General features: G+C 34.8%; 6 protein-coding genes across 12 annotated transcripts; 4 read left to right on the top strand and 2 right to left on the bottom strand.

Annotated features, from left to right (window-relative positions):
* Positions 1–14,181: 14,181 nt before the first annotated feature.
* Positions 14,182–16,662, bottom strand: LOC103448061 (xyloglucan endotransglucosylase/hydrolase protein 31-like). The gene is made up of 4 exons (XM_008387299.4): positions 16,374–16,662; positions 16,021–16,121; positions 15,547–15,764; positions 14,182–14,853 (listed from the first exon to the last, which is right to left on the bottom strand). Exons 1-4 carry the CDS (start codon positions 16,570–16,572, stop codon positions 14,493–14,495), a joined length of 879 nt encoding a protein of 292 aa, XP_008385521.1. The 5' UTR covers positions 16,573–16,662; the 3' UTR covers positions 14,182–14,492.
* Positions 16,663–32,928: 16,266 nt separating this feature from the next.
* LOC103448060 (vacuolar protein sorting-associated protein 24 homolog 1-like) lies at positions 32,929–36,266 on the top strand. The gene is made up of 6 exons (XM_008387298.4): positions 32,929–33,284; positions 33,446–33,522; positions 34,029–34,131; positions 34,982–35,103; positions 35,544–35,735; positions 35,834–36,266. The coding sequence occupies exons 1-6, from the start codon at positions 33,173–33,175 to the stop codon at positions 35,912–35,914; spliced, it is 687 nt and encodes a 228-aa protein (XP_008385520.1). The 5' UTR covers positions 32,929–33,172; the 3' UTR covers positions 35,915–36,266.
* Positions 36,267–38,885: 2,619 nt separating this feature from the next.
* Positions 38,886–41,776, top strand: LOC103448058 (serine carboxypeptidase-like). The gene is made up of 9 exons (XM_008387296.4): positions 38,886–39,429; positions 39,530–39,698; positions 39,782–39,901; positions 40,138–40,281; positions 40,373–40,523; positions 40,647–40,738; positions 40,847–41,105; positions 41,208–41,341; positions 41,428–41,776. Exons 1-9 carry the CDS (start codon positions 39,068–39,070, stop codon positions 41,563–41,565), a joined length of 1,569 nt encoding a protein of 522 aa, XP_008385518.1. The 5' UTR covers positions 38,886–39,067; the 3' UTR covers positions 41,566–41,776.
* LOC103448059 (uncharacterized) lies at positions 40,135–43,374 on the bottom strand. The gene is made up of 4 exons (XM_008387297.4): positions 43,118–43,374; positions 42,890–43,010; positions 42,062–42,216; positions 40,135–40,558 (listed from the first exon to the last, which is right to left on the bottom strand). Exons 1-4 carry the CDS (start codon positions 43,310–43,312, stop codon positions 40,535–40,537), a joined length of 495 nt encoding a protein of 164 aa, XP_008385519.1. The 5' UTR covers positions 43,313–43,374; the 3' UTR covers positions 40,135–40,534.
* A 519-nt stretch (positions 43,375–43,893) lies between these two features.
* LOC103448057 (uncharacterized) lies at positions 43,894–48,560 on the top strand. 7 transcript variants are annotated; one of them, XM_029088592.2, is made up of 10 exons: positions 43,894–44,022; positions 44,225–44,319; positions 44,496–44,562; positions 44,850–44,915; positions 45,739–45,832; positions 45,970–46,080; positions 46,673–46,725; positions 47,407–47,481; positions 47,573–47,665; positions 47,982–48,560. In XM_029088592.2, the coding sequence occupies exons 2-10, from the start codon at positions 44,306–44,308 to the stop codon at positions 48,363–48,365; spliced, it is 957 nt and encodes a 318-aa protein (XP_028944425.1). In that variant the 5' UTR covers positions 43,894–44,022; positions 44,225–44,305; the 3' UTR covers positions 48,366–48,560. The 7 variants fall into 7 exon arrangements, with proteins under 7 accessions (XP_028944425.1, XP_008385514.1, XP_028944426.1 ...); XM_008387292.4 differs by having other exon boundaries at positions 46,673–46,773; XM_029088593.2 differs by having other exon boundaries at positions 43,923–44,022; positions 44,264–44,319.
* Positions 48,561–60,949: 12,389 nt separating this feature from the next.
* Positions 60,950–62,847, top strand: LOC103448062 (transcription factor RAX2-like). Its single transcript, XM_008387300.4, has 3 exons — positions 60,950–61,193; positions 61,322–61,451; positions 61,849–62,847. Exons 1-3 carry the CDS (start codon positions 61,058–61,060, stop codon positions 62,642–62,644), a joined length of 1,062 nt encoding a protein of 353 aa, XP_008385522.1. The 5' UTR covers positions 60,950–61,057; the 3' UTR covers positions 62,645–62,847.
* Positions 62,848–71,654: the final 8,807 nt, after the last annotated feature.

The following is a 71,654-nucleotide window of genomic DNA, read 5'->3' as shown; positions in this document are numbered from 1 at the left end:
TAATATCGGCGAAATATCGCCAATATTATCGATTTTTTCTTCCTTGCTCGTATCAATACTCATAAATTCTAACTGAAATGGGATACGACAGGCTGAAAGTGTGCAAGAGTATATATGTCTTTTGTTGCAATAAAACAGTAATTACGTTTGCACAACGAGGTAACACACGATAGTGCAATCGTAGGCACTGATTTGGTTTTTCCATCGCCATTGTTAGAGATCTAGTTTCTTTCCAAATAAAGGAGATAGCAATTGACTCTAGGTCAATAATATCGCGATATATTTCCCAAATAATGTATTAAAATCATTGAAAATATCGTATCTCGATAATATCGATATTTTAACGATATATTAATGGATAGTGTATAAAATATCGGGATATGAAAAAAACGATAATATCGGCGAAATATCGCCAATATTATCGATTTTTTCTTCCTTGCTCGTATCAATACTCATAAATTCTAACTGAAATGGGATACGACAGGCTGAAAGTGTGCAAGAGTATATATGTCTTTTGTTGCAATAAAACAGTAATTACGTTTGCACAACGAGGTAACACACGATAGTGCAATCGTAGGCATTGATTTGGTTTTTCCATCGCCATTGTTAGAGATCTAGTTTCTTTCCAAATAAAGGAGATAGCAATTGACTCTAGGTCATGAGTAAGATGGTTCGCTTTATACAATTTCGACTGTAGGGAAAACATAAGCGATACTCCGTCATGCTGTATTAGCCCGCAACCAATACATTCAGAAAAACATCATCGTGGATTTCGTAATTATCGATGTCATCGAAATGTGCAAGAATGATGCCCGGGAAGAGACAACACTTCAATTGTTAGAAATTTTTATTCATAATCGACATCACAAACTAAACTAACTTTTCTCGGTCGACAAGTGAGGAAGAATGCTATAGTTAAAAAGTTGCTAACAAATTGCCGATAAAAATCGACAAGGCCAATAATATTTTGTATTTCACAATAATATGTGGGAATGTCACACTTTGTTTAGCCACAACCTTTTGGGGAAAAGAAAAGAATGTCGTATGTTGAGATCATGTCTCCCAAGAAAAGTACTAATGTAAACAAAGCTAATATTTGAGGAATTTGGAATAAAGCTGATTGTCGGTGTTTAGAAAATTTGATCGCATTGCTGGGGTAGTTAAGAAAGTCGTCGATAAGACTACAACGAATTTTCCAGGCTATGGAAGAAAACTCGAGCTCCAAAAGTTGGCCGGAGAAACAATCAATTCGAAGTATAGGCTAACGGTTTTAATTGTCACCCGATTGAGTTTCTAAAATCTAGGCACGATCCTAAGGTTCAATCTTTCGCCTTCGCTGATAGGTTTGAGGTTCCCTAGATAAAGCGTTTGATTGGGTAAATTCCTAATCAATAAGATTTTACAACTAAATTTTCTCAGAGTTGAAGGAGTCGTTCAACATGTTGTAAGGAGAATTTGTGTAGTACTAGAAAGTGGATCGATGGTGTATTATAATTCCCGCTTTAGTGGTATCCCGTGTAATTTTAAGAAATGATGCCAAATACGTCCTGAAATGTATCATACTACTTCCTTTCACAACGCCACGTACTAAAGACCTTCACAACTTCCTCAATACTCATCTTGCTATTATAGTGGGAATTTAAGAAATTCTACAAGTCTAATATTTGCCTGTGGGAGTGATCAGAAAAATGGTTGGCCGAAGAGGTTTTGGTTACCTAAATGGTTAATATGGTTAAAACGTTTACGAGTTTACTGTCCTCCTACAAGGCTTGATCCTAAGTTTCCACAATTTAATTTCTTTGGCTCAATTAGCCATTGTTAATTAGTCTATCAGTCGCGCCGCTAATTAATGCATTTATGATATTTTGATATTGTTCGTTACCATGAAATTGTGAACCGGTGTTCTGGCACAAATGTATCATTCCCAGATATTAGCATGTGTTTGGTATCAGAAATCATACCATCTGAATACTAGTTGATAGCTTATGGATATCAAACAACATCATCAATGAGTAACGCTAACGTAGGCTGATTACAGGTTAAAGGCCACTCGGGTGGATTGTTTCAGATAATTGGTAAAGAACAGATCTTGTGAGTTGGTTTCGTTGATTCAAGAGGAAATTGATTACTGCTTTTGGGATTTTTGCTAACCGAAGGTATAACAACTCGTATTCTCATGCCTATACTCATCGAAATGCCGAGTACAGCATCAAAAAGAATTCTAGGAACTAGTGTTAGTTGAAATGTCCTAAGGCTGGGAAAAGGAATTTGTTAATAACCTACTTGAGAACTGATTTAAAGAGATTTGATCTTCCTCTTGAAGATCCGGAATTATAGCTACTACCCTTGAGAAGATTAGTGCCATCGAGGACCAAAAGTGATTGTCCCCCAGATGTTCTTCGGTCAAGTGCTACTACTTTAGCACCACATTGACTTGGAGGCATTTCTGGGAATTTCGTCAGAAAAAAAAACTTCATAGGAATTCGAATAGGTGCTATTCTAACAGGTACTGTCAATGAATCAAAACTATTTCTGGTTTCCTACCTCAAAAGGGTTGGTAATGATAACTAAGATAATAGTTGTGGGATCAATGAGTAAAATCTCTGGTGGTGTTTATAGATACATTAGCCCTGCTTCAGGGCCATCAACTCATTCTAAATCGGGATTATTCTTGGAAGGTAGGTTCTTTGTTTAAGTCTAGAGGTAGTCGCCAAAATGTTCTTCTAGAATATCGATAAGTCATCTAAGTCACTCAAAACTTAGAAAAAGCTAACACATTTTTTTATGCTCGACGAGGTTGCAAGATTCGACATTTAGGTTCAAGAACCAAGAATGCCTACATCACGCGTGCGATGAACACAATACTGCCCAAAATTATGCTCTGCGAGCATTTTCGTCAAATCACTCTTTTAAAATTTATAAAATCGTAAAATTAAGGACGGGTTGTTACAATTATCCCATATTTAAAAAGAAAAATATTTTCTTTTTAAAACGTTAACGTTCATAGGTTAAATTGTTAGTCGTTAGCAGAGAGATGATATGTGGGGATTCAAATCGCACAAAGGTGCGTAGGCATGATTGCTTTTACTAGTTTTGTAAAACAATACCTACAAGAAATACACTTGTAAGGAATGCACAATAAAAATTTTGGAGTGCCAAGAATAATGCTCAAATATATATGTGACATTTAATCAGCACAACGTCACAATGACGATGTACAAGTAATCTAAGTTGTTCTTTTGGTCAAAAGTATTGCACTAGTACATAAAATTGTTTTTTCGACGAAATCCCATTCATCGCGCAAAGAGAAATTTCGTCATGTAAAGGTTTAGGTAATGAAAACTTCGTTGCCCCTATGTACTCGTCAAAGTTTGAGAGACAAACATTTGAGTGAAAAAACCAAAACTTCCTCGCGCAAAAAAATTTGCCCTACGAAAGTGGGTTACAAAGGATTTCGTCATGCTAAGATTTAAGAGATGAAGTAGTTTCGTCGCAACAACATTAAAGCCGCGACAGGATTTCATCGCGTTAAGGCTTAGGCGAAGACTTCCCTTTGTACAAAATCTTTTGGGCGAGCAAAGTTGTTGTCGGGTAAATCAATACGCAATAAACTTTGCCCAATCGTATTTGTTTTTTGAGTATTTTTTAGTTTTATCATTTATAAATATTTTGTTGCACATAACGAAAGATGTGATAATGTTAAATTTTGGGTGATGACATATTTTAGTCATGCAAATGTATTTTTTAATTTTTTTATTTAAGTTTTTAGTGATTAAATTTTTTATTATCTTGCATATTTTAATTAATTTAATGTTTTTTGGTATTTAAAACACAAAAAGAATAATTAATTTAATTATTTCTAATATTGTATATTTCTTATATTGTATTTAGAAATGTGCACGCAAGCAAAAAAAAAATGTTCAAAACCAAATATAAAATTCTACAAAAAAAATCGGCGTAACCTCCCCTAAAAATTTAAAATTTCTCATAAACTACAAACTTTGATATACATATTGTCCAAAACCAACTAAGATATACAACAACAAAGTAAGTAAAATAATCAACTTTTATTTTAGTTTTGCAATCAAACTTTGTAACAAAAAATAGTCGTAAATTTCAAAAGTTGGTTCCGTGTCTGTGATGCTTATCCGTCACATGTTACAATCGCTGCACTATCGGATGCCTAGTCATTTGGAGAAATAATTGAAGTAGCAGCATAATTGTATGAAAATTACCAAGCAAGACACCTAAGAAATTTCAATAAATTCGCAAACCCACCAAATATGAGACACGATTAAACAATGAAAAAGTAAATATAATAACTCAAAAAATTGTGTTCATAATTAGGAGACATAGAGACTTACTGTGGATATATTCGATCAACGACAATGAGAGTAGAAAAAAGGATAGAAGGAAGTTTCGGAGCTTTTTTTTTGGGGGGGGGGGGGGGGATGTTGGGAATTGAGGAAGAAGATGAGGAAGACAAATAATTAAGAGAGAATGATGAGAATCTGGAATTTTAACCTGGAATCGAGAACCTTTGCTCAATGAAGACCTTTGTCTCCCAAAGTTCCATCTTCGTCACTCCTTTGATTTTCTACCATTGTTATCGCACCTAACTTTCTGATACTTTGCACAACGAAGTTTGAAGGTCATTCGTCGCGCACTTCATCTTGGGCAAGGATTGGTTTCGCCACCCAAGGATTTCGTTTGTTGTGCGAAAAATGTGCCAAATCTTCATTTTACTGCGATTTTTTTTTCTTCAGAGTTGGCGCAACAAATAGATTATGTCGTAGGGCAAACAACTATTGAGCGATAAAATGCTTCGTCCCGCAAAGTTTTGGTTTTTTTTTTTTTGCTGTGAACATTTGGTGCAACAAAGTACCTGTTTTGTCGAGCAAAGTAATCTTGGGCAACGAAATATGCTTCGCCACCTTAAGTTTTCTCATGCAAGCAGTTTTTTCTAGTAATGTTGGCTTTGATTTTAAAAGACTAACCAGATTTGGGGAGCTTCATTTTCACAACATTTTCAATATCTCGTACATTCATTTATATTTATTTTTGACCATCAGATTAAATAAAGTAAACAAATTAAAATGACTAAATACTGGTATGGTGCCGAATGGAAACATGGATGTTCACTTGCATTTATGAAAGTTGAAACAAAAGATTAATTTTCATGAACTTATTCATTACAATCCTCACAAAAATGTTATTACAAAAAGAACTCATTTGCTTCATCACTAACACATCTACCTCCGACTTTGACAAAATATGCACTCTTATAAATCGACATTTATCCAAATATGATCATGAGCGTTTAGTGATTGTTCATCAACAATCTGATATGAACCAAAGAGTTGATTAAAAGTTTTCCTCTTAAATTTTGTGAGTTCGTCGTATTTGGTACTGAAACATTTTCGTCCTACAAAGATTATGAAATTCCATCTACCAAATTTTACTATTCATTATCATGTTTTTAATGTCGATGTGTTTTTATTTATTTTTTTTTTTTTTTGTGTTTGATTTTGGACTAGATAGATAAACCATAAACCTTGAGTCCATGAGGTCGTAGGTGCAAAAGAAGCCTAATTTTGAGATAGAACGAAGAAATGTGAGCATTTTAAGTCAAGCGGCATTTTGTTAATGGAAAAGTGAGCTCAGACCATCTTCAACTGAAGAGGTTATAATTTCAAAATTTAACTCCGTATTCATTTATTTACATATACGTATGAGGTGAAGCATTTTTTTTTCTCCAAGGATAAGGGACCTATAATACCCACCCTAACTTTATAGTTTGTTAAACTTTTGTATTTCATTGATTTTTTTTTTCTAAGAGTTTTGAAATTATTTTTTGTATAATCTATTTTGTTCTACTTTTATGAATATTTTTTATGTAAAAAAATTCAAATTTTGAAAAAAAAATATTGTTGAGAAAATTTATGGGTTAGTGAACAGATGGATGAGTATTTATAGAGTTTTAGTGTTGGATTTCATTTACATTAATTATGCGTTAGTGAACAAACGGATGGATCTTTCTAGAGTTTTGAAGGAGTTTTAGTGCGAGATTTGATCTGGATTAATAATATTATTTTGACTGTTGAATCCAAACTGTTAGAAACTGATGTAGCTGGGCACGCTACACTGGATCACAAATCAAGAGCACTCGCCAGCCACTGAATGGCAACGACTCTATCATCAGGGCCAAGGAGCAATGAGATTCGTGCTGTCGCCTGCATCCAATCTCTCTCTCCTGCTGCTTCTGGTCTGCAGGGCTCGATCATGCCCCCTCTTCACATGCCGAAGCTTGTGGCTTGGGACTATGATCCACCTGGGGTGGGGAGAGAACCCAAATTCCCTCCCCCAATCATAAAATTCCATTTTTCTCACGTCCGGAATATATGCCTTGGAGAGGTTATGGGCCCAAAATTTGGATGTTTTTGTTTCCCACCCTCCGGGTTGGAGCCAGCCGGACTCTCAAAATGCAATCTTTATTATCCTTCTCGACGAAAACACCCTCAAGTACAAGTCCTAAAAATTGCAATTCTATGTAAACTAATTTTTTAGACTATTATAGTGTCGATAATGTATTAATATTGTATCCAATAACCTATTAATACCGTGATGAAAATATATTAAAGTTGTGACGATAACACATTTGACTTGCAAGATATTTTCATTAAGAGGGCTCTTAAAAAGCTATATCTAAGAGTGGCTATTTTTAGTTGGTGGTTTGTGACATGGCCACATAGCCCAATTTCCCTTCGTTAAATGGGCAAACCACCCCCCTTCCCTCCCCCCAAAAAAAAGTACATGGAGGTTTCAATAAATTTCGAAAAAATGGCTGACCCAGATTCAAGAACCGAAACCCAATTGCCACCCGACGAATCGAGCCAGTTTCAAACGAATTTTTCTGGCGCAGTTGGACATGAAAAACCCTATACAAAAAGGATCGGGTACGAACTTACTAAAACATTGTAACTAAGATTTCAAGAGGGCATGGCAAATTGGCAATCTCTATTGAAAAAAAAGGGAATGGCTAGGAAAGGTTACAAGTTTATAAATTGCAGTTATAACATGTGTAAAAGTTAAAGGCCTTCGACACTAGCTAGTCCACAAAATTTTACCTTTGAAAAACTTGGTGAAAAATGAATGAAACCCTAATTTTCTCATAAGGGAAGCCCTTAAACAAGCTAGAAATAAGTCAAAAACAACATCCAACCCAACATTGATAAGACAGACATGCATATTTCACATTGACAGATACCATGATACTAATCCAGGTAACTAAACATAAACAAGCCTTGACAGAAGTAAGTTCATCAACATTCATACGACATAGACAACTACTTCATTACGTAAAACAGACACCATGCACGAAATCGAAATAAGCAAGAAACGCTTAAGCTAATAGTAGTCGATGCGATTCTTGTTGTTGTTGCAGTGGGACTTGGATGATGAAGATCCAGTCTTGTTTGGATAAACAGATTCCTTGAACTTCACCTGGGTCTGGTACTCGGTGGTAAACCCTAGCTCCTTGTCCACATACTTTTCGGTAGAGGTGAACTTAGCCTCTTGCTTGTAGCCCAACCGACCAGTGCTCTTGTCCACGAACTGTTCAGCCTTGTAATTTTCATTGTAATGGCTTGAGACTCCACCATATTCATCTTTGTACGAAGATCGAGCTTTGCTCTGAACTTCTCTGGACTCATTGAGCTTTGGTTTGCTCAAGGGCAACACTTTAAGGTAGCCAATCGTGCTACTGTTTGCATACTCAGACTGCTTTGTATTGTTCTTCTTCGTCATTCTGTTAATTCAAAGATATTATGTATAACTTTTTAGCTTTGAGACAGGGTTTTAATTGCTCCAGGCCTCCCCATTTATAAATACACCGCAATTTAATTTTAATTGAATTTTTGTTTGTACTGATGAACTGATCGATGACGGCATGGTCAGTATATTGCATCACCATCTTCAGGCTACTGCATGAATAGTCACATCGCTAGATTACTTAGGCATCACATCGGCATGGTCAGCAGATTGCATACTGCATTCTTTTCCAACGATATATAATTACCTCCCACCCAACCCAAAACACCTTTTTTATATGCACGTACCTAGATTAAATTCCACGTTGACTAGAGGATAAAGGATGGATGTTAAAAGAGTTTATAAATGATGTGTTATTCACACATCTTATTTTACTTCTTACACATTTTTTGATCATTTATGTCCATTGATTTTCTTCAATTCATCCGATCTAACAGCTGAAAATTAAAAATGTGTGTGAGAAGTAAAATGAGGTATGTGGATATCACATCCCTTTATAAATAAATTCGACTATTTTTCATGATGTTAATTAGTTTTATAATAAAATCTTAATTTTTTTAAGATTTCGAAGTAGATTGTCTTATGTATAAAACTAAAAGGTCACATGTGTTTTACATCATCTAGTTTTATTGTTCACATGTTATACTTGAAAATTTGTAGCATGTGAGGGGCGTGTTGAGAATGAATTCTACATTGATATAATGAAAGACCATGTATGAGCTTATTAGTAAATTAGGCTATTTTCAATATTGTCAAGTTTATGATGAAACCTCAATTTTCTTCGTTCTCTTCCAACCCAACTCTAAAACACACTTCCTAAATGTGTTTTTTAAAGTTTCATTTCTAACTATAGATCACGATAATCCAATTGTAACAAATGTTATTCTTACCACATATTTATACAATTATTTTTGCTATATTTCTAATAAAAATAGGATCCACATGAGTTGGTGGTCACTACTTCTATTGAAGAGATGTTAAAAATACGTGATGATAAGTGTAGCTTTACTCCCAAAATATGTATTTTTTTTATAATGCCCTTACTACTTACCCTTCCTTCCTATACTAAGCTAATTTTTTCCTTTTATATTTTTTTTTACATTCTAACTAATAACAAAAATTGATCACAAAATTATAATTGTTTTTTGTTATGGCTTAATTGGATTATTAGTCTCAATGTAATAAGGTAATTGGTGATATGGTAAAAAAAAACTAGGATTTAAGCTCCTAGGTAAAGTTTGTTAGGATTTAGTTCCAAAATAAAAAAATTATCTCAACTGTCCGTTAATTATTAGCACATAAACCACACATATTAAGCTAAAACGGAACTCCCCGTTAACTATTAGTAAGTAAAGATAAAAGTGAGGCTAACTTTTTCTTTTTAGTCTCATCTGTAAGCCTTTATGTGCTAACAATTAACGGAAAGTTCACGAAATTTTATATTTTGGGCCTAAATATACTAGCAGACTTCACCACAAAGGTTTAAATCATAATTTTTTTTATATCAAGAGTTATCTTTTAACTATCCTATCATCACGAAAACTAATAATTCAAATAAGTTTTTTTCTTGAAGATTTTTAATTTAAGTCGAATATCATTTATATAACATAAATTTTGGAATTTTATAGGTAATTGTGGGAAGTTAGTACATGTCAGATATATTAAAAGTTTATAAATTGCACGTTACCAAAACTAGATATATTACTAACTAGGAAACGAAGTTGTACAATGATAACAAATTAAATAAATAAGAGAATTGATATTGACACTTCATAAATCTTATTTTGCACTTCAAGTGAAATGACTTTACGAACAAATGTTACCTTTATTTTGGTTGATACAATGATTTTGTTGTTTGAAAATTTTCTATTGATTGAATAATTTATTTTAAAAAAAGCCCAAAATTTATGCGTTGAAATTATAGTTGTCAAAAATAAAATTGAGACTTATTTAGTATGTAGGCTAGAGGTAAATAAATGTGTAAAAACTAAAATATCTAAAATACCTTTACATTTAACAGTTCATTGACGGAAGTGGGTAAAGTGAGATCAAAAGGTTGAAAATGTTAGTTTTAGGTGTTAAAGTGAAACAAAACCAGTTTCAAGGGGTAAAGTGAGACTCAATGGCAGTTTCATGGGGCATTTCAACTAATAAGCCTTTTTTTTTTTTTTATGATTACACATGTGAGGAGTATATAATGAAATTTTTAGAGTGCTAATAACGGTTCTTATTAATAAAGTATGTTTATAGGGAAAAAATAAATCGTAAAAAATAAAAAGTATAATTAAAGTATAATTTTTTTTGTTCGTATATTATGTTCCAATTATCAAATATGGACTCTGATTAGAGTTTGAAGCTAAAGTAGGTTGCATATGCTGGTAAGAGGAATAGCTTGTGTGACAACAAAATGGTGAAGCTTTCAATTGATATTTTACAAAAATAGCTTTTGAATAGTAATTTATAATATGTATGATTTGGATTAAAAGCACGAAACTCTTAATCGACACAAGCTGTTTTGGAAAGCTATTCCTCTTACTTTTTTTTATATTTATACTTTCATTGAATCCAACTGCTGATGTCTAATATGATCAAATCCAACTGTATAAAAAAGATCTAACAACTCAAATTTAAATTCAACGGCTAAAATAAATAAATAAACTTGTTTAACTCAAAATTCACCAAAAACTCTATAAATACATATGTATTTGTTCAAACAACTACATAAAAACTCACTTTTCTCCTACAATTCTTCTAATTTTTCTTTTTACCATCTTCCAGAACCATTTCTTCCCATGTATTTGTTTCATGTGTTTGTGTTTATACATCTTTATCATGTGTTTCATATTCTTCCATAGTGTTTCATGAGTTTTATGTGTCGATTTAGTGGTTTTTCAATACTTATCGGAATTTAAATATTTTTATGTTAAAATGTTCATAAAATTAATTTAGAAGAGTCTACATATTTTTTTGAAAAGTTAATTTAAAAGAAAAAAATAGCCTGAATTCATTTTTTAATAATCTAGGGCTAAAATTTTAGGTTAAAAAGATTGGAGCAGGAAAACTATTTTTGAATTAAAACCTAAATTTTCTAGGTTAAAAGTTTTAAGTTTTATTTTCAAAGTTGGAGATGGTTTAAAGGACGAGGGTGGCGGCCATGGTGCCCCTCCATGAACGCCAGAAAAATGTTGTGAAATCCCCCGGATGTGATAGAATGGCGAAGTTCAACTATTTTTTTAATCAAAATTAAACTTTCAATTTTTTTCTTTTCATGATATGTATTACTGATTGCTTTGAAATTTTAATGTTTAAATGTTGTAAATAGAGATCTAATGAGTAATTGTAATGCTTAAATTTTGTATAAAATCTATTCACAGAGTAAAACGTAACATTGTAGTCTGACCGTTAAACTTTGTTAGTTTCTTTTATTTTTATTTTTTATTTTTGGCTTTACAGTGGTTTTGGGAGCAGCCTCTCCATAAATGGGGGTAAGGCTAGCCGACATTCATCTCTCCCAAATTCTACGTAAAGCGGGAACCTTGTGCACTGGGTACAACATTTTTTTGACTTTACGGTGGTTGTTTCGAGATGGATAGAATGGATCGCGTATTGGATTGGAAAAGCTGAAAAGCTGAATCTACTAAAATCGTATAAATTTTTCAGGAGGTTCAAAAACGTCAAATTAATTCACGAGTTGTCGGATGAAGTTGATTGACAAGTTATATTACATCAGATCTTGAACTGTTAACAATGTTTTCAATGGAATTTATTGGAAGCCCAAAAGGCCCAAAAGAAAACAAGCCAAATCCCCTAAGGCCCAAGCTAGCCCGTAATGTGATTGTTTCTCCAGTCCCATTCGATAATTAGCTTTACTCTCATGCATGCATACTGTTTAATCACGAGTTTAGATTTACTAGGATGATTGAAAAAGATATTAGACTTCTGAATCCTTACTCTCATGCATGCATCTCCTTTCTCTTTCCACTTTTTCTTAATCATTTGAATCATTTTTGTACTGTCATCACACTTTCCACATATGTTAACATCAATGTTTCATAAAATAAAGATAGGGTTATGATCAACACTGATATTTTTCATAACTTAACTATATGCTAATCCAATAGGAGTGGAGTTTTTTTTCTTTTCTATAATCTTGATGTAATTAGAAATGGGACCATATTGATGTAAATCGTAATTTTGTTTCAAATCTCCTATGTGGATTTCTTACACATAAGGTGTATACTCTAAATTATTGGGGGATGGTATCAGTGGCGAAGCCACGTGAGGGCGAGAAGTGGTGGCCGCCCCTCCCCTCGTCGAAAAACACAGCTGGAGCACAGGTTCAGCCCCTCCCCTCGATAGAAAATGCAGCCCCTACGGTCGTTGGAAATCGCCATTGAGAGTAAAGATTCCGCTCCTTCGATCTTATGAACCCACTGGTATTTGGGGTTGGTGAGCTGCACTGTTGGGGTTTTAATGCTTTCAAGGGAAGAAGACGACCTAATTTTGTTTCAAACCACACAACGTCGTTTGCCTGTTTTTGGTTATTAGCCATAAAACTTGGTTTCTTTTAATGAAACGGTACGGTTTGGCGGTGGGATCCTTTAATTTCTTTTTTAATTTTTAATTTTATATTGATGTGAACCTCTTTCCCAACCGGAGTATGGTTTTAATTGATTATTGTTTCCACCATTTCAATTCTCTTTCCTCTCTTCCATTTGTTTAGACTAAAAGAAAAACAAGAGGTTGATGCTTACTAATAGTCTTTTTTAATTCTTGTTATTTTTCCAGAATTTAAATTATTTCATTTTTTTTTTCCAATCCTTGAGAGATGATTACTTTGAGGACTTGTTTTATAATATATAAAAATTTGTGAGAAAAATAATATTAATGTTCTTAATATGAAATATTTGCATTTTATACCCAGAAAATCAAAGCATAAAGCTCCAAGACTTGCAAACTTTCATCACTATCGTGTGGACCTCTATTTTCAGGTCCTTCATATGCAACTCAAAGAATTGAATGATTGCTTCAATGAAGTAAACACCGAGTTGCTTCTTTGTAAGGCATGTTTGAGCCCGGTGAATAATTTTGCATCTTTTGACCAACAAAAAAAAAAAAGTTTGTTTCGCTAAATTTCATCCTCAAGATTTAATTGGGATAGATGTTTTTTCTTTTATTGGTAATGGGCCTAGATGTGACATTTTCGTAGCATGAAACTTCATTGGTAACAATTGTAACTTGTTTGTATTGATAAATAATGAACGACATTAATATTGTGTACTATTTGAAAGGTAAGCTACATTTCTTTGAACCGTTTACGCTTTTAAATTTCATCCCTCCCCATGAAAATTTATGGCTTTGCCATTGGATGGTATTTAGGTACAAAAAATAGGAATTAAAATGATTTTGGTTATTGAGTTCTATACATTTAGCAAAATATGAGTATAAAGTCATTTCACTTCTCAACTTTTTCTTGTATTTACTAACACATGGAATCAGAAAAGTGTGAGTTTTTACTTACGGTCCATAATAAAATGCCTAAAAACTATGAATTAGGTCCATTAGGGAGGCTATTGAATCCAATTCTCTTTTCCTTACTTCCCTTATTTTTAAGGTCTCAAATTTCCTCATTCTCGCACTACTATTAGGTAAACATAATTTCGATTATATACAAAGTATTTTTTAGGAGAAAGACTTTTATGGAAAAGGTTCACCCGCACAATAGTGTTTGTTGAGGATGAATCTCATATTGATGTGAAAAGGACCTCGTAAGGTTCATCATCTCATCAATGTGGGATTCATTCTCAACACACCTTCTTACGTGTGATGAATTTTCAAGCCTAACATGTGGATAACACAACTCAAGTGACATGGAGCGTGTGTGGCCGTTAAGCTTCACACGTGACAACCTGCTCTGTAATCATGGAAAAAAAAATTCACTGGAATTGTTTAGGAAAAGATTTGTATTTAATTTCTAATTCCTTTTTTTATTGTGAGCCTTAATAGGTTAGAGATTTACTATGAGAATGCTCCCGTATATATTGTGGTATTCAGATCAATGAAATTCATTCATTCTCAATAATGTTCTAGTCCAATAATACAAATATTATTTGTAAATCTTTTAATTCTCAATTCTCAATTATCATTACATAATATATATTATTGAACCGAAATGTCACCATGCCTTCCGTATAAATTGCTCCTTTTGAGGTTCAATGGTAATTCATTAAGACAGTGAGCGGTTAAAAAGATCCAAAGACAATTGTCCCAACTCACAAGGGAGCAACTGTTTGATCCTTTTGCATGCAAAGTGGCATAAATCACAACCATGCCTCTCTGTCGACCAACAAAAAACAGAATAATGCTTTCACTAACAGATAAATATTTTGGTACATTCATGAAATACTCCAAATTCAGAGGGCCTTGGATGCTCAACTACTCTTTCACAAGGTGGGATCCATCTCAAGGGAGGCCCTCCAACAATTTCCAAACCAACTGTTTATAACTGAAAACGACAACAATTCAATTAACTTGTGTGGTACCATATGCAGCCAGAAGGAGCCATTCTTCCTCACACATGTGCACATTTTCCCCTTTGTGCTTATGATCTACTGGTAAAAAAGAATGGCTCCTTACAGGCTTAAGCGAAAGCCGACCTAATCTCAGCATTCGGGTGTTAGTGTATGGTCTCTCTTTGGATCATAGCAATAGTCATAGACCAAGTAGTTCCGCTGCACCCACTCCATGGCCGAGTACTGCTGCTGACTAAGCCCCGATGAGCCGGACGGTGAGGCGGAGGGCGGTCGGCATGACGTAGGGCTATCGGATTTACACCCACCAAGTTTGAAATTGTTGTACTTGCCAATAAATGGTTGGTACTTGTAGTCGGCTTTGTATTTTCCATCCTCTGTGGCCCATGATGATGCATCCCATATCGATGCATATGCCCACATCGGCCTCAATGGAAATGTGGCATAACTCTCTCTCTGGTACCTTCTTATGGGCACATCATCCACCAGGAATCTGCAAATTAATTACATCATATAAATATCTATAAAACATATTTATATCAAATGAGATTCTATGCCGCCTCAAAGTTTAATATTGATTCTCGTACTATATGTATCAAACAATTTAGATTTGATGTAACAAACTCAATGAATATGAAAGATTTTAAGCCAAAAGGAAAACAAAAAGGTAATGCTAGGGAGACTATATAAATTTGTAGATTAAATTTTGCAAACTAAATGACATGGAAATTGATGATTGAATTATTACTTAAGTGTTAATTAACATGCTTATTTCTATTGGTGACCCATCATTTAGTTTACAAATTTAGTCTACAGATTAGTCTATCTAGTATTACCCAAAACAAAAACAAGAATGCAAAGGGGGCCGAGTTTGATAATTATTTAGTTTTTTTTTTGTTGGTAAAAGTTTGATAATCATTTAGTTTAGTTTTACCTTTTGTGCATGAAATGTAAAAAAAATGATTAAATGCAAAAATGCATGATACAGAAAAAGAAAACTGAAAACAAAAAAATCAAATAGTTATCGGAGGAAATAATTGTGGTTCACAGATTCCCCTACTAAACTATAGTGGACAAGACACTGGATAGTTTGGCTTGATGTTTACCATACCTAAAAACACATGTGACATGCATGCACAAAGGTACAAGATTCAAGAATTTTGTGGCACTACTCTATTATACTCACATGATCTCAGTAGGGTTCCATACTATAGCGTAGTTGTGAAAGTCCTGTGTTGGATCAAACCAGAGATGAAATCTCTTCTCTCTTCCAATGATGTTTCCATCTCCACTTCCTCTCATGTACACATTGGTTTGCAGAGTATAGGGCTTACCAGGAGTTGTACCAAGGAACTCAATATCGATTTCATCGTGGTTCCCCGGATGTTCTTCGTTGTTAGAGAGCTATTAAAACAATTAAAAAAGTTACTTAAACTCAATTTTCACTTTTGTATTCAATCTAAGAATTTAACAATCCAATATTAACTTGTGCTCGAGAAGTGATATCGATACACCCATTTCCTCCTCTGCATACATATTTATTCTACCCTTCGAATAGTATAAATGAGAGAAAGTAAGTGACAGATATAAATAAGGATGCACAGAAGGGAAAAAATGTGTAGAAATCGTTTTGAACTTATGCAAGCAACGTCTCACATACATAGAATGAAGTAATTACTCCAGCAGTGTAACCAGGTTGGAGCTTAACGGCTGCACCAAAATATCCAGAACGGTACGGATGAAGTGACTTGAACCCACTTCCTGAAATATGTCAAAAATGTAGCAGAGGATAAAACAATCTGAGAAAATAAGCACAGAAAACACTTAACTGAAGTACAAAAAAGCAAGAAAATATGCTGAAAAAAAAAAAAAAAATTGAGGTATGAAGTGAAATCTTCTAATTTGATGAGAAGCCAAACCAAAACTCAAAGGCACTTGATGAAAGTATAAAAAAGCATGAAGCTTTGCTGAAAAACTAATGAGAAATGAAGTGAATCTTGCAAGGTTGAGTACCTGAGCTAGTGTCAAGCCAGAGTGTTAAAGTACCATGGTCTAAATTTTGATGTTGAGGACCCCAAAGGGTTCTAAAACCCTGATAAAACCCTAGAGTGCTAATTTTAGAACTAGGGTTATAGCCAGGTGAGGGGGGACCCTGAGCAATACTTGAAGAAATCATTAGGAAGAGAAGGATTAGGAAGATGAGAGGAGCCATGAAGATTGAATTGAGAAAAGGATAGAAGGAATGCAGCAAAAAACAGAGGGGTGGGGTAAGAGAATTTTGAAGTTATGTAGGCATATGAAATGAGTATGGGATTACATTTGGGTATATATAGAGTGATCTATAGGCTCCACATTGCAAAGGTGATAAGTTGGTTGATGGGGAAGTTATGCATGTAGATAAAAAGTATACACAAAAGGATAAAACAATAAAGATAATAAAAGAAAAGAGGGTAAATTGATATTTGACTCCTGAACTATTATTCCAATAAAAATTGACGCCATAAACTTTTCTTCTTTTTTTTTTTTTTTTTTTTGTAAATTAACCCTGAACTAATTGAAATTAGCCAATTAACCTCTTGTCGTCATATTCTATGAAATTTGATCCATTTTGCCATCAAATACTTTTTTTTTTTGTAAATTAACCCTGAACTAATTGAAATCAGCCAATCAACCTCTCGCCGTCAAATTCTATGAAATTTGATCCACTTTGCCGTCAAATACTAACAAAACTTTACCCTTAAGAATGAATCACAAGTTGGTCACGTGCTAGTATTTGATGGCAAGGTAGATGGAATTTCATCGAATCTGACAATGAGAGGTTAATTGGCTAATTTCAAATAGTTCAGGAGGTTAATTTATCAAAAAAGAGAGTTCAAGGGGTCAATTCAACTAGAGTAATAATTTAAGAGGTCAAACGACAATTTACTCAAGAAAAAAAATAGTTCAACTTGTGGGATAGGGTTTTTGACCTTTCTCTCCTTTTCCCTCAAATAGATGTAATTATAAAAACTTCCATATGTGTCAGAAAATATTGTTAGTTGTAAGTTATTGTTGTTCACTGAGAGAAGCAAAAATTAACTGTTTAATTTGTTTGCTTCATGACAGGACTTATAATTATGTCATAGATTTCGGAGAGAAATATCCCAAAATAGCTTAAAGCTTGGACATGTATATATGTACATTCTTTGTGATCCTGACCAAGTATGATGGAGCTTTGTGGATGTGCATAAAAGGTGAAAGAGTGGGAAGTTATGCATCCCCGTGCTTTGAAACTACACATTTTCAGGAAAAATGTATCGGGCAAGTTTACCTATTGAAATCTTGTTCGATCTTAGTTTTTGGTTTAAAACCAATATTCTTTTGTCTTGAGGTCTCCAAAAATGGATAACACTTGGTTCATTCATTTGGAAGTAAGAATTTTTACGTTTCTCTCAATTACAGTTTGATGACATGCGTCAAAAAGAAAACTTTTTGAGGTAGGAAATTCTTGTTTTGCGAAAAGAGCCAAGTAATTTCTTCAAAAACTTTTACTTGGATATTACATTCTGCAAAAGAAATGAAATATTTTTTAGCTTAATTAGTTAACAATTATTCCATAGTAAGGATGTGTATCAATATTTATTTGTATAAAAAGACAAAGAAGTTGGCTTTATAAGCCCTCTTGCAAACCCACCAACAAAAAATAAACACTAATCTGCACTAGCCATCTTTGTCCAAAATATCTCTAACTTTATTGGGCATGCATATGTATGTATGTATATATGTGTGTGCGTGCGCGCGTGCTCGTAGGTTATGTTTTCTATTTACATTGACATGATGTTGATGTGGCCAAACATTGGATACCGGAAAAGTGGCTATAGGTTTCGGAAAAGGATCTTCGTCGGATCATTTTTCTGGGGTTTTAGAGATCTTATGATCTTGACCGTTCATCGTATATCGTGCGTCAGAAATTATTTTAAAATTTAAAATTTAATATAAATAGTATCTAATGAAAACTAACCGCATGATGTACGATGAACGGTTACGATCACAGGATCCTTAGAATTCTTAGAAAAATTATCCGGAAAGGATCCTTTTGCATAAGTTTTCTATCTTCAAATCAATGTTTAGGTGATATGATCTTTAATTAGTGTTATTTTCAATAAACGTCGAAGTTGTGTAAGTTTCAATAAGCAAGTGAAGTAATCACTTTTATAATTTTAGAGAACCTACTCTAAACCCCTAAACCCGATATATATAGACACACACACACACACATACACACACAACTAAATGTCATTATATATTGGTGCGATGGACTTTTGGAGAGCTTGCAGAGGTCAAAGCAGTTCATAAATCGTGGAAGTAGGTACTCCGATTCGGTATTTGATGAACAACCTGCGCTTTACAAGTGGACTTGACCAACTGCCACATCTCAGATGTGTAACTTCCTTTGACTTCAAAGTTTATTCTGGAACAAAAACGTTGAAAATCAAATTGTTCGGTTGAATATTGCGTGGATAAACAGAAAAAACACCACGGGTCGACTCTTTTTGCGTCAAATAGGGGTCATGCAGCATGGTAAGTTAACTACCAAGAAACTATACTTACTAGAGAACAAAACTTAATATAATTATCGTTGTGTAGACACAAAGCAAGAAAATTGTATACTATACAATGACCCTAATTACTGCAGCTTAACAACGAATTACAAGTTAAAATAACAAACACGTATTTTAAAAAAGCACTAAAATGACAATTATTAGACTTGATCAGTTCATCTATAGGCCGTTGGTTGGAGACAACAAAGATACTAACGCTCTGGCGCATAGATTGGCCAAGTTAGCCTTCTATTTTGATTTAAATATCTTTTGGGTTTGAGAACCCCCAAATTTAATCCGTGATTCTTTATCAGTTGATTGTGTACTCATTAATCATCAATAAAATGCTATTGTTTCGGTTAAAAAAAAAACGGTTTGAATTATCTAGCTACAATGTGGTTGGTCCCACAAATCACAAATAATTTTTTTTAGGGATTGAAGCTCGCTACAATATGTTAAAACAACAATAAAAATAAAATCGTAGAGGGTAAATAGTAAAAACTATGTAACTCATGTACATTTATGCAGACATGTGGCATTACAGTCCTACTCTCCTAAGGTCTTTATTTTGAGGACTTGTAAAATTCAAATGCATATTACCCACAATATTATACAGTGTAGATCTAAAAACTTAAAATATTTGACTACCTAATAAAGCAAAACTAAATTAAATTCTATGAATCATAGAAAACTCATTTTCTTGTTTTGCTTTATTAAAGGGAATTGTTATTGACACTCCAAAAATCTCATTTTGCATATATAGCCGAAAAGCATAATCTAAACTAATATAATCTTGTAACTAATATGCATTTAGTCCTAAAAAATCGTCAAAATGAAGATCTTAAAAGAGCAGCACTCTGTGGCATAAAATCGTAGAGCCTTGGATCCAGGATTGAAAAGTGGAGTGGGCTGAACTTCTAAGCTAATTTTTTTCTCAATCAAATTTTCAGCTTTTTCTCTTTTGTTTTTACTAATTTTACATATATAACCGAAGAAGCATAGGATATGTCATTTCATAACATCTATAATAAGATAAGTCATTACAAATTAAAATGATTACAATAATCTAGACTTTTTTTTTTTTTTTGATAAACGATATTATCTACACTAAAATGGTAGAAAAGTAAACTAAGCCTCTTTCATATTTTTATTCCGACACTTTAATTTTGAACCGTAAATCACAACATTAAATCCAATAAATTCAAAAAAGGAAATGAGTTTTGACTATAGCTGCAGCCTTATAGTTGCAGGTCGTCTTCTTCGTTAGGAAAAATATAAGTTTGAACCCCTAATCATATAAATTGCCCCGCTGTCTACTGAAGGCAGCGGCAGCTGAGCATTTGCTAATGGTGAAGAGTGAGAAGACCAACTGGAAGCTGGGATGGGCTGGAATTGTCTGCACACATAGATTTTTTCTTCTTTGTATCTGTTTTCGGGTGGGGTGTAAGGTCCGTGCCATTGCATGCTACATATATAAGATATATATTTAGGTGGTGTTGATGTTATAATTTTATAGGAGGCAACTATTTTCACAAAGTATCATTTCAATCATTAATTTGGAGCACAGCAACCAGAGCCATGAATATATATTTTTCACATTGATAACTTGCATGAGATTAGACAAATGAAAAGGGTGTGTTTGATTATTTTGGCCTCAGTGACCTACGTGATTGAATGCATGGCCCCAGTTGGCCGACAAATCCAAAGCCTCTTATTATGTACGGTCGATACTCTTTGTTGTAATAAAATTACAGTATAGTCGTCAAAATATATTATCATCTAATTTTTCATAAGCGTAATATTATGTAATGTTCGAAAATAAATTTATTGTGCGACCTTTCGAAACCCTTTGGACTTAGTTTCTCAATTTTAATTCGAAGTTATACAATTTCTTGTGATTTTGGCTGATCATCCGTTTTCAACCTTTTAGCAGCTTGATTAGTTCTACTAGGCTGGGCTGCTCCTTCTATTAATTCCAGTTCCTGCAAATTATTTTCATGTTCTTTAATTAATTGCTTCAGTTTTAATAATTATAGTTTTTTGTAAGAAAAAAAAAACTTACAACATGTCAATTATCAAATTGATGGGAGCCCAAGTTCAATATTGTGTGGAAAAGATTTTGTTTAAGTTTGCTATACTGAATAAAAGATTAATCGTATGTGAGGATATTTCCTGCTGCTTTTGGTGGTCAATTTTCGCCATATATAATCCATCTAACTCGATTTACATCATGAAATCACTTAATCCTTAATTATCCATATTTTTAAGCTGAATGAGTTCTTTGTATTTGAATCGTCATCCGAATCTTCTTTAATTTTATATTCTATATTTAAATATTTTGTTTATTAATATGTTTCTGGAAATCTTTCATTGTAGAAATTATATCAGGATTAGGACAAGATAAGGAGATTTGGCCACCAATACTCTAGTTTTCACTGTAGTGACAGAGAGATGACGGAATGAATTCAAGGGAAATCTTATACCAATCCCAGATAGGTAATTACATAAGTTGAAAAGTACATATAGTGAGGTTCAGTCTCATGGTTTATCTATCTCGGTACAATTTAAAAACATCGTATCAAATATTCTTGGTATTTTTGTATCCTCATACCCTTAGGATGGTTGAATTAGACGGACTCCCCAACTAAATGGATCATGTTGCAGTTCTATTAAATTAGAAATGTAATTGTGTAAATCCTAATATATCTAGATATCCTTATTGGACTCTACTATATCTTTTAGACTAAATATTATCCTATTAGAGTTGTAATGATATAAAACACACCTCACAATTACACATCCCTCTCTTCTCTCTCTATGTGCCGCACCCCTCTCTTTTTGTGATAATCATTTTTCAAAAATTCACAATTTTTCAGAACTTTGAATGTGTTGTGATTATGGACTCGTTGGAAGTGTTTTTAAAACAACTGAAAGTGTCTTTAGTGAAAATATTTTTGGAAACAAACATTAGTAAAAATGTCAAGTAAATTCTAAAAAAAAAACACATGAAGTACTTCCTACAAAAAAACACACTTCAAGTGCTTTTGGAACCCAAAAACGTTTTCTAAAAGCGATTTCCATCATTTTAAATACACTTCTAAACGAGCTCTAAGTCCACCATGAAAAATCAAATGCAGAAATTGTCATGGAATTTTCCACACGCCAAATTAACAATCCATTATTTCTTTTAAGAAATCACTAACTTAGAGTCTGTTTGTAGCAAGTTAGAAATTAATGGAAAGAAAATATCTTTCAACTAATATTAACTGGTGTTAAAGAATACAATCACACATCAGAATTTGACAAAAAAAATTTACAATTTATGAATAACTCAACATCTATCGGTCTATTTAAACGGTTAATTAAGATAATATTGATTTGATTAATAGTGGACCATTGACTTGACTCTAAAATCTTGACAAGATTAATGATATAACAGATCCCACAAGATATATGCAAATCACATAAACAATGAGATAGGTCTTTGTATTTTTGCTTCCCCAAACGAACTACCAATTCCACCACGTATTAAAACCAGTTTTGAGCTCTATCATATTAATGTTTAATCCATAATTTGGTTCACTATATTATTTTTTGAGTTGATTTGTTGTCGATTTTTCTTGCTAAATACTTCGCTTTCACGTTATATTTTCTCCAGATTTTGTGATACAACCAGTTTAACATATAAGAGACCGACTCCGAATCTATAAACACAATATCCTACCTGCCCTATATGTCATATCTTAAATACTACAACTACATGCACACAGTTCACACACAACATATTGTACGGAAATAATGCGTTGGATTTTCCTAATCAAATATGCTGCTCAGCAGTCGCTAGTCAGACATTTCTGCAAGACCAAAATTTTTCTATGGCACTGGAGTGGGAGGACGGGAGGGGCATGTGCTGATGTCTTGCAAACAATCGCTTGCACGAGAAATTAAATTAAGACCAACATAATTTCCACGACGTAGAAAAACTTGCTATATTAAGAGGACCAACATTATGTCTCTTTAATATTTTGAACGAAACTTGGAATAAGACTATAATATAGGAATAATTGAATTTGAAATTATAATACATCACTCAACTAATCGAATAGGGAATGTCCTACCGACAATATATATGCTCAACTGCCGGTGCCCTTCAATACAACGTGGTAGTAGTGGTAACCCCTCGATCGCAACCCCTCGATCGCATTCGAACTTTGTAGGCGCCTGCCTTTCATTTTCATCACACAATATAAATTGGGAAATTTTATTTAAACTCATGCAACATTTTTTTATACTCAGCTTACCCTCTTGTTTGGACCCGATTTTACACCATCGGCCCAAGCGATCGAGGTCGTTGAGTAAGCATGGTTCTTAATCATCGGATAAGAAAGTTAAGATAATTTGCTATTGTTAAGAGATAATATTATGGTAATGTTTTAACCCGATTTTACAATATCGGCCATCGACCCGAGCAATCTAGGTCATTGAATGAGCAAGATTTTAGGCCGTTGGATGACTCTGAACATTAGGAGGCCGTGATTTTGCACGCACTCGGCCCGTATATTTTAAGCCGTTGGATGAAGGGAACTATATTAGATGTTACTATTTTATTAGTAATTTTAATATGGTGATTTATCTTACGGTTACATCTTGAGAGTCAAACAGTTACATTGCAATAAGGACTTTATGTGGTTACGTGTTGTGCAGCTTGGTTTGTTTGCGGCTTGATCAGTGCAGAAAATCAGTACTTATCAGGATTTAGGGATAAGACGGCTGCAAAAGTGGGAGATGTGATTAGATTGAACCTTTTGATAATGCATGGCTTGCCTTTAGTTTGGAAAAGATGGGATAATGCAAGTGAATTGATGCAATTATTTTGCAACTTGCGTTGCATGTATGAATGCATCTGGACAAATAGAGATGACGAATGCACTTGGTAATTAGCAAAGGAGGAACTAAAAGTTATTTTCCATGTGACTAGTGGGAGAGTTCTATTTGAAGTCAGTTTGCCATGCATCAATAGGGCTTCGCACATGTGGACTTCAATGTGGTTGCATAGGCTATTGGAATAATTTCACTTGCCTTTCATTTTCATCACACAATATAAATTGTGAAATTTCATTTAAACCCATGCAACATTTTTCTATACTCAGCTTACTCTCTTGTTTGGACCCGATTTTACACCATTGGCCCAAGCGATCGAGTGTTGGTATATGGTCCAGCCCATGATCAATGTTCTAGATTATTCTAGTAAGCAAGTGAGGTGGCTGGAGCATGCTAGACAATTCTAGCATGTTATTAAGTTGATGGAAGAAGCTAGAGAGTACTAGTTTCCTTGGTTGCAAATGGAAATATCTAGAAGCTACAATTTTGTGGTTAGTGATAGGGATTTTACTACACACGTGAACGGGCTAAAAACTCCTATTATACTTGCAAAAATCACAAAGTTGTTGTAGTATAAACGGATCTCGTAAGGTCGTTCTCCACATGGATTATTAAATAATTCGAAACAAACCAAATTCCATATAATTATTGTAAAGTAGAAATTGAGATGATTGATTTTATAACCTACCTAAATTAAAAACGAATTTAATTAATAAAAATAAGACAATCTGCAATATTAAAACTAGAAGGAGAAGAAAACAGTTTTGGGAGAAATCAAATTAAGAAAACACTAGGGTTCCACCATCACCTAGCAATCCTATGAACTTTGACTAATTACTTATGATCTACACATGCCACTTTGAAGGTTAGGTTTTCCTAATTTATATTCTACTTGGAACCTCCAACATAGAACGTATATCTAACTTGCAACCCGTTCGGACGTTCGGATCAAATCTGAACATGAAAGACTCATTATGCTTTATGAAAACCCTTTAAAAAATTATGCAATCCTTAAGACGTGGTGTTCATCCTAAGTGAAATTACAATTATTAATCACAAGAAGCCAGTGTCAATTTCAGGGAACCTTCCAACAAAAATTGCATCAAATTACTTTTCTAAAGATCCTAATAGTGATCAAGCATTAAGACAATTAGATAGTTTTTATTCCGGTGATTAACAATTCAAAGTATGCATGCAATCAATCATAAGCAATTAAATAAAAATCACATATTCATGCTAAGGCTCAAGGCTTCGCCCTAGCAAAAGAAATTAGTTACGTATATTCATAATTGAAATCATAGAAAATATTACTAAGAAAATGATTGAAAACACCTTAGAGTAGAAAATCTCCAAAAACCCTAGCAATTCTCTTTGTCTCCAAAGTTGCATTAAAAAAACGTAGAGAAAAACTGTAGATGGCCAAGCAATATATCTGCTAAGCCCCCACACAAACCCTAAAAACAGGTCTTTTTTCCCCTAGGAAACTAAGAATAATAATCTAATAAAATATGAAACATAACCCTAAATTAAATGGTAAAATTTGCCTAAATTTTGAACAGCCAAAACGTTTTGAACCCATAAGCTGCTCCAAAACTGGCCCAATATAGCTGGATTTAATGTTTGGAATTATCTGAACACTTCTCTAGAAGGCCAAAAATCCATCCGACATCATCTTGGGCTCCAACAAAGCAATTTAAGCCCAGAAATGTCATTTTCCAGCACCACGCATAGCTCATTTATTTTATCGTCAGAAAATAACTGCTTGGTGGAAAAATCCCAAATTTTGAAACGATCAAGTTAAGTGACTCACGAACGTCCTCTAACTAGAATTACTCCAAAATTCGTCCATTTGGTCCTATTTTTCTCTAGATGAACTCGAAAGTCCTATATTGAAAATACAATTCAAAGTATCAAAATTCTTCCAAAATATTAACCAAAATATACTAAGATTAGGGTAAAATATATAATATAAAATCTACTCATCAACTAGTCTAGAATTATCTATGCTAGAGGTTTGAAGAATACACTAGAAACTAGTTCTAGTTTGTAGAATGAACTAGAAACTAGTAGAATGTCAAGCCCTCACCAATAAATATGGGTGTGATATTGTAGTGATGTAACCAATTAAGAATCAAGTGTGAGTAGCAAATGATCAAGTCCAAAGCTAGAGTTCTACTCCAAGAGTGAGAGTGAGAGTGTTCCACCACACATTGTGAGTGAAGTTTAGAGTGATAGAAAGTGTGTGTCATACTTTCTTGTATCCATCAAGCCCTGTCTTTGGTTTGGTAAGACTACTCTTGTTGTACTTATCTTTTTCATATAGTGAAGATTGATCATTGTTTCGTGGACGTAGGCTTAAATTGCCGAACCACATAAATTCTTGGTGTCAATTTTCTACTTTACCTTGTGCATTCTCTATCTTGTAGTATCGACATTCCTAACATCGAGGTCGTTGAGTAAGCATGGTTCTTAATCGTCGGATAAGAAAGTTAAGATAATTTGCTATTGTTAAGAGATAATATTATGATAATATTTAGACCCGATTTTACAATATCGGCCATCAACCCGAGCAATGTAGGCCGTTGAATGAGCAAGATTTTAGGCCGTCGGATGACTCCGAACATTCAGAGGCCGTGATTTTGCACGCACTCGGCCCCGTATATTTAAAGTCATTGGATGAAGGGAACTATATTAGATGTTACTATTTCATTAGTAATTTTAATATGGTGATTTATCTTACGATTACATCTTGAGAGTCAAACAGTTACACTGCAATAAGGACTTTATGTGGTTACGTGTTGTGCAGCTTGGTTTGTTTGCGGCTTGATCAGTGCAGAAAATCAGTACTTATCAGGATTTAGGGATAAGACGGCTGCAAAAGTGGGAGATGTGATTAGATTGAACATTTTGATAATGCATGGCTTGCATTTAGTTTGGAAAAGATGGGATAATGCAAGTGAATTGATGCAATTATTTTGCAACTTGCGTTGCATGTATGAATGCATCTGGACAAATAGAGATGACGAATGCACTTGGTAATTAGCAAAGGAGGAACTAAAAGTTATTTTCCATGTGACTAGTGGGAGAGTTCTATTTGAAGTCAGTTTGCCATGCATCAGTAGGGCTTCGCACACGTGGACTTCAATGTGGTTGCATAGGCTATTGGAATAATTTCACTTGCCTTTCATTTTCATCACACAATATAAATTGGGAAATTTTATTTAAACCCATGCAACATTTTTTTATACTTAGCTTACTCTCTTGTTTGGACCTGATTTTACACCATCGGCCCAAGCAATCGAGTGTTGGTATATGGTCCAGCCCATGATCAATGTTCTAGATTATTCTAGTAAGCAAGTGAGGTAGCTAGAGCATGCTAGACAATTCTAGCATGTTATTAAGTTGATGGAAGAAGCTGGAGAGTATTAGCTTCCTTGGTTGCAAATGGAAAGATCTAGAAGCTACAACTTTGTGGGTAGTCTAGAATTATCCATGCTAGAGGTTTGAAGAATACACTAGAAACTAGAAACTAGTTTTAGTTTGTAGAAGGAACTAGAAACTAGTAGAATGCTAAGCCCTCACCTATAAATATGGGTGTGATGTTGTAGTGATGTAACCAATTAAGAACCAAGTGTGAGTAGCAAAGGATCAAGTCCAAAGCTAGAGTTCCACTCCAAGAGTGAGAGTGAGAGTGTTCCATTACACATTGTGAGTGAAGTTTAGAGTGATAGAAAATGTGTGTCATACTTTTTTGTATCCATCAAGCCTTGTCTTTGGCTTGGTAAAACTACTCTTGTTATACTCATCTTTTTCATATAGTGAATATTAATCTTTGTTTCATGGACGTAGGCATAAATTGCCGGACCACATAAATTCTTGGTGTCAATTTTCTACTTTACCTTGTGCATTCTCTATCTTGTAGTATCGGCATTCCTAACATCGAGGTCGTTGAGTAAGCATGGTTCTTAATCGTCGGATAAGAAAGTTAAGATAATTTGCTATTGTTAAGAGATAATATTATGGTAATGTTTAGACCCGATTTTACAATATCGGCCATCGACCCGAGCAATCTAGGTCGTTGAATGAGCAAGATTTTAGGCCGTTGGATGACTCCGAACATTAGGAGGCCGTGATTTTGCACTCACTCGACCCGTATATTTAAAGCCGTTGGATGAAGGGAACTATATTAGATGTTACTATTTTATTAGTAATTTTAATATGGTGATTTATCTTACGGTTACATTGCAATAAGGACTCTATGTGGTTACGTGTTGTGCAGCTTGGTTTGTTTGCGGCTTGATCAATGCAAAAAATCAGTACTTATCAAGATTTAGGGATAAGATGGCAGCAAAAGTGGGAGATGTGATTAGATTGAACCTTTTGATAATGCATGGCTTGCATTTAGTTTGGAAAAGATGGGATAATGCAAGTGAATTGATGCAATTATTTTGCAACTTGCGTTGCATGTATGAATGCATCTGGACAAATAGAGATGACGCATACACTTGGTAATTAGCAAAGGAGGAACTGAAAGTTATTTTCCGTGTGACTAGTGGGAGAGTTCTATTTGAAGTCAGTTTGCCATGCATCAGTAGGGCTTCGCACACGTGGATTTCAATGTGGTTGCATAGGCTATTGGAATAATTTCACCTGGCTTATCTCTAGCTAAGTATTTTAGACTGATGCTAATTGAGTTTCTTATACGAAGAGCACGTGGAAAATTACTTGGCTAAGGGTGGTGAATGTTTATCACGAAAGCGTGTGATAATCATTCTGTAGTGGTTCACATAAGTTATGATGTTTCATCAGGATGGTGAATGTTTCAGTGCCTAAGAGGTCACTCTTATAAATAGAGAAAGAAGTGCATCATTCAAAGGACATCCAATTCAACACACAAAAACTGCCCTACGCAAACCCTCGCTTTATGCAAAACCTCTCGACAACCTTGAGATTTTTATTTTCTTTTTCCGCCAACACATCTTCAGTTTGGATAAACAACACTATGAAGGCAACCGGTGACATCTTCAATTTGGATAAACAACATTGTTGCCATAGAATCAGCCGACCGCGGAGCACCTTCAGTTTGGATAAACAGCACTGCGTCGAGGCCGACTAGTTATCTATCCAAGTCTCGGTCAAGAAGGATTTTCGAATCCTTATTGGCAGAGGTCATCTCATTAGCCTTCTTGGCGAAGTGAGGTGTTACAGGTTACTACATTCAGCATATTGAAAGCCGAATTTGATATTGAACTTCATAGAACTAGTAGCCTTGTCTTCAAGCTCTAGAACTCGAAGGCCGAGATATGTTCCTTCCTCGGCCGCAATCGCAAAATCAAGAAGTCAGCAGCGCGCTCAACGCCACATCAACATATTTTACTCATCGACCGAGCTCGGCCGTCAAGTTGGCACGCTCCGCACACAACCGAAAGACGTAGTTAGCTTTTTAATTACTTGGCATGCGCGCCACGTAGGTTTGGTAGTTTTTAGGGTCAACATCTCTACACCCATATTATTTTTAGCTAAACCATCAATATCTTTTTAAACCCAAATTTACTACCTAAATTACTCTCACAAACCTAATTCAATATGTAAATTTATCTTTACACCCATTTTCAAAAGATAAAAATCAAAATCAAAGCATACATTTTCTCTTCTTTGACGTTCTCTCCTTCCATCAAGTTTGTCGTATTTCCCTTCAAATTCTTCATGATTTAATAGAAATATATATCAAAATCAAAAGAACTGGTGAGAATTTGAGAAACTTCTTGTTCATTTGTACTAGGTGCCGTCAATTTGTGTAAGAGACCAAGCATCTCTTCTCTGTTAGGTACTGAGAGTGCAGTACCATTTGGATGGGGCGTGTACTCATTAGTTTAAGTTCTCTCATTCTCTTTTATATTTGGCATGTTTACTTGTAATATATGGATGCAGAGCTATGTGCCCTTGATTTTGAATGAGTAAAAAGAGTCCTGGAGGAAATGGAAACACATGATGTAGAAAAATGCAGTTGGTCAACATATAGTAACCTGGCTGCCATCTATGTAAACGCAAAGCTTTTTGATAAGGCAGAGCAAGCCCTCAAAAAGTCAGAAGAAATGATGAAATCCTAAAGCAACGCGAGCCGTACCATTTTTTTATTAGCATCCATGCTTGCACTTCTAATCTAGGTGAGGTCAAAGGGTGTGGAAAATGTTCAAGTAATCTTTCCCTGCTACAAACAATATAAGCTATCTTGTAATGCTTCAGACCCTTTGTAAGCTAAACCATATTTGAAGGATTGAAAGAATTGTTTGAGGAATGGGAGTCCATCTGCTTAAGACTTACATAGCTACAAGAAAATCATATCCTGAGATGTGCCAATGATGGCACATCGATTTTTTTTTTTTTTTGAGTTCATAAAATAAAAACTCATAAATCAATTCATATCTAGTTGGAGGATCGAAAACTTCAAAATCAATATCCATTTGTCATAAAGAGCTTATTCTCTATGAGGGCATTTTAGGATTTTAGTAAGAATAGAACGCAAGAGAAAGATTGTGTGATAGTAATGGTTTGATTATTGGGAGTGAGTTTATTGATACATTTTAGTTTTATTGTTAATTTTATCTTATACTTTACGGTAATTATGCAATAGAATAAAAAAGACACTTCACATTTAAAACTTAAGTTGGGTGTAGAAAAAAGTTATATGGGTTCAAATAAAATTTTCTATATAAATTTAGTACATATCATGCATGTAGTTGATAGAAACTTTTGAAACAATGGAGACGTAGCACCAACCATTAGGGGAGTAACTTTCACGTATTTTTCCTCTTCTTTAATATTTTTTATATTTTTAGTCATTGAATTAATGAATTCAAATAGAATCAACAGTTGAAAATAATGGGTTTATGACAAATACAAGAATTCTCTACAATCTCACAATTCTCAAATACTACTTCAATACTTTATTCTTCTCCATAAGGAGGTACTTAATTACAAGATTACAAAGGAGTAATACTAGGAAATAAATCAAAACAATCTTTTGTCAACAAGACAAGAAAATCTAGACCAAATCAAATCATATCAAACCTAATTAAATCATATCCCTATAATATTTTCCCTTTTTATTTTCAACCCCCCTTCTCCCCCCTCCAAAAACTCATGGTGTGAAATCATGAGTTTGTCGAGAAGGAAATCTTCATTTCTACGCTAAAACTAATGTCAATCTTTTTGAAAGCTCAGCAAATTGCAATCCGTCAAAACTAACGCATCTTTCCGAATGCACAATTGGAACTAGCGCCAATCTTTTCGAAAGTTCAACTAGAACAAACATCTCTTTTTGAAAGCCCAACGAGCAAATCATAGTCCTCAGAACTAACCTCTTTTCGAAAGCCTAACTAGAATTAGAACTAACGTCTTTTTTCGAAAGCCCGATAAATAAATCTCTTGATATGTTGGAACCAACGGCTCTTTTTGAGGGTCCAGTTCAAACAAACGCTAATCTTTTCGAAAGCTCAACTGAAGTTAACGACTATTTTCGGAAACCCCAACCAGCAAATCTCTTTTTTCCCGCAATTCTTTTTTCATTCTTGTTTTTGTTTTCTTTGTTTTCTTCCCTAAACTCATAACTAGACTAAATTAAAAAAAAATTAAATAAATAAAACAAAACCCAAGCCTTCATGATAGGAAACGTATCCTACCTTGAGAAAACTTTTTTTTTTCTTTCTTCTAATCTCTTTTGCAAGGCAGCAAAACTACAACTTTTTTCTTTCTTCTATTTTTTCTTCATGGTAGCAGAAACCATTCTTCTTCGTTTAGCAATAGTAGACAATCTTCACCCTCAAATTCAGGGCATGTGGGTGCATGAAGAAAATTAGCTTCGTGCACCCACAAGGAAGCTTCGTGCACCCACAAGGAAGCGCTAACATCAAAGTTCAACCAAGAATCGAACTCTGCTCTGATACCAAGTTGAAAATAAAGAGTTTATGACAAATATAAGAATTTTCTACAATATCACAATTCTCAAATACTTTATTCTTCTCCATAAGGAGGTACTTAATTATAAGATTACAAAAGAGCAATACTAGGAAATAAATATATATAAGAGTCAAATTTATACATGAATATTTCAATGTGTGTGTATATCTCCATACATGATTCATACCTTGGAAAGAAAGTTTGGTCACCTTTTAGTTGGGACGCCGAAGCTTGTCTTCATTAATCTCATTGTCTACCCAAAAGCTTGAACAGAGAAGTTTTTTCACCTAGGCAACTCAACAGCCATGCAAAAGAAAATGAAGAATCCTATTTGGGTTTGCTACCTCATTAACCCAACAGTTTCTGATTATTTTGGATTTTTTAAAAATTTAAATGTTAAATAAATAAAGTTAACAGAGTTAAGTTTTAAGCTAAGTTAAAGGACATGTGTCAACATATTAGTAAGAAGACATAAATGAAACACACTTTAGAAGGACAACACACCTGGAGCCTAAACTCCCACCACCATTACCCTCCCCACCCCACTATTGCCACCACGTATACCCCACCACCCTAACCACCATTGCCACCATCCGCCATCCTCGTTGCACCCGCAACATCATCCTCATCACCACCCCTCACCGTCTTAAAATTTATATAATCATAAAACGATCACCTGCAAAATGTGTAATTTTAAAATTGGCAACGTTGTACTTTTTTTAAATATAACTAGCATTTGCCTACACATTTTGTGTGTATGAACACATTTTTGTAGAAAATGAGAAGGAGAGAGGGAGAGAGAGAACGTGGGGGGAGTTGGGGGTTTTTGTTTTTGGTTTATTTATTTATTTTTTAATATTGGAGGTATTTTAACATCACGTGTAGATGAGGCTTCAATAAAAAATAGTAAAATTTGGACCTGTGAAATTACATTATTGCCCATCATTGTTTTTGTGATAGAAGACAATTTGTCTTTTCACCCTCTTTTGGTTGACAAAAGAGGTTTTATTAATTAGTAGAGATAATCTCCAAATATCCAAAAAAATAAAAAAATAAAATCTTTCTTTGGGTTTTACAAAATTATTTTGGGCTGTAGTCACTCGATCCATGCTAATTGATATTAAACCGACGACACGGACCCAAAAAATATTGAAGGTGTATGGGCTTTAGATGAAACATGTTCCATCGTTGTCTCATCCTCAAATGCTAAAAAAACCCGGATAAGTTTTGCCTTTTTCCTTTTTCACAATTTAATTTTAATAATTTTGAGTTCGATCATCGTCCTCCTCGTCCTCGCTTCAAACTCAAGCAAAGCATCGCCGAATTTAGTTCCTCACCATCAATCAGAAACCACAACTTTTCAAATTCGAAAATTATAATAGTGATAAAAATATGGAGAGGGTGATGAACGTAATAAAGCCAAAGCCAAATCCACAGCAGCAATTGAGAGATTGGCAGCGCAAGCTTCGCCAAGAGTGCCGCAACATCGAACGACAAATTCGAGGTAAATTTTAACTTACCCAGCTCTAATTTTTACCATAATTTTCAGTTTTCTTCGAACTTTTGGGTTGTGGGTTAATTTCCATGAGGTTTAGGTACATGGATCAAGAAATCGGATTAATGGGTAGTTTTAATTTTGGTTGTTCTGCAATGGGTTTTCTTCAGATATACAAAGAGAAGAGAAAAGTGTGCAGAAAGCAATCAGAGAGGCTGCCAAGAGAAATGACATGGGTTCTGCAAAGGTATTATTTTTTCCCCTTTTAAATTTGGTTCTGAGCCAAGGCTTTGAACTCCAAATTCTCCAAATTTGTGCATTTTATTTTGGTTCTGTTAACTTTGATGAGTTTGTTGTCTCTGAATTTCCTTTGATTTACACCAAATCATAGTATTAGTAGGCTCCACAGAGTTCATGTTTCGGTTAATTTGAACGAAATCGAAATGGGATAGAAATGTCCAGTCCAGCCATTATAATATTGCTCTGCTTTTTCTACTCGGACTGTGAACTTATACAACTGAACTTTTCATTCTGTGCTTATAGCTATTAAATGTTAATGAAGGGAGATGAGTGGCTGTCAATTTAATTATGATCCCTGCGATCGGTTTCTGTGTTGTATGATAGTTTATAAATGGACAGAACTTATCTTAGATTAGTTTGTTAGTTTAATTACCGGCTGTTGTTTGACATTCCATGCGGTCATCCTTCTCCCTTCTGTATATTCAGTTATCTACTTTGTGTTAATTATTTCAGTCACTTGCTAAAGAAATTGTGAGATCTAGAAGGACAGTGAACCGTCTTCATGAAAATAGGGCACAACTGAATTCAATATCAATGCACCTTGGGGAGAGTGTTGGTAAGTCTGTAATACGCAAGCTTATGGTTCAGTTTGGTTGTATACATTCCATCACCATTGGAAGTGCTGCTTTAGTAATAACCTCAGATTCCCGTTATCACATGTTTACCTGTTTAAGTAGAGTAGTTTATTTTGGATTTTAAAACTGGAATCTTATTGTATAACTTGAACATTGTATCTGTATGTGATATTATAGGCTAATGTCATTGCATGTCTTAAACTAGAAATCTCTTTAGGTTGTTACATGCTAGTGGATTGAAATGACAACTGATGCCTTCTTAGAGAAGATGATTCTTAGACTAGCGCAACCCTGCAACACAATGGGAAGTTAGGCCTCCTTATCGGAGGTGATTCTTAGACTAGCAACCAGGAAACACAACGTGAAGTTAACTCGTAACAAATTTGAAGATGAACTATCTTTAATATGGGAAAAGTTAAATGTTCTGCTAGGACGTGTTGGTAAAACTAGTGAGTTAGGACTGGTGTTTTATATTGAGGGGGTTGCAAGAGCAAACTTTTTTTTTTTTTCATTATTGTGGTTATGATTACTAATAATTTACACAGTTTCTTGTTTTGTGGACTAACTCAGTCTGGTCTGGTTATGGTTTCTGATAATATATTCCTGGAGTCTTTTCTCTTTTCCTTTTTTCCCCGTTTGGTAATATGCTTAATTGACACAGAACCAAGTGCAATGGCGTTCTAGGATTCATATAGCCGACCCCACTTAGTAGGAAAAGGCTTTGTTGTTGTTAATATGCTTAATTAATCATCACCTTCCGAACGCTTCCTTGTTTAACATGAGTATTGGTGGTTGGTTTGATCATTTTTATGCTTGTCATTGATTCTGCAGCTATTGCCCGTACAGTGGGGCATTTATCCAAGAGTTCTGAGGTTATGAAGCTTGTCAATAACCTCATGAAGGCTCCTGAAGTGGCTGTTACGATGCAAGAATTTAGCAAGGAGATGACCAAGGTACTACGTTATTTGTCTTTCACTTACACAGAAGCACAAACATGACAGTCTTTCATTTTGTTTGTCGCAGTTTTATCATGCTCATAGCAACATTATTTTTTCTGTAATGTGTATACAGAATTGCTTTGGAATTTGAAAGTTCGTTATTTGTCCAAATATTCTTCCTCTTCTCCCTTTTTGTCCCAGATGAAAAGTTTTGGGAAAATGTAACCGCAAATAATAGGTTTTGGGAGAATAGTTTTCTTAAATTATGGTCTCTGTTAGATCTATTTGTTTGTCGACTGTATATAGATGTTTCCTGCTGGAAGAATTAAATGTTATCATCACTTATGTTTGTTGCTTTAACTAGCTTTTCATTAAGTTGTTCCCATAGTTTATTTAACCTTGTAACCCGTAAGGTATTTTGGTCAATAAGCAATGGTTATATTGTTTATTTGTAGGCAGGAGTAATTGAAGAGGTGGTGAATGATAGTCTTGACACAGCACTAGACTCCGAGGACATAGAAGAAGAAATAGAAGAAGAAGTCGACAAAGTTTTGACTTCTATAGCTGGTGAGACTGCTGCCCAGCTTCCAGAAGCGGTCAGGAAGGAGAGGTTGAAGCAACCTGCTACTGCACAAGCTAGACAGGAGGTATGTGTGACGTGACTATCATGAAGTCCCATTTCCAGTCATAAGTTTCTACCTTTCAAAGAAGCCGAACAATATGATACACCATTTTGCTTCTGCAGGAAGAGGCAATAGCTGAGGGTGTCGATGATGAGGCAGAGTTGGAAGAAATAAGGGCCCGGCTTGCAAACGTTAGGTCATAAGATAAGTTGAAGCCCTTCAGCCATTCTCCTTTATCTGACCGGATTCTGCAGTAAAGCCCGTGTTTACCACTGACCGAGGACACCAGAGATGTATTGTCTACTGTATGTTAAATTGAAGCAGCTTCCGAAAGAGTTTACAAGTAAGCTGTTATTGTGCAATATTCAAATGCAAAACTCATTTCGTGAAACTTGCAACCAAACTAGTATCACTGTGTATTGCGTTGCGTATGTTTTTCTATCGTTGGTAACTGCGGCCGGAGCTTCGATCTACTTTCTCCCTGTATTTACGCTCAATATCTGTACTCAAAACGGATTGCAATTTACGCATGAAGAGTATTGCACTCATGCATCATCCGTTCTTTTTACATGTAATCCGTTCTTTAGCAATAAGGTGTTGATAACGCATGAATTTGGAACATAACATACGGACATGTTACCGTTTCAATGACCCCATTTAGCTTTAGGAACTTGTGGTTGCATCATATTTCACCTATCATTATCCAATTCTCCTTTTTAGACTTTATGGCCAAATTAGGTCGTAGTGGATGGTCGTCAAAGCAAAGTGGGTAAGAATTTTGGTTGGGATAGTGCTTCGACATAAGTGCTTATTATTAGTACTAGTTTGGTACTGAAGTGCTTATATAAAAAGTGGGTATTAAAAAAAGCTCAGCTTAAAAAAGTGTTTAGTAAATACTTAAAAACAGCTTATTTTTACAGTTTTGGGTGAAAAAAAACTGAAAATGTGAAATGGCAAAAATAAGCTTGTTTTCACAGCACAACAGAAGTAGTTTTTTTTTTTAAAGCACAGCAATGTCAAACCAGCTTTAAACGACGTGGTTCTTGGCTGTCACAAGAAGCTGGATCCATATTCCAGATTCCAGAGTCAAACTTAAGTGTCCAATAAATTGGAAAAATCATATTCTCCCTTAACACATGATTTAACTGACATAGCTGGAAATGGACCCTAATAATCACGCTATCATGTTAAGCAATCATGCAGCAAAACAAATTCATTCCCCCTTCTACTAGTCAACATATAATTAATTAAATTCTTGCATAAATGTTGCTGCGGAAAATACTTGGCTCTTTCCCTTGCAGTTTGGCCCGTATGCAAAAATTATTAATTTCTTGGATATTTTATCTAGTTATTTCTACTAAGAATGCAAATGTTTTAAACTACTCTAATATACGAAAAGAGGCAAATTCGAACTCAAGTGAATGCGAACAAACTATACTACCCAATTAGCTTAATTCACATCTGTTTTACTCTGTTGGGGAGAGAGAATTTGAACTAAGCCACTTAATGAGTCAATCACAACTAATTATTTACACTAAATTGGTTGCAAACTCGCTATTCCTGTTACTTGAACCTAAGACTTTCTCACTTACGAGTGAAGATGAATACCAACAGACCGTAGTACTAAATGCTAAACTCATATCTACTTTAATTAGCTATTTCTAATATGTTTTTTCTTTGGTCGACCATTATTTCTTGATAGATTACCATTATTTAAAGTCACTCCAACATTTGGGATTTGGGATGACAATTTCTTCAAAGCATCGTCCTCCTATTTGGGGCTTTTTAAAGAATTTTCTTATCTTTTTATTATGAAAACACATTTTTGGTGTGCAGGCAAACAATGCCTTACACGCAAGTACAACAATTTGGTAAAAAGCCACTTTTTATTGTAAGAAACAAATTTATAATTTCTAGGCTTAGCACATATTTGTAAAATTAGGACTATTCGAAATTGTATTTGCGAAAAAAAAGTATAAAACAAAGTAGTTGTCCATGGAATATCAATTCATAAACTTAAGGTTTGTTTGATTTGCAACTTGAATTCGGTTTTTTAATTCAGCAACAGTTTTTAAGTCTCAAGTCAATAATTCTTGTTTAATATGACTATTTTAAAAAAAACGAACTCAAAACGAACTTAAAAATTACCTTACTTATGGAAAAACAAAAAGTCTACTTATAAACTTATCGCTCTCATCTTTACTTTCTATTTTTTTTCCTTTCTCCTCTCTCTTGATCCCTTCTTTCTCCCTTCCCTCTCTTTGTATTTATATCTATCGTCTCTCTCACTCCGGATTCTCTCTCTCCCTTTCTTTCGGTCCTCTCTCCCTTCTCTCCCGTCTCTCCCTTTCTTGTTTCTTTAATTGCTAAGATTTAAAAATAATTTTAAATTTTAAACTAAAAAAGTCTTTGAGTCTTTTTAAAAAAACTATAAGAAATGATTTTTCAAAGAATATTTTTGAAATTAATTAAAAAAAAAAATTAGTAAGATACTAAACGGGCCTTAACTGCCTAAACATTTTTTTTTTTCTTAAAGGAAAATGCGTGACAGTTGGTCCATAAGTTGCTCTTTTCTTTCTTTTATGTCTTTCCTTGTCTTAGAGCCCCTTCTTTTCCTTTCTTTCTTTGTTGTCTTTTTCTTTCTTTCTTTGTTGAATGGGGTCTGATGATTTCTTAAATCCCCATCAATTATTCAATTCTCAACTATTACACATGAACATTATGAGACAATATGTATCAAGTCCAGCTCACATGATTACAACTACGATATTTATATTTCTAACGAGGTCAATTTTAAGTTGTGACTCACAATTACTTATTATGACAAGTATTAGATAATAAAATATATGTTATAAAGTTAATTTTTGTAAATCTCGTCATTTGTCAATTAATTTTTTTTTTTTTGTCAAATATCATCTAATCAATCTCATTTAAACATAATAGAATGAAAACAAAATAATTAAATGAAGATTTACCAGCAAAATTATTATTATTTTAACAAACGATAATATTTGGAAGAGTGCCTTACAATGAGATTGCCATAATAATATGGTTCAACTTTGCATTTGACGAGAATCGAACCTAACATATCTGACTTACAAGTGAAGATGAATACCATTAAATCGCAGTACTAAGTGATAGTAGCAAAATTATTATTATTTTTTTTTAAAACAAATTTTCTTTTAAAATATAATAAATACAAAGACGGTTACCTCCGCCACTGAGGGTTGGACATTTTCATACACCAGAGTCCATCCTTTTGCCAACTCTGTTTTTTTCCTTCTTATTTACATCCAACACTATATATTCCCTCCAACCCCCACACTTTTCTTCCCATACAAAACAAACCAACAACAATGACATCTCCTACTTTCTCTCACATTTCCCTCTCTTCTCTTTTCATTCTCCTCCTCCTCCTCCTCCTCCCACTCTTATCATCTGCGTTGAACCCCGCCAGCGACCGCCTTCGCTTGTCTTCCCCCGCCTTCTCCGCAAAACGCCAAGCGGAGAAGTTCATCAGAGCCCTCAACTTGTTCCCAAAGGATGATATCAACACTTTACCCCACAGGCCTTTATTGGATGCTGAGAGTGATGCTGGTGCTAAGATTGTCGAGAAGCAGTTCCAAATGCCTTTTCTTGACGCCGCTTTGGGTCCTTCTGTTAAAGAGCTTGGTCACCACGCCGGCTACTACCGCCTTCCCCGCTCGAACGCTGCAAGGTAAGAGCAGAAGGGTTGGTCTTAAACCCGTAATTCAAATCACATATGATTTGGGAAACTGGAAACTCTGAATTTTACTCGAATCCTATATTTTTTGCAGTATGTTCTACTTATTTTTCGAATCGAGGACCAACAAGAACAATCCTGTTGTGATATGGTTGACTGGAGGGCCGGGATGTAGCAGTGAACTGGCTTTGTTTTATGAAAATGGTCCCTTCCGCATTCAAAAGAACTTGTCACTCACTTGGAATGACTACGGCTGGGACAAGGTACTGTAATGGTGCTTGGCCGAGGTGTTTTTTCTTATCGTTTATCGATTGTTTGTGTTTCTGAACGAGTTCTTGTTTGGCAGGCATCGAACATTCTTTTCGTTGACCAACCCGTTGGAACTGGTTTCAGCTATACTACAAATTCGGCTGACATTCGTCACGACGAAGAAGGCGTCAGCAACGATTTATATGACTTTCTTCAGGTCCTAATGATTACCTTATGTTAAACAGACATGCACTTGTCGTTGATGTATACGAAATGATCCATCATATGCATCAACGAATGATAATCATTCGCACATGTGAACAACTGTCGTTAAAAATTGCCTTCGTAAATACATACGAAGGCACTTCCATCAACATTGCAACTGAATCAAGTGAAGTTTCCTTTATCAATCTTAGAGACCTTGAATTTACCAGCTTCTCTTCATGGTGACAGGAATTTTTCACTCAACATCCTCAATTTGCTAAAAATGACTTCTACATTACCGGAGAGTCATATGCTGGGCACTACGTTCCCGCGCTTGCTTCTCGGGTTCACAAAGGAAACAAAGCAAAGGAAGGGACTCACATAAACCTCAAGGTATCTGTAATAGTTACAACGGGCTGACTGCATTTGCTTTATCTGCTATGGTAGTTCTGATCTGATCGGTTTATCTCCTCCGGTTGAACAGGGTTTTGCCATAGGTAATGGGTTGACCAATCCAGAAATCCAGTACAAGGCATACAGTGATTATGCACTGGAAATGAAGTTGATTACAAAACCTGACTACGACAGTATATCGCAGATAATTCCAGACTGCGAAGAGTCAGCGAAGGCTTGCGGTATTTCCTCTTCATTTCTTCTGTTCTTCACATACCTGTTGATTACGGTATCAAATGAGATTTAATGGTTGTTTGAACAAGATTATCTGACTCATGTACTTTTCTGATGTTTCAAACTGTCAGCCGCCTCTACGAGTGGAGACGCTTGTGAGAATTCACTTAGTATTTGCAACAGCATAGTTAACCAGATAATGCAAATAATTAGTGATACAAATGTAAGAAAAAACGCAAAATATTTATCATCGGCAGAGCTATAAGTTCTACACAAACATAAAAACGAGTTCAAGTATGCTGAGAATCTACTTTATTTTGGATATATGCAGCACTATGATATTAGGAAGAAATGTGAGGGGAGCTTGTGCTATGACTTCTCGAACATGGAGACATTCTTGAACAAGCAACCGGTTAGGGATGCCCTAGGAGTTGGGGACATCGAATTTGTTTCATGCAGCACTACGGTATATGATGCTATGCAGAATGACTGGATGAGAAATCTGGAAGTGGGAATTCCTGCCCTTCTTGAAGATGGAATAAAGCTGCTTGTGTATGCTGGGGAGTACGATTTCATATGCAATTGGCTTGGTGAGCTTCTTTGTTCCAGCAAAAAGCTCGTGTTGCAATGTATTAAGAGAGGATAAAGTACTTCCGATAATTTTCATATTACGACGTCTCTCTATTTTGCAGGGAATTCAAAGTGGGTTCATGCCATGGAATGGTCTGGTCAGAAAGCATTCGGAGCAGCACAAACTGTTCCATTCAAGGTTGCAGGTGCAGAAGCTGGACTGCTAAAAAGCCATGGACCTCTGGCTTTCCTCAAGGTCTCTCTCTCCCTCTCCTTCAACTCTCTCTCTCTCTCTGATTACAAATAGTAACTTCGGAAAATTTGGTATGCAACCAAAAACAGGTTCATGACGCTGGTCACATGGTTCCAATGGATCAACCAGAAGCAGCATTACAGATGCTTACAAACTGGATGCAAGGAAATATGGCTGTGGCCAAGTCAGGTGAAAGAGTTGCCCCAACTGATACCCTCAGATCCTAGCCTGCTACCACATGGTTTCTAACCCGGTGTCCGTTGGGCAGGAAGAATTATGATATACTTGTTCATAACTGTAGTTACCATGCTTGATTTGACCGGAATAAAATCCTAATGTAGAGCCGGGGTTTGTACCAAAACGGTTCACCATACTATTTCACTTTTCCAACAGTGTTTCTTGTCTTTTAGAAGTTCAACATATCTGGTATTTGCAAAACCAGCATACTCTTTTAAAAGTTAACAACCATATATTGCAAAATTGGGTAGATGATTCTTTGGAGAACTATGAAAAAGCCATGCCATGGATCATTGCTAGACACACACCTAACTGGTACCGTTTGCTTAATTTTTCCTAGTATAAAGCCAGGCAACAAAAAAAAGTTAAGTGCTTTGAGAACGCAGTGCAATTCAATATTGATGAAAATAAAAAAAGACAATCAGTTGTATTTGCAAGCACGCAGCAATATACAGTCGATGAAAACAACAGTTAAGAGCTTCTTACTCCATACAATTCCCTCAAGCTCACAATTGCTGGCCGAAAACCAGACCTCAATGGAACAACTTGAACCGCTCGCAGATGTTGTGCATTCCCGTTCTTTGGTTTGGATAGTGTCATTTTAAACATCTCTCCGTCCAGAATTCTACTAGCATTAACAGCTGCACAAAACATCCCAAAACAGAAACAAATTAGGCATAATAATCAATAAGAAAATTTCTTGAAGATGAACTTAAAAATTCAACCATGGGAGAATACAATAGAGCTACAAAAAAGCATATGGCTGCTAAAAGTTGCCTTAATTTTAAATCATCAGAAAATTTTACTACATTCGTATTTCTCCAAAGAAGCACATCACATTGCAATTGACTACGAAAGCATCAAAACATAAGTCAAAATGGGAGAATACATAAGCACACCAACATTAAGATTAAATTTTGAGTGGCAAATGTGAGCTTTAGGTCAGTTGGACACGCCATCGGAGCTCAGATGCCCCTCCACGTAATTTTTTTTTTTGAACAAACGATATTATCTACGCTAAAGAGGTGGGAGAGTGGGCTAAGCCTCACAATAGGTTACAATAATTTGGTTCAAATTCGCCTTTGGTGATAATCGAACCTAAGATCTCTCACTTACCAGGTAAAGAGGACTAGCCCTAGACCGTAGCACTAAGGGGCTCCACGTAATTAGATTAGCTTAAAATAGATTTGTCGCATTGTCAAAGCAAAAGATTGAATTTTAAGTGGTGTTTATTCCTGAACAGTAAAAGCACACAAAAATTCACATAAATGGGATTATGGGTATGAAAATCTGAAGTGGGAAAAGGAGATTTACCAGCAAAAGGGTGAAACTTGGCGAAGTCAAAAAACTCATCAGCAGAGCAACCAAACAGAACCTTGGCAGCCCTATCAAAGCATATCACATTAAGCACTTTTGTATCTGAAGCTATTGACATCTGCCAAAACAACCCAAAGAAACCCAATACGAATCAACAGAAAGCAATTCTTGAAAAGCACTTTTGAAATGGGCAAACAGCCTTCCAAGAAAAGGGTAGGGAGTTACGAGAAGGCGAAAGAGGCGTTTGGTGCGTGGGAAGCGGGGGTTGAAGGCATTGACGCTGCAGAATTTGCAGAGGGAGGAAGGGTTGTCGGGGAGAGTCCGCTCGCAGACGGAGCAGACTCTGTAGGAGAAGCCGGTGGTGTTGTCTATTGCTAGCAATGTGCAGATCATCGTCGTTGGCTTATCGGCTTCCATCATTCACTCACGGCTTCACCTACTTCACTGCTTTTCTCAAAATAAAGTTGCGGGGAAAATGTAAACGTTGGTGGTGGTAAAGGAAGTTAGAAATTATTTAAAATTAAAAATTAAAAATTAAATATAAATAGTACTGAATAAAAATTGATTGCACGATATACGATAAATTGACACAATTATAATATCCTTCAGATTCTCAGGAAAAGAGGAACCTTTTTACAAGGTGCAAAATGTAATAATCTATAGCTTCTTCTTTGAAAGAGGGTACCATTTGGTGGCTTAGCTACGTTAATTCACTTTTTAGAAGTCAGGAAAACTTACGGACTCATTTTAACCTTCCATGATCACCATCGTGTAATTCATCAACGTCAATAATTAAACCTAGGACATACAAATTTAAAATTTATCCTCAACCATTGGGCTACCATGACGGTTTTTATAATTTATGGGTGAAAATTTTAGCAACCATTTGCAATCCAAGCCCAAACCCAAAATGTTTGACGACAAAAAAAGAATCCAAACCCATCATGGCCCTGAAAAATGTGACCTCAAAGTGTTCAGGGTCGAAACCGCATTGGGCTTTTAGCCGAGTACACCTCTCTAGTTCAGTTCTACTGTCGCCTCTCTTTAAAACTCGTCTTCCCAAAACTCAAAGGTAACATCATCGGTTCGGTCCATTTGATTCAGAGTTTCAGAAGACACTTGAGTTTCAGGTAATTTCTTCACTTCGACTTTGAGTTTGATCGTCTTTTTCTCATTCCTCAGGTGCAAAGTACAAAAAGAGTTTAAGATCGAGTTTAAGAGTTATCTAATTGGAACTGAAAGTGATAATTTTGTTCTTTTTTGTTTAATGTAAGGAAAGTTTCTTGCTTAATTACACTGAAAAGCTCAATTTTTTCTTGAATATTATGGTAGGGTGGCACTTCATTTTGCTTATTTGAGTTGGGTTTTCAGCACTGGAATATCAATTTTCTTGGGGAACATTGTAGCAATCAAATGGAGCTTGACAGGTATTAATATTATGGGCAATCTTTACTATTTAATTGTTTTTACTTGTTACATTTTTATATAAAGTTTTGAAATTTTTGGATTTGTTATTAGAAAATCAAAATGCTTATGCAATTCGAAGAATCAAACCTTCCGAAAGGTAATTGTTTGTTAAGGGTGGTGAGATTTTGTGCTGCAGATTAAACTCGCCCACCACGTTTACTATGAGTTTGGAAGTTTTGGGCCATGACTTACAGTTTGCTCAGGTTTGTTCTTTTTTCCCTTTTTTGTGTTTGTTTTTTTCTTTTCGGATTATTGCTACGCGCTAAGAAAGATCTTTGCAATCAGAAGTTGTTAAGGTTAGTGCTTTTGGAAGAATCCGCCCTGTACTTTTCTGTATGATTATTTTTGCCATTTACCGTCTACCACGGCTTGTAGGTATCCTATGTTCTGTTTCATGAATTACCCGTTATCAACTTTAATAATGGCTTTGTAATCATACATGTCCTAATAACTTCTTCCCTGACCGTGGAATGTTTTATCTTTTCCGTAGGATCCCAATTCAAAGCATTTAGGAACTACTGTTTGGGATGCCTCATTGGTTTTTGTCAAGTTTCTGGTAATGACTGTGATCCCCCCTAGACACTCCTGTACAAGTTCCGATCATTTTGGTTTCCACAATTCGCAAAATACGCATGGGATATGATGCATGTAGGTGACTTTTTATGATTGATTTTAAACTTTGTTAAACTTTGAGGCCTTTGCACCTTGTTGAATGCAATATTTGGATATTTTAGGAACATCAAGGCTGTTCATATGTAAAATAGATGTGTTTATGCAATATGCATTGATGATTTTGAATTTGATCAAATGAAAGGAAATGAAAAACAACCAAGGTGTTTAGGTAATGATCTTCCCATTTTTATTCTAAATGATTCTGTCAACCTAAAAAAACGATAATGTGATAAAACCAACAACAAACATATTATTGAGTAGCTGCTATTTAACGTCATTTTGGTTCCTACGAATATCAAAGGATTATTCAACTCTTTCATTTTGGGCCAAAGGGACTACAATTATAGATTAAGTTTTTTAATCGAAAGAGGTTTTAGATGCCGCAGCTGCTCACATGGACCCTTCGTTTATGTTGTTGCCATCATTTTCCTGGGCAGAGCCAGAGATTATTTCTCAGAGGAGCCGGCAATCCCTAAGGCTGCTATGTTACTGAGTCGGCAGAAAATTTTGATACTCTGTCCCTGTTGATAAAATGATTTTTATGCTCTAGGTATAGATTTTTATGCTGTCGGTGGTGTTAGCCTATCCCTTTTGGTTAGGTATTGGATTCTCTTTGGATCCTGAGCACATCATTTGTTCATACATACTGTACTTCCATGGCAGATTTTTCTTTATGAATGTAAATGTGACATTTTTGGTTATTCCAGGAAAAGAATTGCAGAAAGGGAAGGTTCTCACCACCTAAAATGAAAGGAAAACGTGTCATTGAACTTGGAGCAGGTTGTGGAGTAGCTGGGTTTGGTGAGTTCCTTTTTTCTTATTAAGTTTATGTTGAATTTTATCTGTATGATTTTGTATGCTTTCCCTGCTTGAATTTGGTATTTTAATTTTCTTTCTCAAGTGTTATTCATCTGTTTTATCTGGTTTTTCTCTTTCAGGCATGGCATTACTGGGGTGTGATGTGGTTACGACAGATCAAGTGGAGGTTTTGCCGTTGCTAATGAGAAATGTTGAACGGAACACTTCAAGGATCACACAGATGAATTCTGGTTCTAGTTTGCCTTGAATCTTCTGAACAATTTTTAATACCTTGTGCATGTACTAGCTCTCGTATATGTGTGCGTGCATGTGAGTGTATTTATATATATACATGCATTTGGTGTGCCTTAGTGCGGTAATTAGTAAACTATTTAGCTGTCGGAGGGCAATACTTTGAGTCTTGGAGCCTACCCATACATCAATAAACTTTGGGTAGTTATGCTACTTGTATCCATCAAAAGAGGTATGGGGCTAGAACTGGTTGTTTCTGAGAGATTTCACCAAAACAAGCACCATAACAGCCTTTATTGATTGTGTGTAAGGGAGGGAGGGATGGAGACCATAACATATTTATATGTTAAGATTTAAATGGTGTAGAGCAGTTAGGAAGATAATTACAGTAAATTGGACCAATATTGTTTTCTGACTTCGCGTGCAATTAAATGTTTTGTTTATGTCCAGTCTGTTCCGTGTAGGAAGTGTAAGTCTTTCAACACTCCAACTGCACCAATTGTTTCTGTTTTTTAAGTTTTGATTGGTTTAGTCAGTTTAATTGCCCATTTTGGTTTTTGCTCACAACTCATGTAAGCTATTTTTTTTTAGACTCATTTGGGTCGATCCAGGCAGCAGAGTTGAGCTGGGGAAATGATGATCATGTAAGAGCTGTTGAACCACCATTTGACTACATCATTGGAACTGATGTTGTAAGTTCGTTTGGTTGCAGCTGAAAATTGAAACTTCAAATTTCTTCGGTAGTTTATGGACCTACAATGGCAAATAGTTATATCTCAAGTATTTATCATGACATGATAGTTTTGGGTTTCATTAGTTTTCAGTGTGAAGGGCTTGTAATGAATTACATCTGGGTAAGGCTGGAGTCCCTGAATGTACGGAAGGTTTTAAACAGAAATGACCCGTTAATTGGTCGACGAAACCATGTCCTTTTCACCAAGATGAAGAGTTAAATCTTTTCATTCTTTTAGCTTTCATTTCCCAAGGATACTGGAAACGGAGCATCATGCCCAGATATCCAGATTGAACTTCTATTTTTAGGGATTTAAGTAATGGCTTCTTTTTAGAAAGAAAAATAAAACTTTCATATGTGAGTAACTCAGTCGCACTCTTTCTTGATATTGCTTCTCGAATTCATTTTATGCACTTGCTTTAGGATCCGATCACCCAAGTCTTTTTTCCTCCTCCCATTCTATTTTCCTTCTGTTTGTTTAGGGATTCCAGAATAACATCGGTCCTTAAAACGTCATGTATGATGTTATAGTCCTCTTTTAACATTGTTAATTAGTTTTAACTGATCTATTTTCTACTTGTTTGGATTTAAGGTCTATAAAGAAAATCTGTTGGAACCACTGTTGCAGACAATACATGCATTATCAGGCCCGAAAACTACAATTTTGGTATGGTACTTCATAGGTTTTAAATTTATTTTTTAATTTGTACTTTCTAAACATTGTTATTGATGCACTGGTTTGCTTCAATTTTGGGAAGATGGGGTATGAGATTCGATCTACAAGTGTCCATGAACAAATGCTTCAAATGTGGAAAAGAAACTTCGAGGTGAAAACTGTTCCAAATTCAAAGGTACAGTTTAGTTCCTCTAGCACAGTATATAGATCCAAATAATTATCAGTATTTACATTTTCTGCATGTGGTTTGCAAGTGAAATTCCTGGTACCTGGGACATGTAGTTAATATCCGAATAAGAGCTATGGCGTTGATTACATTTAATGTTAGTATATGGATTGAATTATTGATATTCTTAGGGGCTAACTTATTGCAGGGTCTTGTGTCATTCATGATGCACCACCACATATGAGATTGAGCTTGGGAGAAGGTTTACTCTTACCTTTGTTTGATTTTCCTAAATACAAGGTGTTTTTTTTTTCGAACTCTGCAGATGGACAGTACCTACCAACATCCAGATATTCAACTTTACATTATGACATTAAAGCCTCCGGAGGGTTACGCAGAAAACGCAGCTGAGGTGATTGATCAGAATGAGGATGAAGTGGAGGCTGGTGCAGAAGAAGCGGATAAGGTGATGGATCAGAAAGTTGATGAAGCAAAAAATACAAGTGAAGAAAACGCCGTTAATGTGATTGATCAGAAAGTTGAAGCTGAGAGCCGTAAGGAAAAAGGTGACACTGGTTCCCTCGATGAAAATGTTGAGGAAGATTGCGAGCCAATGACAAGGCTTCAGAATGATAAACTTACTGATTGGGAAGCTAGAAGATATGGCTCAATGGCTGCGCGCCTTCTTCACGACATCAAAATTACCTAATTATGAGGTTCGGTCTTTGTGATGTCATGTGGTGCCTTGCTGCTTGGATTGTTGGGTTCAAATGCTCGTCTAGCTTCTTGCTTTAATTGTAGTTATGTAGACGTCGATACATACTGTTTAGTACTTCAATCACTTCCTTCTTTTTTGTGGAATGCCATTCTCCAAAGATATGCAATGTGTTGTGCTTTATATACAGTGCAATCGCCAATGATCTTGATGGATTCCTTACATTCGGTTTCGTAGCTTGATAACTTTATTTGGGCTATACGGATGTTACTAGTGTGTAAAATCAACAATTTTTCATGGTCATAAAGTTCGAATAAACAGGAAGACAAATAAGATCAAGCATTATAGGAGGACGATGAAATGGGCACGGACTAAGCATAATTTATCATAACCCCGGTGTAGCGTTACGGCAATACCTCCCTTTCAGAATTGTGCCATGTCTGTAGATTTCATTTCATCAAAAAGAGTAGAAAACAGTGTACAATTTTTGAATCAATACCTAACACATTCTTCTACAAGTAGATCAATAAGAATACTTGGAGGAGAACCATGCCATTCACAGCTTTGGCTCAAAGAGAGTCCAGTCCGTGCAAGGCGATGAGCAACAAAGTTTGCATTGCGGCGAGTATGGGTAATAGTAGCTTCAGTGATTGATTGGTGTAGTGCTTTGATGTTCATAAGCTAAAAACAAGTAGAATTGTTACCAGTGCAACTATTTTATGTAGCCCATAACATTGAAGTGGACATGTCTTAACCATAATTCCAAGAATCCTCCTCGACTATAGGGAGGAGCGTCAGGGGTAGCAGCGGCGTGGTAGGAGAGAGGTTGGGAGGTGATGTTTTTTCTGAATCAACGTTATTTAGGGGAGCTTCGAGCCCTATCCCAGGCCTACAAGCTTACCTGTTTTTCACCTCAGTACTCCTCACTTCGAAGTTAGTTGACTTTGGAAAGATTGTCGGATTAACTATATTCCACGATAAGGAAGCAAATGATGAAAAGTCCACAAGTGTTTTATTCTAACATGCTTAATGACTTGAGTAAAATAAACTTAACAAAATATTTCTTAAGGCATCCAAGTCCTTCCAGGAATATATAGGCTTGTTCTGTCCAGCATCCAGCTTTTCAGCTATGAATCTGGAACTCCAACCAGGGGAACTCTGATAAATCGAATCTTTGAAGAGACAAACAAGTAGGACTAGCCATATTTGGCTAGCTCCGAATCAACAAAAAGTTCGAAAATCATTATGATACGCATTTTGAATAATTTATTCTGGATTTCGCTTCCGTCTGCGGATGTGCGTGAATTTGGTTTGATCAATTAGGGTTAATTTGTTCTTCTTTTGATGATTTGATTTGTTTAATGTAGGTCTTAGATGTCAACATGTGTCACTCTCGATGATTTGTTCAGTTTTGGTGAGTCACAACTAATGTGTGCAATTTGACGAGAGCCATACTGTGCGCCACATAAGTCCTAGTGAGTCAAAATTTATTTGTTAGTGAATATTTATTTCATCGAAATTTTAATGTCTGTAGTTAGCAAACAAGATTTTAGTTTCAAAAGAAATGAAAATTGAAAAACCAAAAACTAAAAAATATAAACGAAATAGTTATCAAACGGCTCCTAAGTTTTTCTCGATTAAAATTGGTGAGAGTCAGTATTTGAGGCAATGAATCAATTAACGAAACATATCAACTTGGTATAGATCGGGTCGAACGTTTCATGTTCGACTTGAGCAAGACTAATATCATTTGAGTTGGTAGATTCACAAAACAAGTGAATTGGTTTGGTGTGCATGAAGTGTTTGATCCATCAAATAGAGGTCGTCATTTAAACCCTTGCTAAAACTGGGGAGAACGGATAGATGCCAGTGTGCGGCGGCGTAGCATAAGTGACGACAAGAAAGCACCACAAATTTATTAGCAGGTTTGATTCCAATTTGGTTTCGAGCTCATGGAGAGAGACCATTATTTCACCCTCAAAGAATTTTGTGGCTGTAGGTGTAATCAACCCCATTAATTGCTGCAAGTGGTAGATTGCTCTGATGGTTAGAACATTTTTCTTGAACTCATTGTTAGTCGCGGATCCAGCAAAAATTATTTGAAAGGTTATATTTAAAAGTTCAAAATTTTCTTAGACATATGATAACTTTAAAAATTAAACCATAGTTTCATCATTCATAAATTATAGAACAAATAACAATACAAGTTACAATTGTCCACGACGCGTTTTCAATATAAATCACCATGCTAACACTCAACTATTGAATCCTCATTAGGTTATGCAATGAACTTCATTGGGAAAAAAAGGTTCTTTCCACTAAATTAGTGACAACCAATAGAATTGAAGCCACTATAATTAGCAAATACACATGATTATATACTATGTTCCTCCCCGTTTCCACCATTTTATGTTTGCAAGGCTACCAGTTCCTTTCAATTGAGAAAATTTACTACTTGAACGCATAGCAAGAATATAATACTCAAATTGATATTTAAAAAAAATAATAATAAGAATGACAACTCTTCTTTCAGGTATTTTATCAAGTAGTTATAGGGCATGTTATGAAGGACAACTCCAACCTTCAAAGAGGCAGCTTCCAAGTCATCCATAAAGATTCATCGAAATTCGGAAAGTCAGCTGACCCCCGCCACTTAATGGATCCGCCGGTGCTCTATGTGTCCAAATTCAAACTCTCCACAATTGCTGGCATCAACCCAGAATTTGCTTCTCTTTTCCATATTTTGTGTCGGGTCATATATGTACGAACTAAAATGGCCCAAGCTTCGATCCATACAAAAAATGAGGACCAATATTTTGACCCACAATAAATAATAATGAGGCCCAAGCTTTAGACCCGCATATTTACTTTAATGTATGCATCCAATTTTTTTGTTTTTGTTTTTTGTTTTGAAAGTGTTTTTTTTTTTTTTAGTAAAAGTGATATTCTACACTGATTTATAGTTAGAAGGAGGGATGATGTGTTTGAACTTGGAACACAATGAGTTGAAGAGAAAAATCTAATCATTAGGGCAATTGAGCACTTACTATTTTTTTAACTTTAATATGGCCGATTTCACCAGGTTATGAAAATTCTCGAATACACATTAAATTTGCACACCTTATACAATGGAACAAAAACGTTGGATCACTGTTAGACCAATTGGTCTAATGATTTTTGTTCCATTGTGTAAGTTAAATGTTCAAACTTGATGTGCACTAGAAGAAGCCTCGAGAGAGAATGTAACAGTGTCGTGTTTGAAACAAAGGTTGAAGATGAAGGATGGTGCCATGAAATATATTCTTCGGAGGTGGGCCTAAACCTAGTGGAAACATGTTAAAACAAATCAAGTAATTGGAGAAGATTGAGAAGAGACACTACTTCTGCTCAAAGATCTTGGATACTGCCATGCATGACCTAGTAGCTAGGCTAGCCACGACTCTTGTCCGACGGTATAAATCGTCAAATCCTTCTCATAAAGTGCTGCTGTATGTATTCCTTGTAATACAGAGTGTGTTGCGAGAACTAGAAGGGTACGAACAACACTTCATTTTACACAATAAGAAAAAGATTATCGTCAGCTGTTAACTTGTGCTGCGTGCGCATACTAAGGATTAGTAGTCCTTGATTAACATGGGAAAAATTTTCATTGTGACCGGAACACAAATAGTACATCACGTGTTTCTATATAAGTTGTGGTAAATTTTATTTTTAAAGTTATTAACTTTTTTACACTCATATCCCACAATTTATATAGAGACATGTGATGTACCATTCCGTGTTCCGATCACACTAAAAAATCTCTCAATTAATGTAGAGGTATCACATTGATCCATGGCGCACAATCAATCACGCAATATGTACCTAGTTAGTTGTGGAGATAACTATCGATTTTTGTTGAGCGACATCGTAATTAAGAGTATATAGACATTCACACGAGGTTCTTTATTGTTAGTTTTCTCACTCTCCAATATTGTTTGTATGAAAAAATCAACATATCAAGGACAGACTTTATATGTAATAGAGAAATAAAAGAAATAAAATGCTTTGTATCATTGTGTAAGCTACTATAAATTTTTACACACCTCATTCTGTACAATTAATGTAGTGGCTTGTCAACTTTTCTTGTAGGGATTAGATGAAGTGATTTCAAGTTTAGGAATGTATATGAAATGATAGAAGTACTATTGTTTATTTAGACTATCACACATTCACATTCGAAAAGACTGTTTGTTACGAATCATGTGCAAATGCAATCAGGCATTCCATAATAGCCGATTCTATGATAAAGAACCTTTCCATGCATGCATACCAATCTTGACTTGAATAAGAATGGAGACAAATCAAATAAATGGATTTCAAACCATATTCATTGGAATTTGCAGAGAGTTTCTAATCCTTTATGGTAGAGTTATCCTTCTTGTCAAATTCAAATAATTTCTTAGAAGTTCCTCCCAACCAAATGAAGTCTTTAGAGTTTATTGAACATACATTGATCAAAAAACATGTTATAGTTGATCAAGTTAATAAGTGCATGAGTCAATACAAATTCATATACTTGATTAATGAAAATCACAATCAAATGAGTTGCTTCTTTACCAAGTTCAAGCTCAACAAAGCATATTCAATCATTACTAAAACCTGAGGAATTTATAGTTAAAATGTTTAAGGTACGAATTCCTACTATAGAAAAATTCCAAATTAACATTCTTTTGGTAAACCTTATAGACTGAGCATGGTCCACCACTAACATCAGATATTGTCTCAACTTAACCACATATTATTAGGTGTTGAGTTTTATCACAAAAGGTATTGGTGATGTCAAGGGTGGAAACTTAGGCAAGTCCTCAGGAGTTTCCAGTATTTTGAATAATTCCATCAGGATTGAGGGCTTTATATATGATCATACCCCTTTCCATATATTAATTGCATACTATTTTGTCATATGACCGATCTGGGATCCTATTCCACTACACTTTTCCTCGCGAGTGGCCTCACACGGGGTCACATGGGAAACCAATTCCACATCGAGAACTGGTCAAGTCATTATACCAGAGTTAACGCAACCCCTCGAAAGTCGGTCATCATTCAGAGACTAGAATCAACACAACTTTTTGAGGGCCTAGTCATTCAATATCCTTAAGCTAGATTTACCGCAACTTTTCGAAAGCCCAACCTATGGAAGCAGATTTGAGCTCAGTAAATTTGGCACAAGACATGTTGAAAGAATAGTTTGCTCTATTACCATGATAAACTTTATAGACCCAACATGGCAACCACTGATATCACCAATATGGTCCTTACTTAACCACTTTTTACTAGGTGTTGGGTTTTATCATAAAAGATCTCAATAATATTAGAGGGAAAACTTTCATATATTAATTTTATATTATTTTGTTATATACCCGATATGAGATCTTGTTCTCAAACATCTTTGTTACCGCAATGTCAAACTCCTAACTATATAGACACCAACCTCAACCACCCGAGAAAAAGGGTTTAAAAGATGTACTTTAACTTGTTTAATAAATTAAACATGTACACAAATTGAAAAATATATGGCGGAACTTAGTAGTTCATTTGTTTTTGAGTATTTTTTAATAAAATATTCTATAATGTCAGATATATATGATATTTTAAACTTTTTAATCGCGAAATTTTGATAAAAAATTTAGTAGTTGAAAAATTCGAAATATTTGATAGTACTCCCATAAGAGATATGTTATCAACACACCCTATTTTACTTCTCACACACCTTTGATAATTTCTGTCCGTTGATCTTCTTCAATTCATCCGATCCGACGACCGAAAATTAAAAAAATGTGTGAGAACTAAAATAAGGTGTGTGAATATCATCACCCCTCCCATAAATAATCCCTCCATTGACATTCAAATTCTTAGCTCCCTAAATGCCTTAGAGATTTGACAGATTGATTGCTTTTTCTTCCTCTCCCAAGCCCTCTAATCCGTGGAAGTTAGAACCAAATCTCAATTCTCATCAAACCAACCCACCCCAAATGCCATGCAATTCAACAACCAAATCCCACTGCCCCCTTCCCATTTAGCCTGACTCACTCATACCGCCATACGACCCTGACATTAGTAATATAAGAAATGCTAGAAAACTCCAACCAACGGCAGCACGATGCCCGATGCACCAAACGAAGACACGTTTCGTGCGGTGAGCCACTGAGGCCGTAGCGCGAATCTTGAACACGATGCTTCCCGCCATGGCTGTCGCAATTTGTGATGTCACTAATTAGCTAGACAGCCGAGGCGGCTGATCCTGGAGTCGAAATCCCAGTTAATTAAATTGATTCTCATTTAGGTTAACTTGATCATTTTTCGCACGACTTATTAATGCACCATGAAAATAACGAAAAAAAATCAAATTTCGGGTCAACACGATTAATAATAGGATCGAATCACCTATTAATAACAGATTCTTCATGAATTTACACGCGAATAACCTGTTAATAAAAAGGTTAGTTTGATAATTTTAAACAAACTATTAAAAAAAACCTTACTAGTTACTACGATAGCCATAGTACTTAATCTCATATAAGTGAAAAAATTTTCCAAAGCACATTAAAAAATACACAGCAATTTAAAAATACCAAAGCAAGTTAAAAAAATTCACAATAAGTCATTACAAGTGTTAAAAATATGAAAAAAAAATGCAAATACTTGTGGTCACATCATTTAAGCTTTGACAATGGGTACATCGTCATTTGAATTTTTAAAACCTACAAACCCTCATGAATAGTATTTTAGGGGGAGTTCAAAATAAATAAAATTCATACTGATTAATGTCCAAGTTGAAAAAAGATTATATAAACGCAGGTGATTGATTCTCTACCCTTAGACAATAGTTACATCGTCGTTTAGATTTTTAAAACCCTCCAAACCCTCATAAATAGTTTATTTGTTTGAGTGCAAAAATAATAAAAATTCATAATAATTAATGTAGATGTGTGAAAAAATTAAAAAAAAAATTACAATCGCTCGTACTGACACGCTTTATAACTTTCGTGAAAGGCTCAACTCCGAAATCTGACACCATAATCCATAAACCATAGATTTATATTTAACCATCCATTGTCGTTTACGCTTAATTCTTCTCACCAAATTTCGTTTTTCAAATTTTATTTTTTGAAAACATGATCTTTTAGTGGATGTAGAAAAATAAACGGTTTGAATAGTGGATATCACGTTCTGGGGTTTACGGTTAATTGAAATATGAGTCAATATTATATAATTTGTACAAACTTTATAAACTCTGAGCATTATTTTCACTAACCGTATCTGAACTTGATATGAACAATTTGAACTGTTCATTTTTCTGCATCCACTAAATCAAAAATCATGTTTTCAAAAAAGGAAATGTGAAAAAAAAAAAAAACTAAATCCGATGAGAAGAATAAAGCGTAAAATGACAATCGACGGTTACATTTAAATCTATGGTTTATTGATTATGGTGTCGGCTTTCGAAGTTGAGCCCTTCACGAAATTTATAGAGCTTGTCATTATGAGCATTATATATATATATATATATATATATATTCACTCTTCTATATTAATTGAAAAACTATTAAAAATGTTACTACAATAATATGTGACAATATGTTTTTATGTTTTGAAATAATATATATGTGACAATGTGATATGTAATACTAATTTAGTCTTATGTTTTCATTTCATTATCTATTGATTTAAAATATATTTTCTTTAACGGGTAATGGGATGGGTCATTTTACTTGTTAATATTAACGGGTCGGGTCCTATCACCTGTTTATTTTAACGAGTGTTACATGAAACAACCCATCAAGATATCAGGTATGTCACGAAAGCGACACGAACACAGGAATCACTATACAAATGCCAAGTCTAATTTTGATCCCTAGAGTAGGTTTGCTTCTACATGGTCCTGAAATTGGTATAACTCTTTGTTTTGGTCCTTAAATTTCAAAATTGACCAACTTCATCCCTAATATTGATTGTCACAAATCAAGTTGGACATTCTGTCCAGTTTCCGTCCATTTTAGCACTAAAAGTGGTCATGTTGGCCCGAAAATCCCTGTTAAATATAAAGGTCCTCATTTTTGTTCCTGGAGTATGTTTGCTTCTATAATGGTCTCTAGAATTGGTATGCCTCCTTATTTTGGCTCCTACAGTTAAAAATCGATCAATTTCGTCCTAAAGATTGGTTGCCGCTAATCAATTTGGCCATTCCTTCTAGTTTGCATCTATTTTAGCGTTAAAAGTGGTCTCATTTTTTTTTCACACCAAAAATAAGTGCAAGATAACTTGTTAGAAAAAAAAAACTCATCAAATTTCTAGTGATCGATGCAATAATGAATATTTGTGATACCTCCCACAGTTAACGAGAGTAGGGATAACTTCCTAAATTAGTGTAATGGGTCGAACAATAGAAGTTTATAGAGACAACTCAAAAAAGTTGACCAATAAAAGGTTCAAGTACCACCAAATCCAAATGGAACCCTAACTTTTTAGAAGGCCACTTCAGTTATTAAATTTGTAATTGTTAAGCCTGCAACATTTGTCTAGCTTAGTTTGCCAACCGTTGAGAAAGTGATGAAGACACAAGCATGCACGTCCAAGACTAATGGTCAATGTAATGACACTCATGTCACTAATTTTTTAATTTGGTTGGGGAATAGTATTTTTTTTTTCGTATTATATCTTATATAGCATGCTTCCTTATTATATATATGTGTGGTTAGATTAGTGTATCTTAGTGAAAAACACTTCAGTTCTGTTTGGGATAGAGGAGAACAACAAAATTCATGAAAAATTTGAGAGATGAACTATGATAAGAGGAAAATTTGTGCAAAAATGTACGTAGAGAATACTAGATTAATGATTTATTTTTGCATATACATACATACATACATACATACATACATATATATATATATATATATTATATTCTCTCTTTTCCTAGTCCCCCCTTCCCTCCACCATCTTTCTAACGCATATCGGCATATACATACTTCCTTCAAGATTTAGCACTAAAAACTAAGGATGGTGCTATCTTCATACACTTATTTTTACCTTTCACATATTCATTGTCAATTTCTGTCTTTTGATCTTCTTCAATTCATTTGATCCGACAACGAAAATGAGAGAGTGTTTATTAAGAGGTAAAAATGCGCGTGTGGACAACACCACTCGAAACTAAAAGCGAAATGTCCCTCCCCTTTTCTTCCCTTCTCCCCTAACACATACGCAAGAATCAATTGTTAATGTCAGATGCAATAATAATAATCTAAGTGCTATAGTAGTTTGGTCCAAGCCTAGGGCTTTTTTTTCTTTAACATGTGTTTCACATGTATGTAAACTATCAAAAGAAATTTCGAGACGCTTATTGTGAAGAGTACGCCTGCATATTTTCCTTCCACATGGTCTTGTAACTTCGTAATGCCTTAATGGCTTAGTGCTTAATAGAAAATGAGTCTGTACACAGTTCAATACACAAAGAAGTAATTTTCACTCTCCCTGACAAACCCAAGAGAACTACATCAATGGAATTTTAGGATTGATGTTTTGAACACTTCCTTATGGTCATGCAGATACCCTATCAATTTCTTATGATCATTTTCTGGTAATCTTCGGACATTTTATATATGACTTGATGCATAACCACTTTAACGATAAAACCCAAAATGACCCAATGTTTACAACAACAAAAACCCTAATGTATATATTTTTTATTTTAGGGGATCAAAATTTATAATATTAAAAAATATATGAACGAAATTTTCTCTCACTAATGCACCGAACCAAACAAAATTACAACCCATAGCCCTTACATTTACAGTTGGCAGCACATTTTTCAATAGGTCAACCTGATTTCAGACTATGCATTTCCAATTTTTATTATGCAGTTGTGCATTAGGTGATACGAAAAATAAATAGTTGAAACGAAACATAAAAGATTTAACAGTTGTGAAAATCAAATTAAAATTTTAAACCACATATAACATTCAGTACTACGTAACATTGAAGATGTTATACATACAAAATTACAATTTTTTTCTTCTTTTTATAACAATGTAGAGTGGTCATCATTCCTGTACCAAACAATTTTGTATTTTTTTGGCTTGCAACATCATGTATCTAGGTAGGGTCCCTCAGAGTGATCCATTATTAGGCCTCTATTTCAATGGGTCGCTCAGAAACCCAAATAGTGAACCTAGGTATACCCCAACTATGATCGATGTATCCCAGTGAGGAAATGCTACAATGTACGAGAACTATCTCTGAAGATTGTTTGCCTGTTTTAAACTAGTTGTGACAATAGCTATGATGCATCGTCAATCCAAGGAGGAGGCATTGATTAGCCTCTACGGTCCCCGGCACCTGATCAGATGCATTTAAGGGTAAAGGTTCTGATTGATGGGTCCGAACTATATGATCACTCTCATCAGTTACTCTGCATGTGCATCTCATGTACTGTACTCTAGCTACTAGATAACAAAGATCATGATTATTGTGTAATGATTCTTTGATATTTTATACAATTGATAAGAAAAGCTAAAAACAATAAAAAGGCATAACCCCATCTTTACTTCAACTTTTAAGCTTCTTAGGACACTTTTTTTTTACGCACCGCTTGGTTCTATGTAACTAAAGTGATTGTCATATTTGTATTGAGAATCCATCACTTTTTCATTTTGCACTTGCAAATCCGTATATTTTAATAAGTGCATATCATATAGCAAGTTAATTGGAAGTACAAAGACAACTTTCTTTTCCTTTTCCCTAGTTTTTGTGTTGCTGGAAATAAGTAAGAACGATCACAAACTAACTACATTGAGATGTGTGAAGATATAGTAAATGAAATAATAAAGAAGAAGAAAATTTTCTTTTCATTTGATTCATCAATTATATAGAGTGACTGAGATATACATATATATATATATATATATAAAATTCGCATACAACATAACTCTTCTATATATAACCTAACCGTACGTGTCCAGAAAATTAGGTTAGGTAATACAAGTTTACCAAATTGTATTAGATTGTATCAAGAATCCAATATAGTGTATCCACAACATAGATGCAATATGATCATTGATATGAAAAGTGAATTATATTGTACAAGGATAATTGCATCGTCATGTACCTTCGGACAAATATAATATCTTGATACGAAAAAGTGATATTGTGATGCGTTATGTATATATAGTTGTTTCACATATATGAATATTAATTAAATCGGTTCTTAACATATTTTATGTTCATCACGTGGATCTTGCTTAATAGATATAATGATGAAATTTGAAATTAAAAAACACATTGAAGGATTATATATGAAGAACTTCATTCATTATTTTGAATATGAATTCAAACCTATATGTATCTTAAACTGTGTTAAACTTAATTGCACTTTTCTAGTCAGGTTTATATATGAGCCACAGATCGTCAATCAAACTAACAACCCTTAAATCAAGTTATCGACAATATCAATAATATTGACTACATATTTGTGTATTAATACAATTAATTAGAGAAAAATTGGAGCTAACTATATTTTATTTCATCCCTCGTCTTAAGTGATTTTCAACATATGCTAAAAGGTTCCAATTTTATCATCTTGCATCATGAGCTTTTAAATCGTACAAATTTATGTTTGTCGTTTATTTCACAATACGATCCTCTTTTACATGGATGCAGTAAACGATGTGGGATCCATTTCTAGGCTGCATAGAAGTCACACTTACATATACATATACATATATTAGGGCCATACTGTATAATTAGTTATCTACAATGAACATTGACTACAAGAGAAGCCAAAGTTCCATGACGACTAGTTTTGGCCCATATGCTACAAGTATATGGTTTTCACATTTGATATGTCTCACATTTATAACATCAACAAAGCACAAGATAGTCAAATAGAAATAAGACAAAAATTGATACGTTTTCAAATCTTATAAAGTGATGTGCGAAAACTAAAACTTGATCCTTTTTATAACTATTCCAAACTTGATTTAGGTATAAAATGTTATTAGCCCGAAAAATTATATCATGTTGATTCTCTTTAAAAAGATTTTCTTAGTTTTGAAGTTCCATACCAAGTTATGTCTATTTAGCTTGTGGCTACTACTTTGGGACCGTGATTTGGAAAAATGTCAAAAATGACGGAGGCCTCTAGCCATCACTTCAATTGCTTATATTTTTTTTTTCATTTTTTTTCTCCAAAATTTTGAAGAAAATTTAAACTTCAATTGCATATATATTTTGTTTCTACTTAGTAGAAAACTTTGGATACTTTCTTTGAGAAAAGACGTATGAGAGTGAAGGTTGATCATGATAAATGATGATTTGATTTTGTGGGGTGCCAACGTATATGAGATGGAAAGTTAGAAAGTTAGAAAGTTCGATTAGCTAAGCTAATTGGCATAGGAGTTAGAAATCTGATGATTGAACATTGTCTCTCATTTTGACTTAAAAGCCTACCACTGAATAAAATATTTTTTTTCTAGTGTACCACGCTGTCCAAGTCCAAACCCTTCTATACCATTATTAAGGCATATCATCACCTCCCCAACCAAAGTCCATTTCAAAAGGTGTGAGACCTTTGTTTCCTCAAAAGAGTTTAGTTGATACCCAAGAGATCAAAAGCTAGACTTCTCTCCCAGAGAGAGAGAGAGATGGGGAGGGCTCCTTGTTGTGACAAAGCAAACGTGAAGAAGGGACCATGGTCACCAGAAGAAGACTCAAAGCTAAAGGAGTACATAGAGAAATATGGGACTGGTGGGAATTGGATTGCTCTCCCACAGAAAGCTGGTAAGGGTTCAATTCTTCTCCCTCTCCCTCTCCCTTCGCCGCCCCCCCCCCCCCCCCCCCGGCGGCTCTCTCTCTCTCTCTCTGTTGTTATTTATGTTTGGGTGAATTAAATTGGGTGTTTGGATCAGGTCTGAAGAGATGTGGGAAAAGCTGCAGATTGAGATGGCTTAACTATCTGAGGCCAAACATCAAACATGGAGAATTCTCTGATGAGGAGGACAGAATAATATGCAGCCTCTATGCTAGCATTGGAAGCAGGTAACTCTCTACTCTACTCTTACTAAATATATTAATTAATTTCTCTTTTTACCTAATTTCCAAAGCTATATTCTAGAGTCTACTCTTTTTTTTGCCTTTAATTATCACTTGCTATCATGAAAGATGTTGATGACCTATCCAAAATCAGTACCAAAGAAAAGGAAAAAAAGGAGAAAAAGAAAAGACAAAGATTATGTCATGTTTTTTTTGCCTTATTTTATCTTGTTTATAGAAACTACTGCATATATCAAGAATCTGCTATTTTTGGATATTTTCACTGAGCATGCCAAGTTTGGATCTAGCATCAACACCCACTTACAGCTGTTAAGGGAAAGCCAGAATAAATTTCTGCTTCTTCTGGTACTTACTGAATAATTATATATGTAATTAACAACAGGTGGTCAGTTATAGCTGCACAGCTGTCAGGCAGGACTGACAATGATATCAAGAACTATTGGAACACCAAGCTCAAGAAGAAGCTCATGGGGATGCATATGGCTTCTCCTCCAGCTCGTCACCACCATAGAAATTTACCAAAACCTCCCCCATTTCCTCCATTTCCTTCTTCTTCTCATCACAGTTACCAAAACCAATCATTGATTCAATCTGAACCTCTCTCATCACTGTACAAAGACCTAAGCAATTACGACAGATCTTTCTTAGGGTTTGAAGTGCCACTGCCACTGCCACTGCCACCACAAGTTTCACTGACATCCAGTAATTTCTCAAATACTTCCACCAACTCTGTTTCTCTTTTCCAAACCCTAAATTACCCAGCTGGAGTGAAGAAAAATAACAACAATAACCTCCTCATGTTTGGAAGTGAAGGAAGTTGCAGTACTTCATCTGCTGGAAGCTGTAATAACCAGATCAGCTATGACTACTGCAGCAGATCAGAGATTAATAACATCAAACAAGAAGAAATGGGTTTTGATCATCAGAGCTTCATGATGCTTAACTATGGCAACCAATGGACTGAGAGGCCAAATGGGTTTTATTTTGGAGCAGAAAACAACACATTAGAGTTTTCTGATCTGGATGAAGATGTTAAGCAGCAGCTGATTAGTTCTGGTAGTAAAAATACTAATAATCATGATACTATTATTAACGGTTCCTCTACGTCTAACTGCTTATTATTCAATGTTGATGAAAGCAAGACAGAAGATGATGAGGAGGTCATGTATTTCTACTGAAGTTATTGAATGCTAGTAGCTTCGGAATGCTGAAGAGTTATTGAGTCTACTGACTGACTGTTGTAAGTAAAATGATCAGAAGGATTTGATGGGGTATGGTGAGTGGGGGTGGGGGAGATATTCAGGAAGATTGACTCAGTGGACCTCTAATCTATATGTTTCTGAACTCTGAATCTGATATATGCGATGATTTATTTTTTTTTTACAGTACATGGTGAAGCCCATTTTATTTTGTTAATTTGTGCATTTCATTTTGAGAGTACGTGAATGCTGATGATGATTAAGATGATATGTTGTTGTACGGTCCTTCACTGCAACGTCTTCAGAATAAAAAATGTGTCATGAAAGCTAGAAAGAACAAGAACCTTATGCAAACACGAACTGGTTTAACAAAGGCATGCAATGCTATCTTATTGTTTTTCATTTTCCAAAGCTTCATTTGTATAATTGATAACGGTGACTTTTGAGATGTGTCAATATGTTAATTTTGTGTGTCTAAATAACATCATCAAAATCATACGTCTCTAGTTAAATAATAAAACTACCACCAGTAGCGGAGCCACCTTAGAATAGTATTAGAACAGGATAATCCCCAAGCCTATCCTGAATTTTTTTTCTTATAAACCTCTACTATATACAATCTATCAATTTGAATTTGGCCAATATAATACCATTATCAAATTGAGTTTAATAGTATTGGTCAGTTCATTCAATCCAACAAAGAAATACGAAGGCTTTAGTTGTTTACATCAAAGATTCATAGCTATGGTTCTATAATGTATTAGTTAATCATATTCTACTACAGAATTTAAAAAAAATTCGCTTCGCTTGTAGAATATTATTTTGTTTAATTTTTCATCTCCCTCTATTATATAATCTATGAAATCAAGAGAGAGAATTCTTGTTTCCAAATTAGCAGAATTCTTGTGTCTAAGTTAGCACAACAAAGCCCTCCAAATTCTCTCGCACTTCATGTTTCTACAAAAGATGAAAAATGTTCTTTTGGTCAGAATGAGAAAAGAAATTCATGGCTACTCAATCTTGAGTTTGATATCAAGAATAAATATAAATTAATATGTACTTTTAATACTTTATTCTTAACATTTGATATCAAATTCAATTGTGAGCAATTATACATCCTTAATCACTAAAATGACAAAAAAAACGAGACTACGGTTTTATATATTTTTGTTGTAAAAAAAAATTCCTTTATCCAATCTAAATTCTATTTAACATAAATTCTTGACTTCGCTATTCACTACCACTAAGTAACGCAAGACAAAAAGTTGATGCCGGAAATTTTGGACTTTTGCCAAAAGGCTCGAGCTCTAAAATATGGTTTATTATTAATAATATGTCTCATAAAATATTATTAACAATATGTCTCATAAAATATTTTGTGCAATAGTTAAAACCCAAGGGCGGTTGATCAGTCCACAACCGATTGTCTTTGTAAAGACACCCTTTAAAAGTAAGTTTCTTTATATATTCTTTGTATTTTTTGTTATTTCATGTTTTTATACATAATATTTTATAAAATTAATACAAAAATTAACGTTAGATTATAAAATGTCAAAGAGTTTACAAAAAAAATTTACTTTGACAAAGTTTCCAGGTCTCTTGTCTGTAAGTCGGCATGCCAATGCCATGATGATAAGAATGGATTGCCAGGAACAGTAGTACTGTTAATAAATTGGACTCTACAAATAAAATTGGTTCCGCAAGAAACGAAGTAATGAGTACTCTTGATTAGACTGTACAACATTTGGGGAGGCGATACTCAATCGCGAGGTTCTTTGAAATAAGTTGTATTTTTATAAACAAAAAAGAAATAATATTGTCCATTGAAGGGAAAAACTGTTTGAGCTCAAAAGTAAACCAGAAAAAAAAAAAAAAAAAAAACAAAGCAAAAGAAGGTTTCTAAAATATTTAGCCAATGATAGTCATTTTAGTTAAAAATGGTCATTGAAATTAGCATAACTATTCATTTTGATTCTTAGCAATAAAAATCGATAGAAGTGATCTCTGAGTTTGTCTACCGTAAAATATTTTTTTCTTGAAATATATGTCAATATCCTCGTTAAGAGGAGGAGTTAGTTTGACAAAAATACCCTTACAAAGGTGGTCACTTGGTTCTTCACGTGACAATTCAACGAGCATATTGACAGATTTTTTACAGTAAGACCAAAATGATTTACAATGGATAAAATCAGAAACCGCTTCTATCAATTTTCATTGTCTGAGACTAAAGCAATGAGTTGTGCCTATCTCAAAGACCATTTTGAATTAAAAGCTTCAAATTTATGCACCAATTTTTTCACCAATAATATCTCAGTTTATGACTCACTATATATCTTACTTGTCAATAATAAAGCTGAATTCAAATTTAAATCAATCAATTATTGTCACGTTACTTTTTGGAAAAAAAAAATCAGCCCATTATTTGATAAATAAAACTTTATGAACTAATTTAGTGTCTCAACCTTTAACTACTTTAACTCTGAACTAAAAAACCATTAGTCAATGGAGAAGGAAAATTTTATTTCGACCCACTTTCTTATCTCTATATCCAACTAAAAAATTGGGTAAATTACATAGAAACCCCTCAGGTTTGAGGGTTTATTATAATCTCATACAACATCTTTAAAACATTTCACTTTCATACCTCACGTACTATTTTATTTCAAAATAACACATCCGTTAGATTTTCCATCCAATGGTCTGTTAAATGCTGACGTGACTGCCACATTTGTGTTGATGTAGCTGACACATGGCAAAAAAATTAATTTTTTATACATTAACAATATTATAATATTAACCCTATTTAAAAATAACAAAAAACACCAGAAAAACCCGAACCCAATCCCCTTCCTTCCCCTCACCTATCTGTAAAAATACCTTCCCCCAGAATAAGAAGAAACTAAACCCGTCCCCCGCTGGCACGCCACGACCCACCTGCTCTTCCCCCTCCTCTCGCGACGAGGCACCTGCTTCCCCCACCCCCCCGCGACGACGCACCTACTCCCCCCCCCCCCCGGCGACGACCCACCTGCCTTCCTCTGCCGCGACGACCCACCTTCGACGATGAGCTCGCGACCCCCGCAGGCGACTATTGCAGGTATTTGGGTTGTGGGTTGTGGTTTTTCAGGCAGTGGGTTGCAGGGGTTTCTAAGAAAATTAGTGAAAAAAAAAGCAGATAAATGATTAAAGGTGGGGGCTTTGAGGTGGGAGAGGTGGAGGGGGATATGGGTTTTGGGGGAAGGTGACGCGTGGAGGCAGAGGGTGGCGGGGGAAGAGGCGGGAGAGGGGTGGAATTCGAAGTTCAAATCCTAGAGAGGGAAAGGGAATGAGGGAATTGAAAAAACGGTGACAGGGAGTGTGTTGGGGTTGGTGTGGAGGAAGAAGAAGAGTGGGAGAGATGGGTAAGGGGGTGGGGGTGAGATGTGGGGAAGGGGATTTGGGTTCAGGTTTTCTGGTTTTTTTTTTTTTTTTTAAATAGGGTTAATATTATAATATTGTTAATGTATACAAAATTATTTTTTTTGCCATGTGGCAGCCACATCAGCACAAATGTGGCAGCCACGTCAGCATTTAACAGACAATTGGATGAAAAATCTAACGGATGTGTTGTTTTGAAATAAAATAGTACGTGAGGTATGAAAGTGAAATGTTTTAAAGATGTTGTATGAGGTTGTAATAGACCTCAACCATTAAGGATTTCTATGTAATTTACCCTAAAAAATTCTATCTACTAAATTTTCAAGTTTACCCTTATATAAAAAATAAAAAAATAAAAATCGATATATCTATCTCTACACACAATATCCTAAAACCTCGCATACCACTGCACTCCATTATTTTCGGCAAAACAAATGCGGGCCGGCCAAACATTCCCTCGAAGCTGTCGAAGACTGTTATCTCCTTTCATTCTTTTAAATTTCCTAATGCATGCAAATCCTTCATCCAAAATGTTTTTGTGTATCAAAGAAAATTCCTTACTTTTTATCTTTATTATTTTAACATATGATAATGTCTATACTAAGAGGGTGAAAGAGTGAGTTCAGTCTTATAATGGATTTGTCATAATGTAGTTCAAATTCGACTTTGACGAAAATCGAACCTATGACCTATCACTTACAAACAAAGAAGAATATCACTAGATCGTAGTACTAATAGGCGTATCAAAAAAAGTTTTGAATAGCTTTTTTTTTTCTTTTCTAATAGCCCCACCCAAAATGTTTTAAAATTCTTTGAGCGGTTGGGCTTAACATGCATGTGCAAAATATTCTTTTGTGAAGATGTTAAATTCCAATGGGAAAAAACAAAACAGATTTCAAGGCCAACCACCTCTCATTCTTCAAAAGAAATTAAACAACTCATGATTAGGGGTGACAATTCATATAATAAGCCGTGTCTTGTAAAGATACAGTGTTAAATCAGAGGAAATGGGAAAATGATTCTCACCGGATTTTTTTTTTAGGGATCTTGGGAATTTCGTGATCGTGACCGTTCATTGTATATCGTGTGGTCAATTTTCGTTAAGTACTATTTATATTTAATTTTAAATTTTAAATTTTAAATAATTTTGTGACCGTACAATATACGATCAACGGTTACGATCATAGGATCCCTAGGAAAAGGATCCTCGAGGAAATGAATATAACATGCCTGAAATAAAAATACGGCTTGTTGAGTTTATCAAATTAACATGTAACACACAGCATGATTCTTCTACCCGTTTATGGTAACGAAAATCTTAACCATCAAAATTTTGTTTTTTCGTTTTCTTTTTTTGCCAAATGATCATAGAATTTAATTAAAGGAGAATAGAAACGCTTAGCCAAAGGACAAACAATTAACTAAAAGCAAAATTTTTTTTATAACCAAAAGCAAATTTATTTACATGGGTTTCGTTGTTGAGAAACAAGAGAGGCAACATGTGTACTATCGCATTGCATGAGCAAGAGTTTGGCTACTTATTTACTTATTCTACTAGCCTTCATGAGTTTGACTACTTATTTACTTATTCTGCTAGCCTTCATGCATGCACGTTATTTTTTGAATCACGGCGTGTTACACGCGACTTACATGTTTTAAATGTATTTATATATGTAAATTGACAAAAGGAAAGTCAAATATTTGAAGTAAATGAATAATCTTAGATCATACTAGAAGAAACCACTCATAAACCAATTAAAGCAGCTGAATTCACATAATAAAATCGGTTTATTTAGAATTTACATTAAGAATAGAGAAAATAATATTTAATAAACAATTGATTGAATCTCATTATTGCTAGCCCATTGTGAGGCTAAGCCCACCCCTCCCCCTTAGTGTAGATAATATCGTTTGTTAAAAAAAAACAGTCATTTGACAACTAATTTAATCACATTATTATCTGCGTGCGAAATACATTTTTATAACCGGCATTACACGTCTCTTAAGATGTTTTGAACGTGTTTAAAAATAGAAAAAATAATATTTAATAAACAACTGATTGAATCACATTATTGCTAGCCCATTGTGAAGCTAAACCCACCCCCTCCCTCTTAGTGTAGATAATATTGTTTGTTAAAAAAAAACCTTTGACAACTAATTTAATGTAATTTAATCACATTATTTGCGAAAGACTTTTTTTATAACCAGCATTACACGCCTCTTAAGATGTTTTGAAAGATAGAGAAAATAATATTTAATAAACAACTGATTGAATCACATTATTGCTAGCCCATTGTGAGGCTAAACCCACCTTCTCCCCCTTAGTGTAGATAATAAGGAAAACTAATGAAAATGACTTGAAAACTTTGAGTTTTAATGATAATGACAAAATAAAGGGTAAAATGAATAGTACCAGGATTGACTTTTTAGTGTAAAAATGTGGTTTTTCATTAAAGTGAACAATATCAGGAGCTTTTTGTTAAAGTTCCCTTGATAATATTGTTTCTTAAAAAAAGAAGTAATTTGACAACTAATTTAATCACATTATTATCCGCATGCGAAAGACTTTTTTATAACCGGCATTACACACCTCTTAAGATGATTTGAACGTGTTTAAAATAGAGAAAATAATATTTAATAAACAACTGATTAAATCACATTATTGTTAACTCATTGTGAGGCTAAGCCCACCCCTCCCCCTTAGTGTAGATAATATTGTTTGTTAAAAAAAAAAAGGGCAAAAGACTGTTTACTACTCTCATGTTTCGTGGTTTTCAACATTTAGTACATCAATTTTTTTTCGTCCCAGAGTCATACCTAAAGTGTAAATTTTGGGACAGTCTCATACATCCGTTAGTCAAACTGTTAAGTCTGCCGTTAACTGTGACGTGGCGCCCATGTGGCCAATGACTGGGGCGCCATGTGTCATCCACGTGGAAATTTAAAAAAATTATAAAATAATATATATATATATATATATTATAAAATTAAAAAAAAAAAAACTGAATCTGGGCAGATTGGGAAGAAGAAGAAGAAGAAGAGGAAGAAGGAGGAAGAAGAAGGAAGAAGAAGAAGAAGGAGAAGGAAGAAGGAGGAAGAAGAAGGAAGAAGAAGAAGAAGGAGAAGGAAGGAGGAAGAATGAGGAAGAATAAAAAAATAAAAAATAAAAAACTGGGCAGATTCGAAGAAGAGGAAGAAGAAGGAAGAAGAAGAAGAAGGAGAAGGAAGGAGGAAGAAGAAAAAAAAAAAACTAGGCAGATTCGAAGGAGAAGGAAGTAGAAGGAAGAAGAAGGAAGAAGAAGAAGAAGGAGAAGGAAGGAGGAAGAAGAAAAAAAAAAAAAAAACTAGGCAGATTCGAAGAAGAAGAAGAAGGAGAAGGAAGAAGGAGGAAGAAGAAGAAAGAGGAAGAAGAAAAAAAAAATGGGCAGATTCGGAAGAAGGAGAAGGAAGAAGGAAGAAAAAGAAGGAGAAGGAAGGAGGAAGAAGAAAAAAAAAACGTTTTTTTTTTTAAATTTATTTATTTATTATTTTATAATATATATATATATATTTTTTAAATTTCCACGTGGATGACACGTGGCGTTCAGTCATTGTCCACATGGGCGCCACGTCACTGTTAACGGCAGACTTAACAGTTTGACTAACGAATGTATGAGACTGTCCCAAAATTTGCACTTTAGGTATGACTTTGGGACGAAAAAAACTTGATGTACTAAATGTTGAAAACCACGAAACATAAGGGTAGTAAACAGTCTTTTGCCTAAAAAAAAAACAATCATTTGACAACTAATATAATCACATTGCGTGCGAAAGACCATTTTTAAATAACCGGCATTACACATCTCTTAAGATGTTTTGAACGTGTTTAAAAATAGGGAAATTGAATCATATTATAGCTAGCCTATTGTGAGGTACTAATTTTTTTTAAAAAAAACAAAACAAAAAAACAAACCACAAAAAAATACTATTAAAATGACGAAAATGTCCCTTCCTTATTTGATGCATTATTTTGGGATGCAATATTTTTGTTGAAGCTTGGTAACACTAAAATCACTATTCACCTTTTTCATTGGTTTTATAGCCTTCATGCACTCGCTCATGCACGTGCATAAGACATTTTTTGAATCATAGCATCTCCAATAGAATAAGTACATGAGTAGCCAAACTCTTTTTGATGATCAACATATGCAAAATTTAGCTCCAATAGAGTATCCAATTAAGTAAGCAAACTTTGTCTACTCACCCAAAGTAGCCAATATTGCCTACAATACCATGAGTAGGCAAATTGGGTCCCACATCTCTTTTTATAGTAAAATATTTACATGGAAAAAGATGAAATTACTAAAAGGTAAAAGTGGTGTTATAGATTAAACAAAATAATAAAACATAAATTTGCCTACTTGGTTTAGCTAATCTATTTGAGTGACAAACTTCTTCTATAAGGCAAGTAAGCGAGCACCAGTTTATGGTAACAAAAATCTACCAGCTTCAGTCTTGACAAAGTTTTATCTACAAAACAATAAACACTTTTGATCAAGGCTAAAGCCACACACGCGCCCACGAGGTGGGGGGGGGGGTGACCAATGAACCTCATATGCCTAAGTTAGTAATTCTAAAAAGAGTGAGTGTTTAAGGCTTGAGTATGTAGCAAAAGCTTACCACAAAATGGTATAGATGGAGTATTTATAGAGAGGTGGCCGACTATACGGTTAGAGTTTTGCCCTACACATAGCGGCTTCCCTTTGGCCAAGGTGTGTCATTTGTAGGATGGATGAGGGAAACACTATCCCAAAGATATTAATTATTAGACAATATCTTGGGATTATCAAGTATCCTTGTTTGATTGTGGTGAGGATTACTTGTTTGAGTTGATCTTCAATCATGAATGTATTAAATATATGATTTGATGATTAATCTTATGCTTATAACTTTTTCACGCCACAAACAGGAGAGCTTGGTGTAGTCGTAGTCAGTTGCTTGAGCCTCTAGAGATGTTAAACTGTATGTGGGAATATTTGTGTGTACTGCCCATTTGATGAGGGCAACATTGTCTTTTTCGAAAAGGAATTCATGTGTCATCTTTTGAATTTGTAAGATTATTTTTCACTCTACTCATACCATGTTTTATCTAGGGGTGGGCACAGGTTGGGCCTGGCCTAAAATTGGAGGGACCGGACCAAATCCGTTTGAAAATATAACAGGGTAGGGCGGGGCGGGCGGATTTTACTATCTTAAAACTAAGAACCGGACCTAACCCAGCTTGTATAAAATTGGCCGGTTCCTATAGGTACAATTTGTTTCCTTCTAATTTTTAGTATCCCAGTTGAACTTCCACTCGATTAAGTTTGAATTCGAGTTCGAAATCAAATTGTTGGACAGGAAGAGGGCGCCGACAGAGACAAATCAGAGAACTGGAGCGATGAATTCGAAGGAGTTGAGGGACAAGAATTGGGAAATTAATTAATGGAAAGGGATTTGATTGGGCGAGCTTGAATCTGCGGTGGCGGAATATGTGAAACTCGTGGATCTGGAAAGTTCTGGACGAGAAACATGGAGTGAATTAGAGTGGCGG

Source organism: Malus domestica, chromosome 11 (genome assembly GCF_042453785.1).
Source record: "Malus domestica chromosome 11, GDT2T_hap1".
NCBI classification, from domain to species: domain Eukaryota; kingdom Viridiplantae; phylum Streptophyta; class Magnoliopsida; order Rosales; family Rosaceae; genus Malus; species Malus domestica.
Note: the sequence above shows the minus strand (reverse complement) of the source record. Positions and strands in the feature narration are given on the sequence as shown.

Coding starts and splice junctions, on each gene's coding strand:
- LOC103448059 (XM_008387297.4), bottom strand. CDS start 43,312: ATGATGGAAGCCGATAAGCCAACGACGATGATCTGCACATTGCTAGCA. Junction 43,011..43,117: donor AACGCCTCTTTCGCCTTCTC/GTAACTCCCTAC, acceptor TTGTTTTGGCAG/ATGTCAATAGCTTCAGATAC. Junction 42,217..42,889: donor CAAGTTTCACCCTTTTGCTG/GTAAATCTCCTT, acceptor TGTTTTGTGCAG/CTGTTAATGCTAGTAGAATT.
- LOC103448062 (XM_008387300.4), top strand. CDS start 61,058: ATGGGGAGGGCTCCTTGTTGTGACAAAGCAAACGTGAAGAAGGGACCA. Junction 61,194..61,321: donor TGCTCTCCCACAGAAAGCTG/GTAAGGGTTCAA, acceptor TGTTTGGATCAG/GTCTGAAGAGATGTGGGAAA. Junction 61,452..61,848: donor TATGCTAGCATTGGAAGCAG/GTAACTCTCTAC, acceptor AATTAACAACAG/GTGGTCAGTTATAGCTGCAC.
- LOC103448058 (XM_008387296.4), top strand. CDS start 39,068: ATGACATCTCCTACTTTCTCTCACATTTCCCTCTCTTCTCTTTTCATT. Junction 39,430..39,529: donor CCCCGCTCGAACGCTGCAAG/GTAAGAGCAGAA, acceptor TATTTTTTGCAG/TATGTTCTACTTATTTTTCG. Junction 41,342..41,427: donor GACCTCTGGCTTTCCTCAAG/GTCTCTCTCTCC, acceptor AACCAAAAACAG/GTTCATGACGCTGGTCACAT.
- LOC103448057 (XM_008387292.4), top strand. Junction 45,833..45,969: donor TTGTGGAGTAGCTGGGTTTG/GTGAGTTCCTTT, acceptor TTTCTCTTTCAG/GCATGGCATTACTGGGGTGT. Junction 46,081..46,672: donor GATCACACAGATGAATTCTG/GTTCTAGTTTGC, acceptor ATTTTTTTTTAG/ACTCATTTGGGTCGATCCAG.
- LOC103448060 (XM_008387298.4), top strand. CDS start 33,173: ATGGAGAGGGTGATGAACGTAATAAAGCCAAAGCCAAATCCACAGCAG. Junction 33,285..33,445: donor CATCGAACGACAAATTCGAG/GTAAATTTTAAC, acceptor GGTTTTCTTCAG/ATATACAAAGAGAAGAGAAA. Junction 35,736..35,833: donor CTGCACAAGCTAGACAGGAG/GTATGTGTGACG, acceptor TTGCTTCTGCAG/GAAGAGGCAATAGCTGAGGG.
- LOC103448061 (XM_008387299.4), bottom strand. CDS start 16,572: ATGGCTCCTCTCATCTTCCTAATCCTTCTCTTCCTAATGATTTCTTCA. Junction 15,765..16,020: donor GAGTAATTACTTCATTCTAT/GTATGTGAGACG, acceptor TTGTTTTAATAG/CTCTCTAACAACGAAGAACA. Junction 14,854..15,546: donor TGGAACCCTACTGAGATCAT/GTGAGTATAATA, acceptor ATTAATTTGCAG/ATTCCTGGTGGATGATGTGC.